The sequence below is a fragment of the Rutidosis leptorrhynchoides genome, chromosome 5 (assembly GCF_046630445.1).
Source record: "Rutidosis leptorrhynchoides isolate AG116_Rl617_1_P2 chromosome 5, CSIRO_AGI_Rlap_v1, whole genome shotgun sequence".
NCBI lineage: Eukaryota > Viridiplantae > Streptophyta > Magnoliopsida > Asterales > Asteraceae > Rutidosis > Rutidosis leptorrhynchoides.
This window is the reverse complement of record NC_092337.1, coordinates 102078849-102150937: the sequence shown is the minus strand read 5'-3', so window position 1 is coordinate 102150937 and position 72089 is coordinate 102078849. Positions and strand designations below refer to the sequence as shown.

General features: G+C 34.2%; 1 protein-coding gene across 1 annotated transcript; it reads left to right on the top strand.

Annotated features, from left to right (window-relative positions):
• The first annotated feature begins 48777 nt into the window (after nt 1-48777).
• Nucleotides 48778-49473, top strand: LOC139847670 (transcription factor PRE5-like). Its single transcript, XM_071837396.1, has 2 exons — nt 48778-49011; nt 49091-49473. Exons 1-2 carry the CDS (start codon nt 48886-48888, stop codon nt 49241-49243), a joined length of 279 nt encoding a protein of 92 aa, XP_071693497.1. The 5' UTR covers nt 48778-48885; the 3' UTR covers nt 49244-49473.
• The last annotated feature ends 22616 nt before the right edge of the window (nt 49474-72089 follow it).

Here is a 72089-nt window from a genome sequence, read left to right as displayed (position 1 = left end):
CGGATGTACCACCTGCCAGCGTTTTGGGCAGTTCAGACTCAGACCCCGTCGCCCTACCTACTGCTACACCTGCTGCTGCTACTGCCGATACACCGGCCCAGACACCCACTAGTGATCCCGGCGCTTCTACTTCCGGAGCTAGTACTAGTGCACCTGCCCCAGTGTCTGCTTCCGGACCCTCGAGGTCACAGCCCCGCATTGGTGGTATTGAGATCCCCGCGGAGTTCGGGGAAGGGCCGTTTCGTAACCACATGCGCACGCCTTGCCGACGCACTCCCGATGAACGTTTAGTCGTGATTCCGCCAGGCAGACACAGACAGATGTTGGCCGCCTTCGGACGCTTCGGATTACCAGCTCAGCCACCAGTGTCACCACCACACGATTCGGATGACTCATCATTCGCCGATTCTTCATCATCAGACGACTCCAGCGATGATGAGGATCCTGCTGATAGACCTATTCAGGCACCCTCCACCCCGCCGAAGAAGCGGTACCGTTTCGACGGCACCGTCATTCCAGGGGTGAATGGAGGTCGTGCTTTTACTGACGCATTTGACCATCGTCGTAGGGTTACTGCTCGTAAACGAGTTGTGCCATACCCTGCTGACCCACAGATACGTAAGGTTTCCCGTTACGTATTGACTATTCCTGGAACCATACCACCTAGATTTAGATACGGACCACTTACATCTAGGGACGTACCGTCTACATCCGGAGCCGGACCATCTACATCAGCACCACCGGCACCACCCGCACCACCCGCCCCACCTGCACCGCCTGCCCCACCAGCTCCCTCTAATGAGGAACTGATGAGGGAGATTGAGACTCTCCGAGCTCGATTCACTGAGCTCGAGGAGCAGTTGGCTCGAGGAGCAGTTCACCCGCCTTCACCGTAGGACCTTGTATTTAGATTTCATGATGTAATCTAGATATAGTTTCATGTATTTCATATGTATTGTACGAACTTATTCAGATGTATGAAACTTATTATTATTAATGAATGGAACTTTGCGTTATTTAATTCTTGTACGATGTTCTATTTACATTGCTGTACGATGATTCTGTGGTATTTGTACCTAGATGCATTATTTAATAACATGTGATGTTTTGATTCCATGTTGGTCACTATATACTGTATTATTACTACTTGCATACTGGATTTTGACTTGAGTCAAAATTTTTGTTTAGAATACCATGGCTAACGGAAGATCCACACCTACCGCCGCCCAGATTGAGGACATGATCAACGAACGGGTCGCTGCAGCCCTAGCAGAAAGAAATCTCGAAGCTCCACCGCCACCACCACCAGTTATCCCACCCGTTCGAAATGGGTGTACTTACAAGGAATTCCAGAGCTGCAAACCGCATAACTTCAGCGGCACTGAGGGACCAGTCGGTCTCACGAGATGGTTCGAAAAATTGGAATCGGTATTCAGAGTTAGCAATTGTTCGGAGGCTAACAAAACCAAATTTGCTTCTTGCACGCTGTCTGATGGCGCGCTTACATGGTGGAACACGTTAGCACAAGAAAAAGGGATTGATAAGGCGTATGCTACGCCTTGGGAAGAGTTTAAGTGTGCTATGATTGAGGAATACTGTCCAAGGACCGAAATACAAAAGATGGAGATCGAATTTATGCAGTTGAAAGCCGTGGTAAACGATCTTAACAGTTACAATCGTAGGTTTTTGGAGTTAGCAATAATGTGTCCGACCATGGTCACCTCCGAATTCAAGCGTATGGAGAAATACTTCTCGAGACTCCCTAAGTCTATCAAAGGAAATGTCACCTCATCCAAACCACCGAATATTCCCGAAGCAATGCGCATGGCGCATACTCTCATGAATCAGATTCTTATTGATGAGCTGGAGAAGGCTAAGTTTGAAGCTAGTAGTAGTGAAAAGAGAAAATGGGACAACAACCACAGCAACCACAACAACAACAACAACAACAACAACAGGGGGAGAAACTACGATCAAACCCCCGCCAAGAGGCACAACAACGGTGGAAACCCTAATCCCAACAACAACACCAACTCCAACCCGAACTACAAGGGAACCCTACTGTAACGACCCGGATTTTTCCGATCGTTTTACACTTATAAGATTAATATTTACATAAATTAAAACTTACCAACATGATAAGCAATCTAAATTGTTGAGATTTATGATTTTGAAAAGAGTTTTACATAACGTTTAACCGTCTAGTTTGACCGATGATATCACGAACTATACAATATATGTTAATTATACGTTTGTGTATATATATGTATATATACATATTTAACATGATTTAAGGATGTTTAAATATCTCATTTTGTATTAATAACAATAAGTTATAAGTATATTTTGAAACTACTAACTTAAGCTTTCAAAACGATAACTATACGTAACGTTATTTGACATAAATACTTACGACCTATAATGTTTATACATATATCGTATATATAATGTATTTAATCACTTTTAAAGACTTAAATACATAAAACAATATAAGTATATTCACAAAAGATAGCTATATTTGAATCCTCATTCCATTTTTCACAAGATTTCTATACGTATATCTAGAGTATATGTACTCGTATCATACCTAGCTTCTATACGTATTTACTATTGGTATATACACATCAAATCACCACCAACCAGCCCTTGTTCATGCCTTATGTATAAGGTAACTACTTTTGTTATTTAGTATGACAATTTCACATGATTAAAAGATCTTTTCACAAAATTACAAATTTATACACCTTTTACACCACCATAAATACATGCATCCATTTTCAATTTTTGGAACATCATTTCTCTAGCTAAACACACACACTTACTAGCCTCATGTCTCTCTAAGAACTCCAGCAAAAATCCTCTCAAGAATCACCTTAAACACCACCATAAAAAGATCAACAAAAACACTACAAAAATACAACTTTCAATTCAAGTTTATGTCTTAAGTTGCTTCCAATCTTTCATCCAATTTCATCACTCTTTTGGTTCTAGGTTTTTACTCCTCTTTTACAGCAATCTTGTCCAAGTAACTTGAGGTAGTAACTTTGTTCATAACCTTATTCGATTCATATATATATAGCTATCTTATTGTATGGTATACAATTTTAACAACAAAAACATAGTTTGAATGATTTCAAACTTGTTTGCAAACTAAATAGATCCTTCTAACTTAACTTTTAAAATACTTCAAGACCTGTAATATAACTTAAATATATGCTAATTTAACAAGGTATAACTTGGTTTTTCAAAGAATACCTTAAAAAAACTGTTTTTATGACGTCGGAGTGCAACCGGGGGCTGTTTTGGGTTGGATAATTAAAAACCATCTTGAACTTTGAATTGGAGGTTTATATTCTGGAAAAATGATATTTCTTATGAATATGTTAACACATAAAAATTTCATGATTTAATTCATAGTATAAGTATTTTTAGAAAAATGGTCATTAAATGATGTTTTTGTAACAAAAATGATTAACTTCATAAGTTTCACCAAAATTTGACCTATGACCTATGATTTCGAATACAAACTAAGGTATTTACAGTTCATATTCTTAAAGAGGGACTCGATCCAAGGAAGTGGAAAGTTGAATCAACGAAAACGGAGTTGTAACGAAGAAATTATGACCAAAACAAAATCGGATATCCAAGACTAGTTTAGCCACGAAAATAATTGGAGAAAATTAAATAAATCACATCTTCCTAAAGTAACATGATATTTTATACATATGTACTCATAATTTAATTTTATATGGTTCAGGATCACCCGTAAACAATACGAGAAGATTAATCATAAGATCCCATGATTGTACGCAACACGTCATTTGACAACACCGGTACTTTATGTACGCAACACGTCATTTGACAACACCGGTACCATGGGTCAAGATTAATCTCGACCAATACATATACGATGGGGGTTTTATTTATTTCATTGGGTGTTTATTAAACAACTAAATATGAACCATTAAAATTGAATTACTAACATCGGACTGCTAACTACGGACTAAGGAATTATTAAAAGTATTAAAAGTATTATAAGTATATATATGTGACGATTGTTTAAAAAGAAAAGGTATTGATATATTATATATGGATAGGTTCGTGATATCAATCGGAGACCAAGTCGAAATTACATATCTTCAAGACAAAAGTGAGTATATAGTCCCACTTTTAAACTCTAAATATTTCGGGATGAGAATACATGTATTTTATGTTTTACGCTATGGACACAAGTAACTGAAAAATATATTCTACGTTGAGTTGTACCACTGGCATACTTCCCTGTAGCTTGGTAACTAATATTTACAGCGGTATTGTAAACGCGAATCCTGTTGATAGATCTATCGGGCCTGACAACCCCAACCGGACTGGACGACCAGTATTCAACGGTTGCACAGTACTTCGTTTCGTGACTACACCTTGGTACGGTGTAGTAAGATTTCATAATAAAGGGAATATGCGACGTGATTAAATGTTAAGTATGGTTACCAAGTGCTCAACCACTTAGAATATTTTTATTAAAATGTTTATATATGAAATCTTGTGTTCCATTGTTATAACGCTGCTAGCATCAAACCTATATATCTCACCAACTTTATGTTGACGTTTTAAAGCATGTTATTCTCAGGTACGGATTAAGTCTTCCGCTGTGCATTAGCTCATATTAAGGATATTGTTTGGGACCATTTAAGCTATGATACAAGGACGTTGCATTCGAGTCATTGAAGTTCATTAAAGACTATTGTTGTGCAAATGACGGATTAGGTCTTTTGGTTGTTATAAAATGTTAGGCTAATATATCAACTCTCGATGTAATGATAGATTGTCTTTAAGAAATAAATGCAACGTTTGTAAAATGTATCATATAGAGGTCAAGTACCTCGTGATGTTATCAACTGTTGTAATTCGTTTTTAATCTATATGGACGATGTCCGGATGATTAGTTTCGGATCGTTTCAGTTGGTATCAGAGCGTTGGTCTTAGCGAACCAGGCCTTGCATTAGTGTGTCTAACTGGTAGTTGTTAGGATGCATTAGTGAGTCTGGACTTTGACCGTGTCTACATGTCAAAAGTTTTGCTTATCATATCTAGTCGAAAATCATCTGCTTATCATCCTTAAGAATTGCCTGCTTAGTATTCTTAAGTCTAGACACGTCTTACTGCATTTGGTGCATCGATAGTGTATAGACAAAATTCGTATCCTAGCGTATCTGTTGCTATAGACATTGCCTGACGAATTTCAAAGATTCTCCGTAATTCACGGGATTTTGAGTATTATAAATACATATGTAAATTATGTATTGAAGAATACCAAACCAAACTCCTATAATCTATTCCGAACCAAAAATTCATTTCCCCGACTGTACAAGATGAACTCCGCGTCCAGTTCAAATTCCTCCGACTCCGACAGCTACGCTGATATGGATTTCCATTCGGGCTCCGAAGGCAGCGTCACTGGAATGGATCAACCAATTTCTCATCATCTATTCTGGATGAATTGGGGATGGGTTCGTAGTATACTAAATTATTGGAGACAAGAAGAAGGTGATCCCTTTCACCCACCGAATTGCCCCATTGGTGACGAACCTGAAGCACTTACCGGCGAACCTGTTCGAGAAACCATTTTCTCTCTCATTTCTAGAGTATCTCGTCACGATTATATCCTATCCCATATTTCGGATCTTGTTCATTCGCTCACTCCAACCGCCAATCATCCTGGTGTACTAGCAGAAATTAACAAACTTCGCGCTCGTGTGACGGCTTTGGAGAACACGGTGCGAAGGTTACAAACACCAGCAGCAGCACCAGCAGCATAACCAGTACCGTTAACAACATCAACCTCGCAATCTTCAGTACCAGTAGCATCATCGACGTCAACGACATCATCAGCATCAACACCAACCGTATCATTACCACCACCAACAATCACATCCGCACCACGTACCTCAACATCATCATCTGAACTTCGAATATGATCTTTGTTCTACATATCATTCTACACCGATTACCTCTTCTTTACGTATAGTTCTTCGTTCGACATGACGATTATGTAATCTCTAATGTTTTGGAGATTATGTAATCTAGTAATAACGATAAATCAAATGAGTTGAATATTTTATTGACTCATTAAATTCATAGTTACCTCCGAAGAAAATATATATGCAAATATATTTTCATAAAGATTGTAATTAAAAATTTCATTCGTACAAACTGTTAATGATGAAAATATTTTAACGGGTGGGTAGTACCCAAGGAATATTTAGAATTCACATTAACAAGTTACACTGTACATTCTTCGAATCTGATTCAACGATCATTTATTATCCTACTTACAATTACCGATATACGTATCCGTTCACCCCAGATTAACCATTTCCATTTAAATTTCATATTTGGATTTTTACCTATCCGAATCCAACAAGTGGCATAATGAAGAAACATTGGCAAAATAAAAATTGTTAGAAACAGATGAATTAATTAATTGAAATTGTAATAGGATTACACGCTAACTGTTCCGGCTAACTGTTCCCAGCTAACTGATTAATATTTAATTTATCGCAATTTACATTCTTGCAATTTTAATTTCTGTACTTTACATACCGTCGGGACACATGTACAACAACACGTCGGATTAATTCTGAGACAACACGTTGTATAATGGGTCATGATATATATTTATTTATTTTACGCATTTTTAATAACGGGACACGTATACAAGGTTTCAACTTATCATATTGATCCATCTATATATATATTTCGGAACAACCATAGACACTCTATATGTGAAGGTGGGAGTTGGCTATACAGGGTCGGAGTTGATTCCAAAATATATATATACTTTGAGTTGTGATCGACACCGAGACCAGTACACGGGTCACGATACGTATTAAGTAATTCGAATATTATATATTTAGTTCATATATGAATTTATTGAACCATTGGACAATCGGACTATTGGACTGCTAACTTTGGACAATTAAAAATGAGTTAAAATGATGATTATTACATATGAAACTAAACAATCCTTCAAGTTTGCCACTTGATTCTATTTTAAACCTCATTTGTATCTTGACGATTACAATTCGCATTCACAACTTTTCATGATTCTTGAAAACATCTCGATCGAGAAGTTCAACCAGCCGCACCTCGTCTACGGAATAAAGATTTATGCATACAGTTATGCACATAAAAAATTTTGAACTCGAAGTTATAGTTAAAACGTATCCGCATCGAATTCCTTATCATCCATTAGCAAAAACAATCACGCGATTCCTTTTCAATTAACTAATTTTGTCACAGCTCCACTTCGATATCTCAGTAAGACTACTCTTATTACAATCTCGATATATATATATATATATACGTTGTTCTTTCGCCATCGTTACCGGAGAACCTTTTATATTCCATCATATTACCATCAGCGTTTAATCATCTAAAAATACAATTCTCCTTAAACCATCTTGGTTTGATAACCAATGACCCAGATCCGATAACTTTGAAAATACTGACGAAGCAGCATGTTGTAGAAGGTCTTAATGACCAAATGTTGATGATAAAAGAAGGAAGTGTTAGGAACGCTCGATAGAAAATTGGTACTGAAAACCGGATTGAACAAACCATGAAGGAGACTCTGAACAAGTTACAAGGACTAAACTTGTACATAAAGAATTATGACGATTCTGTAGCAAACACCTTGCTTCTGAATCTAAACCCTTACGGGTCAATCTTCATCATCATCCTTCGACATTAGAAATTCCAAGATATTATCATATCTTTCATTATAAATATCCTCAATATTTCTGAAGATATTTTCACCACTATCCTTATCTGAAATCATTTATCTCTCTGTAATATCTGCGTTACAATATAAAGGAAACTGTGTTAGTTTCTAAATCCTTCAAGTTTAAAATAGGAATGTTCTGAAGCAGTGTTGGGAACTGATGCATGAACTAGTATAATATAATGAAACTTGATCAACTTCATTATATTACAGTAAGTCATGTTAAGTTTCTAATGGAATATGATGATTCACAGTACCGTCATCATGTGCCATGTTACACGACTTTTACATTCTATCCAATTTCGAAACATATTAAGAACAAATCATCTTGATAGTTCTATTTTTCTGGATATTCTGGTAATTTGACAAATCAAAATCGTGCCATTACCATTCCTTTCTTAGAGCATTAGCTATGTTCATTCCGAATTTTATACCTACGAATTTCGAACTATTGATCGCTTGACTCAAGGACGGGAAGAAGAAACGAAGGGACAAAGTCCCAAAATAGAAATTGGGGTATAGATTACAGCAAATAGGAGAGAGTATTAACTATGGATGACAATGATTATGGAAAACAGAAGCAGGAGCATCGAAATATAAGGAAAGATATCAAACCCAATAACCACCCAGAAACTACAAACCGTGTGTATCAATACGTATGGCGACGTAAAGACACGGGAGAATTAGAAACATTATAATTCCAAGAAAATCATAAAAGGGAATAGATTCTTCTAGCGGTAGATGAAAGAGAAGAATGAAAGATATGAAAGTTAGAAGTATAACAAAAATCAGAACGGGATGAAGCATTTTAAAGGATACCTTAAGGTATGAATTAGAGGAGGAAGAGTAAGAGATGTGAGGTATGGAAGTAAGAAAGGGAAGGAGGTGGATTTATAGTGAAATATCCGACAAAGAAATCGAAACAGATTATCGCATTAAATCAAAGGAGATCCTGTTTTCTAAATCATCGAAGAACCAAATCTTATTACATAAGATTTTCTTTAAATCCCTTAAATTCTGGAAATCAATCCTAATCTCGACATCTGTTAAAACAATTCTATATTCACTCATTTCATTCTTTTGTGATAGCTTCACTCGTGCGCTTCACATGACCGAATCGTTTTATCCATATCTTCCAATAATGATAAAACTCTATTAATACCTCATATTCGTCATGAAAACATTCCTATTGCTATTTATGACAACCTCTACCAAATTTCGGGACGAAATTTCTTTAACGGGTGGGTACTGTAACGACCCGGATTTTTCCGATCGTTTTACACTTATAAGATTAATATTTACATAAATTAAAACTTACCAACATGATAAGCAATCTAAATTGTTGAGATTTATGATTTTGAAAAGAGTTTTACATAACGTTTAACCGTCTAGTTTGACCGATGATATCACGAACTATACAATATATGTTAATTATACGTTTGTGTATATATATGTATATATACATATTTAACATGATTTAAGGATGTTTAAATATCTCATTTTGTATTAATAACAATAAGTTATAAGTATATTTTGAAACTACTAACTTAAGCTTTCAAAACGATAACTATACGTAACGTTATTTGACATAAATACTTACGACCTATAATGTTTATACATATATCGTATATATAATGTATTTAATCACTTTTAAAGACTTAAATACATAAAACAATATAAGTATATTCACAAAAGATAGCTATATTTGAATCCTCATTCCATTTTTCACAAGATTTCTATACGTATATCTAGAGTATATGTACTCGTATCATACCTAGCTTCTATACGTATTTACTATTGGTATATACACATCAAATCACCACCAACCAGCCCTTGTTCATGCCTTATGTATAAGGTAACTACTTTTGTTATTTAGTATGACAATTTCACATGATTAAAAGATCTTTTCACAAAATTACAAATTTATACACCTTTTACACCACCATAAATACATGCATCCATTTTCAATTTTTGGAACATCATTTCTCTAGCTAAACACACACACTTACTAGCCTCATGTCTCTCTAAGAACTCCAGCAAAAATCCTCTCAAGAATCACCTTAAACACCACCATAAAAAGATCAACAAAAACACTACAAAAATACAACTTTCAATTCAAGTTTATGTCTTAAGTTGCTTCCAATCTTTCATCCAATTTCATCACTCTTTTGGTTCTAGGTTTTTACTCCTCTTTTACAGCAATCTTGTCCAAGTAACTTGAGGTAGTAACTTTGTTCATAACCTTATTCGATTCATATATATATAGCTATCTTATTGTATGGTATACAATTTTAACAACAAAAACATAGTTTGAATGATTTCAAACTTGTTTGCAAACTAAATAGATCCTTCTAACTTAACTTTTAAAATACTTCAAGACCTGTAATATAACTTAAATATATGCTAATTTAACAAGGTATAACTTGGTTTTTCAAAGAATACCTTAAAAAAACTGTTTTTATGACGTCGGAGTGCAACCGGGGGCTGTTTTGGGTTGGATAATTAAAAACCATCTTGAACTTTGAATTGGAGGTTTATATTCTGGAAAAATGATATTTCTTATGAATATGTTAACACATAAAAATTTCATGATTTAATTCATAGTATAAGTATTTTTAGAAAAATGGTCATTAAATGATGTTTTTGTAACAAAAATGATTAACTTCATAAGTTTCACCAAAATTTGACCTATGACCTATGATTTCGAATACAAACTAAGGTATTTACAGTTCATATTCTTAAAGAGGGACTCGATCCAAGGAAGTGGAAAGTTGAATCAACGAAAACGGAGTTGTAACGAAGAAATTATGACCAAAACAAAATCGGATATCCAAGACTAGTTTAGCCACGAAAATAATTGGAGAAAATTAAATAAATCACATCTTCCTAAAGTAACATGATATTTTATACATATGTACTCATAATTTAATTTTATATGGTTCAGGATCACCCGTAAACAATACGAGAAGATTAATCATAAGATCCCATGATTGTACGCAACACGTCATTTGACAACACCGGTACTTTATGTACGCAACACGTCATTTGACAACACCGGTACCATGGGTCAAGATTAATCTCGACCAATACATATACGATGGGGGTTTTATTTATTTCATTGGGTGTTTATTAAACAACTAAATATGAACCATTAAAATTGAATTACTAACATCGGACTGCTAACTACGGACTAAGGAATTATTAAAAGTATTAAAAGTATTATAAGTATATATATGTGACGATTGTTTAAAAAGAAAAGGTATTGATATATTATATATGGATAGGTTCGTGATATCAATCGGAGACCAAGTCGAAATTACATATCTTCAAGACAAAAGTGAGTATATAGTCCCACTTTTAAACTCTAAATATTTCGGGATGAGAATACATGTATTTTATGTTTTACGCTATGGACACAAGTAACTGAAAAATATATTCTACGTTGAGTTGTACCACTGGCATACTTCCCTGTAGCTTGGTAACTAATATTTACAGCGGTATTGTAAACGCGAATCCTGTTGATAGATCTATCGGGCCTGACAACCCCAACCGGACTGGACGACCAGTATTCAACGGTTGCACAGTACTTCGTTTCGTGACTACACCTTGGTACGGTGTAGTAAGATTTCATAATAAAGGGAATATGCGACGTGATTAAATGTTAAGTATGGTTACCAAGTGCTCAACCACTTAGAATATTTTTATTAAAATGTTTATATATGAAATCTTGTGTTCCATTGTTATAACGCTGCTAGCATCAAACCTATATATCTCACCAACTTTATGTTGACGTTTTAAAGCATGTTATTCTCAGGTACGGATTAAGTCTTCCGCTGTGCATTAGCTCATATTAAGGATATTGTTTGGGACCATTTAAGCTATGATACAAGGACGTTGCATTCGAGTCATTGAAGTTCATTAAAGACTATTGTTGTGCAAATGACGGATTAGGTCTTTTGGTTGTTATAAAATGTTAGGCTAATATATCAACTCTCGATGTAATGATAGATTGTCTTTAAGAAATAAATGCAACGTTTGTAAAATGTATCATATAGAGGTCAAGTACCTCGTGATGTTATCAACTGTTGTAATTCGTTTTTAATCTATATGGACGATGTCCGGATGATTAGTTTCGGATCGTTTCACCTACCTCAATGCAAGAGGTGTTACAAACACCATACTGGGTATTGCAATGTTGTTTGTGAGAAGTGCCAACGGGCTGGGCACATCGGGAAGGACTGCAAGGTCACTACTTTGAATGGGAAGCCGAACCCCACAGGGCCGAAGAAGTGTTATGAATGCGGGCAGACGGGCCATTTCAGAAATGCGTGCCCAAACAAGCGAAAAGACGGAGGACCACCCCGTGGACGAGCTTTTAATGTTAATGCAAGGGATGCACGCGATAACCCTGACTTGGTGACAGGTATATTCACAATCAACAATCTTTTAGCTTCTGTCTTGTTTGATACTGGTGCGGATAGAAGTTATGTATGTAGACATTTTTGCGATAAGATTAATTGGTCATTAGTCGCATTAAAAGAAAGTATGCTTGTCGAGGTCGCAAATGGAAAACTTGAAAAGGTTGACCATATTAGTCGTGGAGCTGTTATCAATATAGCTGGTGCAGATTTCGAAATTGACTTGATACCTATCAAACTGGGAAGTTTTGACGTGATCGTCGGTATGGATTGGTTGAGCAAGATAAAGGCCGATATTATCTGTGGAGATAAAGCACTTCGCATACCACAAGGAGATGGTGAACCACCGGTTATCTATGGAGAGAGATGTACCTCGAAGTTGAACCTCATTAGTTGCGTGAAAGCGCAAAAGATTATGAAGAAGGGACACTTTGTTGTCCTAGCGCATGTGAAAGCTGTAGAAACTGAGGTGAAGAGCGTGAACGACGTTCGAATTGTGAACGAATTTTTTGATGTCTTCCCAGAGGAATTGCCTGGATTACCGCCGTAGAGAGTAGTAGAGTTTCAGATTGACTTAGTGCCAGGAGCTGCACCTGTAGCTCGCGCACCTTATAGACTCGCACCTTCCGAGATACAAGAATTACAGAGTCAACTACAAGAGCTACTTGACCGAGGATTTATCCAACCAAGTTTCTCGCCTTGGGGCGCACCTGTGTTGTTTGTAAAGAAGAAGGATGGATCCTTCCGTATGTGTATCGACAACCGTGAGCTCAACAAATTGACAATCAAGAATCGGTATCCTCTTCCACGAATTGACGATCCTTTTGATCAACTACAAGGATCGAGTGTCTACTCAAAGATCGATTTGCGATCCGGTTATCACCAGTTGAGGGTGAAAGAAAGTGACGTGATGAAAACTGCATTCAGAACTCGTTATAGTCATTATGAGTTTCTCATGATGCCATTCGGTTTGACAAATGCACCTGCCGTGTTCATGGACCTCATGAATCGTGTCTGCAAGCCGTACTTGGATAAGTTTGTTATCGTCTTCATAGATGATATCCTCATCTACTCTAAGAGCGAAGAAGAGCATGAACAACACCTCCGGCTAGTACTTGAACTCTTGAGGCAAGAGCAACTTTACGCCAAATTCTCCAAGTGTGAATTTTGGTTGAAGGAAGTTCAATTTCTGGGTCATGTTGTGAGCGACCAGGGTATCAAGGTTGATCCCGCCAAGATTGAAGCCATCAGTAAATGGGAGACCCCCACTACTCCGACGCATATTCGCCAATTCCTAGGTCTCGCCGGTTATTACCGAAGGTTTATCGAAGGATTTTCTCTGATTGCGCGTCCTTTGACCGCGCTGACTCACAAAGGGAAGAAGTTCATTTGGGAACCCGCACACGAATCAGCATTCCAAACTTTGAAGAAGAAGTTAACCACCGCACCTATCCTATCACTTCCTGAAGGTAGTGACGACTTTGTTGTTTATTGTGATGCATCGAAGAGTGGTTTTGGTTGTGTACTGATGCAACGATCAAAGGTTATTACCTATGCCTCCTGCCAATTGAAGATTCACGAGAGGAACTACACTACTCATGATCTCAAACTTGGAGCCGTTGTCTTTGCGCTCAAATTGTGGAGACATTATTTGTATGGAATTAAGAGTACTATCCTCACCGATCACAAGAGTCTCCAGTACATCTTCGATCAGAAGCAACTGAATATGAGACAGCGTCGATGGATCGAGATGCTCAACGACTACGATTATGAACTCCGTTATCACCCTGGCAAGGCCAATGTTGTAGCTGACGCTTTAAGCCGAAAGGAGAGGACGGCACCTCTTCGTGTTAGGGCTCTGAACATCACCATCCATTCGAACCTCAACAGCCAGATCAGAGTAGCCCAAGATGAGGCTCTCAAGGAGGAGAACATATCTCACGAACATTTGAACATACTTGTCTCTCGATTCGAGGTTAGGGAGTCTGGACTCCGATGTTATGCCGGTAGAATTTGGGTACCACTCTATGGAGATCTACGGAACCTCATACTTGATGAAGCACACAAATAGAGATATTAGATTCACCCTGGAGTAGGAAAAATGTACCACGACCTTAAGGAACAGTATTGGAGGCCGAATCTTAAAAAGGACGTTGCGACTTATGTTGGTAAGTGTTTGACTTGCTCGAAGGTTAAAGCCAAGCATCAGAGACCTTCTGGTTTACTCCAACAGCCGGAGATCATACAATGGAAGTGGGAAAGGATCACAATGGATTTCATTACTAAGCTGCCGAAGACGGTGGGAGGATACGATACTATTTGGGTTATTGTCGACCGCCTTACCAAATCTGCACACTTTCTAGCGATGAAGAAAACTGATACAATGGAGAGACTTGCTCAGTTATACATCAAGGAGGTTGTATCACGACATGGTGTACCTTTATCGATCATCTCCGATCGCGATCCCCGATTTGCTTCTAGATTTTGGTGTTCCTTGCAAGAAGCCATGGGAACTCGTCTCGACATGAGCACTGCATATCATCCACAGACTGACGGGCAAAGTGAGCGAACGATTCAGACCTTGGAAGACATGTTGCGTGCATGTGTCATTGATTTCGGAAAGGCCTGGGAAAGGCATTTGCCACTCGCCGAATTCTCGTACAACAACAGTTATCACTCTAGCATTAATGCTGCACCTTTCGAAGCATTGTATGGCCGTAAGTGCCGATCTCCTATTTGTTGGGCCGAAGTAGGTGAAAAGCAAATCACCGGACCCGAGGTAGTCCACGAAACGACGGAGAAGATTGCTCAGATACAAGCGAGACTTAAGACTGCCCGCGATCGTCAAAAGAGTTATGCTGATCTTAAACGTAAAGACTTTGAATTCAACGTTGGTGATCGTGTTATGTTGAAGGTTGCACCTTGGAAAGGTGTGATCCGTTTTGGAAAACGTGGGAAGTTAAACCCACGATACATTGGTCCTTTTAAAATCTTGGAACGTGTTGGACCCGTTACTTACCGTTTGGATCTACCAGCGCAATTGAGCTCAGTTCATCCTACCTTCCATGTGTCAAACTTGAAGAAGTGTCTTGCTGCCCCGGAACTTATCATACCACTTGAGGAACTTACGATTGACGACAAACTTCACTTTGTGGAAGAACCTGTGGAAATTATGGATTGTGAGATCAAAACTTTGAAACGCAACAAGATTCCGATCGTCCGAGTGCGATGGAATGCCAAACGAGGACCTGAGTTTACTTGGGAGCCAGAGGATCAAATGATGCGGAAGTATCCTCACCTTTTCCCAACTCATCCATCTACCTCAGCTTATATTTCGGGACGAAATTTTCTTTAACAGGTGGGTAATGTAACGACCCTGGAATTTCCAACGTTTATTTATTAATAATTATTATTATTAATACGTGTGATTAAACAAATGTATATTATTACATTTACATGTTGCAATGATTGTCCAAACTTGACTTTAATTGCCCGAAACGTCTTTGTGACACCCGAAACTTTTACGAATAATATTTTCAAGTATTATTTACATTCATGATTAGTTTTATTAATCATTTTAATTAACTAAGGTTGTTGGTTAATTACTTGGGCTTTAAATGGATTAATTTGTTAATTTAGTGAACTTGGGCTTTAGTAGTGAAATGGACTTATGACTTTGGGCTTACAAGCCCACCCTACACTTTAAGTGGACTAACTAGCCACTCTTTCACTTGTAAGTATTAAATTGAACCTTAACTAGTTAGTTTGAAAGACTTGGAATATAGTTGGCACTTAATCCCCATGTACACCATTCTATTAACCAACTTTTGAACTTTAACATGCATGTAACCATCAAACAACTCTCCCCTCCCTTTTTTTTTTGCTGCAGAACCGTGGGATACCATGGGGGGATGGGATTCAAATCTTTTCTTTTACATCACTTGTTCATTTGTAAATCTCATTCTCAAACACACACATTACTTGCATCTTATTTTCTCTCTTTACTTTCTCTCTTTTCTCTTCATACTTGTAAGTATCATGAAGTTCTTTTCTCTTCTTCTTTTCTTAACAAAACCAAACCTAAAGCACTCTTAAACATCATCATCATTTGTTGTTGTTTGATACTTGTCTTGTTAGTTACTTACTAGTTGTTATTAATTACTTACTTTGTAGTTACTTGTTACTTAATTACTAGCTTTCAAGAATCAAACTTACTAGTTTGATTCTTCATAATATCTTGTATTTTCAAGAACATACAAGAACAAACTACCTAGTTATGTTCTACATACATTATGTCAAAAGATTTAAAGTTCTTGTGTACTTGAAGTTGATGAAGTAAACTTTAAAGTTTACTTTCTAAAGATCAAACTTTGGTTTGAATCTTTAAAGTATGAACAACCATGAATAATTTACTTGTTTATTTAGTTACTTGCACTTTAATTTGATGTTTTTTGGTTATTATTGGTCAAGTGTTACTAGTTAACCTTGATCTCATTAATCTTGAACTAAAAGTTAACTTTGAAAGTTCAAGAACACACAAATAAGTTTTCTTTAAATATAACCTTGTATACTTATGCTTGATCTAGACTTTTGAGTCTTGGATCTTCAAGATCTAACTAAGAACTATGTTCTACATCTTAAGATCTTGATTAGTTAGTTTATTTTCAAGTTTAGAGTTCAATATTTCTATTATAGTTCATGTAAGTGTCAAACCTAAGACTTTGATGTAACTTTGGTTCATCAAACTACATGCAACTCTTAAGTGAGTTGTGCTTCATGTCTTAGACTTGCACTAGGGTTATGATGGTCAAGATTTGGTTAAGATGATGTAGATACATCAATGAGTTGTACACTTAAAGCTATATGCATCAAGGATGAGAACCGTGATGAACATCAAGCACCAAGACCACCGGAACTCACCTAAACTTACTGTTTCTGTCCAAAACCTACTGACCTGCTGTTTCTGTAACAGACCAGTAGACCTGGGCTGTTCTAACCATGATTTTAAAATAGATCTTTTCGAGTAGATAACTTTTCATATAGGACTCGTCTTAATCCGAGTTACGGTTTAGGATTTATGGCCCTCCGATCGTCACTATGTCCTTTAACGTTGTGCAGAAATTTCTGACCTACTCGCACTTAGATCGTCGCCCCGGTCAAACCAAGACGATTTTGCTTCTGTAAATTTTACCACACTTAAGGGACTCATAGACGGAGCAATGGCCACTGGTCTCACCTTAATTCAGTAAGGGTTGAGGCCGTGGTGACTGACTGAAGTCAGACTTTGTTTTAAACTACTTTCATAAACGAAACCTACTTTACGCCTTTTGTTTAATGATGAATGATGATGACCCTTAAGACCTTAATTACATACTTTTAAACCTATTAAGACGAATTACTGACTTAGTACTATTTGCCTTAGGTTGAGGACCTTCGGACCGATTACTTGCACACCTTTTCCGAACCGACTTTACGACTACATTATCATTGTGAGTTATAGCATTCCCTTTTTACTTTAACTTATTTTGGGAACTGAGAATACATGCGGATTTTATCTTTTTCATACTAGGCACGAGTACTTAAACTTATATATGTGTGGGTTATATAACAGCAGAAACATTCCCTTTAGCTCGGTAACGTTTAGTCATTGGTTTTTGAACCGGTGAACGCGAATCTTAGATACGGATCCATAGGGTTTGACATCCCCACTCGGGCTAGTAGTGCTAGCATTTAACGAGTGTTTAATACTTCGTAAACATACGCACTTGCCAAGTGTACTTTCAGGGGGTATAAACATTAAGTTAGTTACGAAGTGCCCACGGTTAACATATACTTTATCATACTGTTTTGAAACGCTCTTTGTAGCACTGAAATCTCGTGGCCTACCTTACATACTGTTATACTTAAACTATAGCTCACCAACCTTTGTGTTGACGTTTTTAAGCATGTTTTTCTCAGGTGCTTGAGGTTAGCTTCCGCTGTGTACTAGTCGTGCTGTAGACACCCGCTGCTTAGAGTTGTCATCGCATGAACTACTTTATTTTGCATTCAAACATTCGTACTTTTGAACTATGACTTGTAACGACCATTGTGGTCACATACACTTATTATTTGCTTCTACTTAGTGAAGCATGCTTTTGAAATGTAAAACATTTGATGTCGGTTATGACATCACCTTTTTATCGTGAATGCAACTTCTTTAATTACAGCATATAGTACTTAACCTTGTAATGATCCTGTTGTTGATGATTCGTACACGATGGTTTTGTACGGGGCATCACAACAGCTACCAGATGCTATTCCTTTGGGTTTTTGGCCTAAATTTGTGATTTTGGTCAGTTTTGCTCAATGCAATGTTTCCTGTAGTTGCTCTAACATACATTGAATGATAATCTAACAACTAACAAGCGAAACTAACACATTTCAGGCAAGAATCACACCAAAAATGCATTTTTATACTCGAAACCCAAAAAACCCACTTTTCTAAGAATTAAAACATGGATTCAACAAGACAAACTTGGTTTGATGCTTACAATGATGCTAGAAATCAACTCCTAAAGCCCTTTAATCCAATTTATAGCTTGAATCAATTTAGGTTTTCAAAGTGACAAGGGTTTGGTACGGTTCCAATTTAGGGAAATAACAAGTGTCTGGAACATGCTATATATAGTGGGTTATAATCTATACCCCATGTCACACGGGTATTTATGAGTTATATGATATATTATGTACATAATTAGGAGGCCCTAACGAAGTCGAAATTAATTAAAAAAACCTCTTTTGTAACCTTTTTCACAAACTGGTCTTAACTCAATAATCAAATAATTATAAATATATAATTAAAATAAGAGCATACAAATCACACTTAAATTAAAATCTAAGGGCAAAATAGTAATCTTATAGCGAGACCCGGTCTCCTGGTTTTATAGAGGTCATATAATGAATAGAGTCTACAATGGCGTACCGAGTATATTTGATCTTAAATATGATATATAAAGTTTTAAACACCTTTTGTGGTTATCGCCTCACGTATTAAGGCTTACATATGGCATATAGAGTTTTAAAACCTCAATCGTGCCGAATGCTATACTAAAATTGTTACAATCTTAAAATTTTCACCCGAGATAATGAATGTTACAACATGAACTCGATTGCAACAAGATGGAGTTGCTAGCATAAAAGAAACATAAAATGTATTATGTCAAAAAATGTAAGAGTTGTTCTCTACAAAAATGCATTCTCCTTATTCTTTAAAGATGGAGATGGAGGTACGTAACTTGAAAGAATTGGCTTTAGGTATCGCCCTTGAAGGCTATACACGGTACGCATTCGGATGGTATTTACTCCTTGTAAATCGATCAGTTGTTGGAACATGGCCTGTTGATATTGCTAGGTTTATACCTATTTTCTATCAAAATTTCGGTTTCTTTTATGTTCTTTTCACATTTTTGAAGATAAAGAGTTAATATTTGTCGAAGATTAGAGTTTATGGTTCGAGAACGATATTTGAAGTGTTTAGGATGGTTTATACCTGTTTTAGAGCTTAAAAGTCATATGTATAGATTCAGGTTCAAACTTGGGATCAAGCATGCAAGTGAAAGTGAAAATGAAAATCATGCCAAAACTATAAATTAGAGCCTCGCTATCGCAAGATCTGCATCGCGAGGTGGTGATCGGACATTTTTCGCGACGCGATATAATAAAAAAGGAATGCGAGTACATGATTTAGGGACCTCGCATCGTGAGGTTCTTTCCTTGTGTTTTTTCGCAATCGCAAGGGGCATCGAGGCAGGCCTGTTTTTCTGATTAAAACGAATCTCAGAGAAAATTAGGTCATAACTTATTTCAAGCAGTTTTGGAGCAATGGGAAGGCAATTTTGGTGATTCGAACCCGATTCTTCGTCAAATTAAAAGAGGTTAACATCAAAAGTCAATTTGGGATCATTCATTCATCATTGGTACTCTAATTTTCATTATTTTTACTGATAAAACTATGAATTATTAATGTTTCCATTGTTTGTTTGAATCTTTAATTATGGTTAGCTAAACTTTCTTGGTGTTTTCTTTAATGTAAGACTTATGATTATGGATTATTCTATGTTTTGAGTTACTGAAGTTATTATGTTTGATTAATCGTGCTCTTTTATAGAACCACTGTTGTGATTGTTTATATGCTTTAATTCAATTGTATAGATTGTTGACTAGTTAATGTGAGTTAACTATTGATAAATAGTATGTACTTCTATAAGTGATCTAGACATCTACATGTGAATGTAAGTGGTAATTGAATGGTAATATGATAACACAACTGTGTATACTATATTGAGTGATTTTAATAGGCTAGGTTTTATGTAAGTTCAACCAAGAAAGAGTCTCATTGATTAAACATGGTAAAGTTTGAAGATGTCAATGTGAGTTGATTTAGTTTATTATGTCTTAGTTTGTTGATATTGTGAAACTAAGATGATACTTATAACTTTTTGATAACGAGTTTAATTATAAATGAACAATCCTTGTCATATGTTGAGCATTAAATTGAACATTGCCTTTTTCCATCTGGTTTTTCTATATTTAAATTTTGCATTTTAGTTTTAATTTAAAATCTAATTTTATAACCTTTTTCCTTAGAAAAGTTAATTAAATTTTGAATCATGAGCACACTCTCCATGTGAATAGAACATGGACTTGCTTAAACTAGTTACATACAATTGAGACCAGTTGCTCAATTGTGTGGAATTAACCCTAAGTTTTTTCCTATTTAAGTAGGTGTGGTTTTTCCATAGCATATGCTATCAATTGTTTTATGGTTGAATAGCATATGTGCCATCTAGCCTTATGTGACCTTCTTTCGATTAAAGTTGGTAATCATTTTTTGGTTTGATAACTGGTTGAGTGGTTCCTCTCCTTGTGCTTTATTTCGTCGTCTTTTTTCTCTACAACTGGATAAGTCATGCACTGTTTCGGATAGACACACGAATGATGGTTGGACCTGGAATTGGAGAAGACAATTGAGGGGCGATATTGAATCCTAATAACTATCAAAGTTACTAGCAACTCTCGGTCTGATAATTTTTTCATCTTCGAATGATTCATGGAATGGCTACTTCTCCACCAATGAGTTCCTGAGTTACATTGATTAGTCGATAATGGGCTCTAGTCCTGCGCATTGGTGTAATCTTGTCCCTCCAAATATTAACTTTTTCATTTGGCATGCTCGTTCTAACAGGTTGCCTGATAAAAAGTAATTTTCTCGATAATGGCGAGGTTATCTCAAACATGATGTGTTTTTCGTGTTCTTCCAATATTGAAGATCTTGCTAATGTGTTCTTCGAATGTGAGACCACCTCAAATGTATGGTCTCACATTGTTTCATGGATTGACATCACTCTTATCATTTCGCAGTTAGTTGAAGATCTTTGGCAGTTGATTATGTCTTCTAGTAAAAACCCGGTGAAAGTACTTATCTTGGAAGTTGTTTGTTACGCAACTCTTTGGACTCTTTGGCGTTTCAGGAACGGAAGCACTTTTGATCCTTCAAAGTTGTAAAATTATATAACCCTTTTGCTATTTCAACCAGGAATAAGATTAAACACCAAACATAAACACTTCTTAATCAATACGATTAAGGACAACAACAAAAACAAGTCTATCACAAAACTATTGTGATAGAAACTGATCAATAGCACTTTGATGTTTACAAAAGCTTCATTTAAACTACCAAGACGATGATTTAAACATAGAAAATACAGTGAATATGAATTAATGTTTTGTGTATGACAGAAAGCAATAACAATCGTGAAATTAAATGAATGAACCCTAATTCCATCTCATTCCTTATATATGAAATAAGATGTACAAGAAAAACTTCCACCGACTTCAATCTTTACAACTTTAGTCCCTCATTCTTCTAAGGATTGCAACCAGCACCTCCAACTATCTTTAAATTATAAGCAAACCCCTCAACTCTCATAAACAGCAAAATCTACATAAATTTCTAGAAAACATCACAAATTAAATCAAGTTTTTTTTAAACAAAACGTAAGCTTGTAACTATACATTTTAACATCCCCCTCAAGCTTGAGTTTTAAACAAGTCTAAAAGTCCCAATCCATTTGATACTAAGACATATTGATATACACTTAAAACTTTTGTTAAGATGTCAGCAAGTTGATCACCTGATCCAATTTTAACTATCTTAATCAAACCTGAAGAGACTTTTTCTCTTATGAAGTAAACATCAATCTAAAAATGACTGGTCCTTTCATGAAATACAGGATTTGTAGCCAACTAAATAGCAGAACCGTTATCACAAAACAACTCAACATGCAAATCTATATCAATCTTTAAATCATGCTATAGATTTTTAATACAAATAATTTCACAAGCTATGGTAGCCTTGGCCCTATATTTTGCTTCAACAGAGGACCTGTGTAGCGACCCGACAAAATCGTCATTTGACGGCGCCGACTACTTAGGTCCCGTTACGTGGTCATAAGTCTTTAAAATAACGTTTGACCAAAATATGTCGCATTCATTGCAAAAGTAAAGATTGTTCCCTAGTTTACAAGAATTGTTCATCCAAAAGTTACGTTACAAAGTTATAAGTACAAATGAAACCTATGCGACACAATTTAAAAGTAGCCAAAAGATGCTCCATGTATGCATAAATACTCGACATCCAAAGCAAGTATCAAAATAATGAGCGGAAGCATGTAACACATATCGTTCAAAGACCTGAGAAAAATATAGAAATCTGTCAACGAAAACGTTGGTGAAATCATAGGTTTAAGTAAGTAAGTGAGTAAATAAGTAGATTGAACCACAAGATTTGCAACATCGAAATAATAGTTAACCATTCCAAAATTTGTTTCACGAGCACCCAATTATCAATGCTTAACATTCCTTCCATAGAACCCAATCACCTTAGTGCTAGAACATACACTGTTTCTCGAAAATATATTTCATTCGTAAACGGTAGCGAACCGTTTGAATGAGGGTTTGTCAAACCCATATGGATCCATACAACATAAGTTCTCGCTTACACCCGGCAAGTGTAACTAATGATAATCGAATTGAGGATTTTGTTCTAAACTCGTATGTAGAATGGTTGTTTTCCTGTACTTGTGTTCACTTAGTAAAAGAAATGTTTATGTTTTCTCATCCCAAATGTAAGTTCAAAAAGAGTAAAAGTGGGACTATGATCTCACCTTGAGTGCACGAGTAGTAAAGTACTTCAACAAGTAAACGTGTGCAAAGAACAATGCTAGTCTTGACCTAAACAAATAGGTTTATATCAATATCGGTAAACACGATAGGTCAAAGTGTTCAATTAGTCCTATGGCTCGTTAAGACTCGATCATAATAGCATGTGAATCAAATTGTCATGTTTCATGCAAGGTACAAGTATAAAAGCATGTTAGAATGATTGCACAAACATTTGGTTAAGTTTGATTAAAAATCAACTTAGGTCGGGTCAAAGTCAACGAAAAAGTCAACACGTTCGGGTCGGGTCCCGAACTATTTTTCTGAGGTTTTTAATCATATATGAGCATGTTAGAACAAGTTACATGTGAATCGGAGGTGCGTAGCATAGTAAACATTTTTCGAAAAATGGTAAAACGAAACAGAACAGAACAGGCATATTGGACGGCGTCCAAAATGCCTAGACGGCGTCCAAGTTTGAAAGCCTGGACGGCGTCCAAAAGGCTGGACGATGTCCAAGTTTGAAATCCTGGATGGCGTCCAAAAGGCTGGACGGCGTCCAGATTAGTATCCAGGCCTGTTTACAGCAACACTCAAGTGCACGAACCAAAACTCAAACAAATACAATTTGTTAACCGAAAACACCTAGAACATGTATCATACACCGTTGGGAAGGTATTTTGACGAGGAAAACGACTAAACACATTTCGTCTATCAATTCAACACTTACAACAACCAAAACCGCATTTAATGCTCATCATTAACCGCATCCAAGTTCATAAATACATATCAATGATTCGGAAACTTACTACCTACATACAATGCGCCATTTCGTAGGTAATCAAACATACAATACAACCTAACACTTACTAATAACATGTCATGTCATTCCAAGCATCAAAAGTCCATTTCAAGCTTATCAAACCCCAACCCAAATTCACCAAAATCAATAATCAAGTTCATGAAGTTTTTCTAAGCAACCTACACATCAAATTGAAGCTAGTGATGCTAGTAACACAATTAAAACATCAACTTTTAACATCTAACAACATATGATCGTCCAAAATTCAAGAACAACGTACCAAAATTCGAGTTCATGCTAGTTACACTAAAACAACGAGATCGAGCATATAAATCATATATTCATGTTAGACTTGAGCCATAGACACTAATTAACACTTTTATAAGTTAAAAACATCAAGAACACAAAATCTAGTGATTTTAGAAAGTTACCCAAATGTAATGAAATCGGTATGGAATCGAAGAGGAAGATGCAAGGATCACGAATTTGTAATTTATTTTGTTGCTAGCTTCCTAATCCGAATTTAGATGATGAATCTTTGTATTTGGGTGTTGAGAGAAAAAGAAGAAAGAATTAGGGAAAGAGGGGATGAATGAATGAAGGAGGAAGGGTTGACCCCTTTGACCTAGTCACCAAATTGGCATCTTGGCAAGTTTAGCCCCTCAAGTTTGAATCGGGTGCGTGAATTACCTAAACGAGATAATTTAAAACGCGTATCAACGGGAGATGTTATAAATATATAACGGACTTTAAAAATGAATAAACGGAAAGTAAACTGAAAAAGGCGGGATGTTACATTACCTACTCCTTAAAAGAAATTTCGTCCCGAAATTTAAGTAGGCGTAGTAGTCGTTGTTTCTTCCTCGAGATCTTGCGTTTCCGAATTCACGAATAGATGAGGATACTTCCTTTGCATTTGATCTTGTCTTTCCCAAGAAAACTCGGGTCCCCTTTTGGCATTCCAACGGACCTTGACAATTGGAATTCGGCTTTGTTTTAACGTTTTGACGGAGGTGTCCACAATTTCAACCGGTTCCTCCACAAAATGAAGTTTGTCATCGATAGTAAGCTCCTCGAGAGGGATGACGAGTTCGGGTTCGGCTAAACACTTTTTCAAGTTAGATACATGGAAAGTAGGATGAACGGAACTCAGTTGAGGCGGAAGATCTAAACGATAAGCAACGGTTCCAACACACTCCAAGATTTCGAAAGGACCAATATACCGCGGATTTAGCTTCCCGCGTTTTCCGAAACGAATTACACCTTTCCAAGGTGCGACTTTTAACATTACGCGATCACCGACTAGGAATTCGAGGTCGAAGCTTCTAGTGTCGGTATAGCTCTTTTGACGACTACGGGCCGTCCTAAGCCTATCTCGGATTTGAACGATCTTCTCGGTTGTTTCATGAATAAGTTCGGGACCGGTGATTTGTTTGTCGCCTACTTCGGCCCAACAAAGAGGAGAACGACATTTTCGGCCATATAATGCTTCGAATGGTGCGGTGTTAATACTCGCGTGATAACTATTGTTGTAGGAGAATTCGGCGAGAGGCAAGTGCTTATCCCAAGCTTTTCCAAAGTCGACAACGCAAGCTCGTAGCATGTCTTCCAAGGTTTGAATTGTGCGTTGGCTTTGTCTGTCGGTTTGTGGATGATATGCGGTGCTCATGTCTAAACGCGTTCCCAATGCTTCTTGCAAAGTACGCCAAAATCTAGAAACAAAACGGCCATCTCGGTCGGAGATAATCGATAAGGGTACACCGTGTCGGGCTACGATTTCTTTGATGTAGAGTTGTGCGAGTTTCTCCATGTTGTCGGTTTCCTTCATGGCTAGGAAGTGCGCGGATTTGGTGAGTCGGTTAACAATGACCTAAATAGTATCATAACCGCCAACCGTCTTTGGTAGTTTGGTGATAAAATCCATCGTTATCCTTTCCCATTTCCATTGCGGGATTTCGGGTTGTTGAAGTAGTCCGAACGGTCTTTGATGTTCGGCTTTGACTTTGGAGCAAGTTAGGCACTTTCCAACATAAGTAGCGACGTCCCTTTTAATGTTCGGCCACCAATATTATTCTTTGAGGTCGTGGTACATCTTATTGGCACCGGGGTGAATCGAATATCTTGACTTATGGGCTTCGTCTAAAATAAGGCTTCGCAAGTCCCCATAACTAGGTACCCAAATTCTTCCGGCGAAATATCGGAGTCCGGTTTCCTTAACTTCGAATCGAGAGGTGAGGACGTTCAAGTGTTCGAGAGAGGCGTTTTCATCCTTGAGAGCTTCGTCTTGGGCTACACGAATTTGACTATTGAGGTTGGTGTGAATGGTGATGTTTAAAGCTCGGACACGAAGAGGCACCGCTCTTTCTTTTCGACTTAAGGCATCGGCTACTACGTTTGCCTTCCTGGGATGGTAACGAAGCTCGCAATCGTAATCGTTCAAAGTTTCAATCCACCATCGTTGTCTCATGTTTAGTTGCTTTTGATCGAAGAAGTGTTGAAGGCTTTTGTGATCGGTGAAGATAGTACTCTTGGTTCCATAAAGATAGTGTCTCCACATTTTAAGTGCAAAGACAACGGCTCCGAGTTCGAGATCATGAGTCGTGTAATTCCGTTCATGAATTTTTAGTTGTCGAGAGGCATAAGCAATGACTCTCTTCCGTTGCATCAATACACACCCAAAACCATGTTTCGAGGCATCGCAATATACAAAAAAATCATCATTGCCTTCGGGAAGTGACAAGATTGGAGCGGTGGTTAGCTTTGTCTTCAAGATTTGAAACGCGGATTCTTGCTCGGTCGCCCAAATGAATTTCTTTCCCTTGTGAGTTAATGCGGTTAGAGGACGTGCAACCAAAGAGAAGTTTTCGATGAATCTACGATAGTACCCGGCGCGACCCAAGAATTGACGAATGTGAGTAGGAGTAGTAGGAGTCTCCCATTTACTAATGGCTTCAATTTTCGTGGGATCGACTTTAATACCTTGATCACTTACAACATGACCAAGAAATTGAACTTCCTTCAACCAAAATTCACACTTGGAGAATTTGGCATAAAGTCGTTCTTGTCTCAAGAGTTCAAGCACAAGTCGGAGATGTTGTTCGTGCTCTTCTTCATTTTTAGAATAGATCAATATGTCATCGATGAACACAATAACGAATTTATCGAGATACGGTTTGCACACGCGGTTCATAAGATCCATGAACACCGCCGGTGCGTTAGTGAGACCAAATGGCATGACAAGGAATTCATAACTACCATAACGAGTCCGGAAAGCGGTTTTGGAGACATCTTCCCCCTTAACCCTTAATTGATGATAACCCGAGCGGAGATCGATTTTCGAATATACACAAGACCCTTGTAGTTGATCAAAGAGGTCATCAATGCGAGGAAGAGGATTTCGGTTCTTAACCGTCAATTTATTTAGTTCACGATAATCAATGCACATTCGTAGGGATCCGTCTTTCTTTTTAACAAACAAAATCAGGGCGCCCCATGGTGAATGGCTAGGTTGGATAAAACCACGGTCAAGTAGTTCTTGGATTTGACTTTGCAATTCTTGCATTTCAGATGGAGCAAGTCTATACGGTGCACATGCTACGGGTGCGGCTCCCGGAATAAGATCGATTTGGAATTCTACCGGTCGATGAGGTGGAAGACCCGGCAATTCGTCGGGAAATACATCGGAAAAGTCACTAACAATTGGCACATCCTCGATATGCTTCTCATCGGACTCGACTTTCTTAACGTGGGCAAGGATCGCAAAACAACCCTTACGGAGTAGTTTTCTAACTTTAAGGCACGAAAAGAGGTTGAGTCTAGTGCAACTCTTATCGCCATAAACAATCAAAGGTTCACCATTCTCGATAGAAATTCGGATTGCGTTAAGATCACAAAGGATGTGAGATTTCGTTTTGACTAACCAATTCATACCGATTATTACATCAAAGCTTCCTAGTTCCATGGGTATCAAGTCAATTTCAAATTCCTTACCCAAAATGTTTAACGTACACCCCCGGTAATATGTGTCGGCACTTAATAGTTTCCCGTTAGCCACTTCAATGGTATAAGTGGTATCTAATGGAAGAGGTGGAGTGCTAAAAGAATGAGTCAAAGTCTTGGATACAAAGCATTTATCGGCACCCGAATCGAATAAGCAAGAGACATAAGAATTGTTGAGAAGAAACGTACCCGTGACTAGTTCAGTGTCATCCCGGGCTTCCTCGGTGTTGATGTTGAAAGCTCGGCTGCGCGTATTGGGGTTATCTTTCCTCTTCGGGCATGCATTTCTATAATGGCCCGTTTGGCCACATTCATAACAAGTGCCCGTTTTTGGTGCATTGGGCCCCTTTCGAGCGATGGGGGCAACACTTTTACACTCATTGGCCTTATGACCAACTCCTTGGCACCGGTGGCAAATTAACTTGCCACATTCACCAAAGTGATGTTTGTTGCATTTGTTGCAAAGAGGTAGGTTCCCGGCATAACCCTTCTTGCCGTCGGAGGTGTAAGGCTTCTTAGCAAAGTTGTTGTTGCTTGATTGGGAGGGTTCCCACTTTCTTTTGTTGCCGCCCGATTTATCCTCGGCCTTAGGTGCCGGAACTACAATTTCGTCAACCGTTTCTATCAATTTGCGGGCCATGTTCAAAGCTTCTTGATGATTAGTGGGTTTGGATGACATTACTCCGTGTTTGATACTCTTTGGAAGACCATCCATGTAAAGTTCAACCCTTAAAGCTTCAGGGTTCACAAGATTTGGGCACATCAAGGCTAGTTCGGAAAATCGTTGATTATAAGCCTTGAGATCATTTCCAATCGCCTTTAAAGTTCTTAGCTCTTGTTCGAGCCTTCGGGTTTCTTCACGAGGGAAATATTCGACAATCAGCTTTTCCCTCAAGTCGGCCCAAGAGAGGGCGTGAGCTTCATCGGTACCCACCGATTGTACATAAGTATTCCACCATGTAAGAGCGACACCGGCGAAGGTGTGAGTGGAGTATTTGACCTTGTCTTGGTCCCGACAACCGCTTATGCTAAAGACGGCTTCCGTTTGCTCAAACCATCGGGTGAGCACGACCGGTCCCCCGGTTCCATCAAAAGTGTGAGGTTTGCACCCCATGAAGGATTTATAGGAGCAACCTTCGTTTGAGTTACCGGCTCCATTGTTGTTGTTGTTGTTGTTGTGGTTGTTATTATTATTGTTGTTGGAAGAGTGACCGGCCATGGCCGCATCCACGGCGGTGGCTATCATTCGTTGTAGAGCTTGTTCGGGAGTTTCGGGAGGAGCGCGTCGACGAGCCATTGTTCCTTCAAGACACAAGAATACCGTTGGTTAGTATTCTAAATAATACTAACCGTGATATGGAATAAAGATAGAGAGAAAATTTTCCTTGACTCGCCTTAAATTCTTTATGCCACAATGTCGGAACGTTCATATGAGTCACCGTAATATAATCCCGGAAATTATATTACCCTGATTCATATGTGCATTCGACATCATCTCATATAGTCAAGGTGGCGTGTCAATCAAATTAAACAACGTGAGATTAAGATGAACTAAGAGTAGATATGAGTAGAAGCGTTCGAGTATAAATGCACAAGTAGTCAAGTAATTCCTACTTCCAGTCTATATGTCGGTTGTAGTCTAGACTCACCAATGTACCCTATGACTCGAGGTTGACACCAATGAACTCTAAATCCCTACAACCAACGCTCTGATACCATCTGTAGCGACCCGACAAAATCGTCATTTGACGGCGCGACTACTTAGGTCCCGTTACGTGGTCATAAGTTTTTAAAATAACGTTTGACCAAAATATGTCGCATTCATTGCAAAAGTAAAGATTGTTCCCTAGTTTACAAGAATTGTTCATCCAAAAGTTACATTACAAAGTTATAAGTACAAATGAAACCTATGCGACACAATTTAAAAGTAGCCAAAAGATGCTCCATGTATGCATAAATACTCGACATCCAAAGCAAGTATCAAAATAATGAGCGGAAGCATGTAACACATATCGTTCAAAGACCTGAGAAAAATATAGAAATCTGTCAACGAAAACGTTGGTGAAATCATAGGTTTAAGTAAGTAAGTGAGTAAATAAGTAGATTGAACCACAAGATTTGCAACATCGAAATAATAGTTAACCATTCCAAAATTTGTTTCACGAGCACCCAATTATCAATGCTTAACATTCCTTCCATAGAACCCCATCACCTTAGTGCTAGAACATACACTGTTTCTTGAAAATATATTTCATTCGTAAACGGTAGCGAACCGTTTGAATGAGGGTTTGTCAAACCCATATGGATCCATACAACATAAGTTCTCGCTTACACCCGGCAAGTGTAACTAATGATAATCGAATTGAGGATTTTGTTCTAAACTCGTATGTAGAATGGTTGTTTTCCTGTACTTGTGTTCACTTAGTAAAAGAAATGTTTATGTTTTCTCATCCCAAATGTAAGTTCAAAAAGAGTAAAAGTGGGACTATGATCTCACCTTGAGTGCACGAGTAGTAAAGTACTTCAACAAGTAAACGTGTGCAAAGAACAATGCTAGTCTTGACCTAAACAAATAGGTTTATATCAATATCGGTAAACACGATAGGTCAAAGTGTTCAATTAGTCCTATGGCTCGTTAAGACTCGATCATAATAGCATGTGAATCAAATTGTCATGTTTCATGCAAGGTACAAGCATAAAAGCATGTTAGGATGATTGCACAAACATTTGGTTAAGTTTGATTAAAAGTCAACTTAGGTCGGGTCAAAGTCAATGAAAAAGTCAACACGTTCGGGTCGGGTCCCGAACTATTTTTCTGAGGTTTTTAATCATATATGAGCATGTTAGAACAAGTTACATGTGAATCGGAGGTGCGTAGCATAGTAAACATTTTTCGAAAAATGGTAAAACGAAACAGAACAGAACAGGCATATTGGACGGCGTCCAAAATTCCTGGACGGCTTCCAAGTTTGAAAGCCTGGACGGCGTCCAAAAGGCTGGATGGCATCCAAGTTTGAAATCCTGGAAGGCGTCCAGATTAGTATCCAGGCCTGTTTACAGCAACTCTCAAGTGCACGAACCAAAACTCAAACAAATACAATTTGCTAACCGAAAACACCTAGAACATGTATCATACACCGTTGGGAAGGTATTTTGACGAGGAAAATGACTAAACACATTTCGTCTATCAATTCAACACTTAGAATAACCAAAACCGCATTTAATGCTCATCATTAACCGCATCCAAGTTCATAAATACATATCAATGATTCGGAAACTTACTACCTACATACAATACGCCATTTCGTAGGTAATCAAACATACAATACAACCTAACACTTACTAATAACATCTCATGTCATTCCAAGCATCAAAAGTCCATTTCAAGCTTATCAAACCCCAACCCAAATTCACCAAAATCAATAATCAAGTTCATGAAGTTTTCCTAAGCAACCTACACATCAAATTGAAGCTAGTGATGCTAGTAACACAATTAAAACATCAACTTTTAACATCTAACAACATATGATCATCCAAAATTCAAGAACAACGCACCAAAATTCGAGTTCATGCTAGTTACACTGAAACAACGAGATCGAGCATATAAATCATATATTCATGTTAGACTTGAGCCATAGACACTAATTAACACTTTTATAAGTTAAAAACATCAAGAACACAAAATCTAGTGATTTTAGAAAGTTACCCAAATGTAATGAAATCGGTATGGAATCGAAGAGGAAGATGCAAGGATCACGAATTTGTAATTTGTTTTGTTGCTAGCTTCCTAATCCGAATTTAGATGATGAATCTTTGTATTTGGGTGGTGAGAGGAAAAGAAGAAAGAATTAGGGAAAGAGAGGATGAATGAATGAAGGAGGAAGGGTTGACCCCTTTGACCTAGTCACCAAATTGGCATCTTGGAAAGTTTAGCCCCTCAAGTTTGAATCGGGTGCGTGAATTACCTAAACGAGATAATTTAAAACGCGTATCAACGGGAGATGTTATAAATATATAACGGACTTTAAAAATGAATAAACGGAAAGTAAACGGAAAAAGGCGGGATGTTACAACCTGGATATTGTAACTTGTTTTTTTTACCTTTCCAAGACACTAAGGCCTTGCAAAAATAAACCAGATTTCCAGTTACAGACTTCGTATTCAATTTACATTTGCCCCAATCAGTATCACAAAAAGCCTTAAGACTATAACCATTGCCCTTCACAATCTGAATCCCTTTTCTAGGAGAACCTTTTAAATATCTAAGTACTATGAATGCAAAGTTCAGATGTGATTGCAATGGTGCATGCATATACTGGCATAGAACTTGCACAGAAAATGATAAGTATGGTCTGGTCAAGGTTAGGTAAATAAGTCTGCCAACCCACCTTTGATACTCAGTGATATTGGTTAAAGGAAGATCTTTGTCACTTGGATTACAAGAAACACACATATTTGGTTCAATTAGTGTGCCAATAGGTTTACATCCTAGCATACCACAATCATTTAAACTCTCTAAACAATACTTTCTTTGTGTAAGACAAACACCACTTTTATTGTGTAAAACCACAATTCCCAATAAAATATTTTAATTTCCAAGGTCTTTTATCAAAATTTAGTTCTTAAAAACTGTTTGACTTTCTCAATCTCATCAACACTGTCCCCAGTGATAAACAATATCATCAACATAGACTAACAAGGCAATAAACACACCATTGCCAGATTTCATATACAGTGAATAGTCACAAATACTTAGTTCATTGCCAAATTTCACATACAGTGAATAGTCACAAATAATTTGAACAAAGCCATACTCAATAAGAGTAGCATTGAGCTTCTCATTCCATTGTCTATGAGCTTGTTATTCCATTGTCTATGAGCTTGTTTCAAGCCATACAAATGACTTGGACAACTTAAAAACCCTTTTATCATTTTTCGCGAAAAAACCCTCGAGTAAAGTCATATAAACATCTTCACGTAAATCACCATAAATAAAATCCTTATTAATATCCAATTGATACAATTTCCAGTTAAATGGGACATCAAATCAAACACCTAATGGAAACATGTTTAACAACATGGCTGAAAGTTTCATTATAATCAATTCCTTTTTTTACTATACCCTTTAGCTACAAACCTAACTTTGTACCTTTTAATTTCACCATTAGCTTTATACTTTATTTTATATTCCCATGTACGCCCAATGGGTTTTTAATTAGTAGGTAAATCTGTAATAATCCATGTATTGTTTCTATTTAAAGATTCCATTTCTAGGTTCATAGCCTCATTCAAATTATTATCAACCATAGCCTGTTTATAAGTTTTAGGTTCTATAGTTCTATTATGACTAGAAACAAAACGCAGATTATTAGGTGACAGATTAGAGTAACTAACCACTCTGGTGTCATATTTTACTTTACTATTAACAACATAATCATCAAACCATCTAGGCATATTTGAATCTCTGGTTGATCTCCTTAAATGATGAATCTCATTTTGATTTTCATTAAAATTTCCCTCAGGAGATAGATTTTAATCCATAGATGTTGTTGTAGCGCTACAACCATTATCACCATTGCTGGTAAGGCCACCACCACTACTACCATCACAATCACTTGTTTTCTCCCTTCATCATCAGGACTTGTGGTGTAATGATCATTCTAAAACATTTTATCAAAAAAATGTATGATTGACTTAATCGTTGTCAATATGCTTTATAAATGACTTCATTTAAATGTAAAAACGGTCTCACATAATTTCACGGCTCTTAAAAAAAGTTTTTATTTTCCAAACTCAAAAGTTAATAACCTTTATTATTACTTTAGAAACCAATCAAAACACATTTTTCAGCCCTGCCACTAAACTTATCACTAGGATTTAAAATATTTGCATAACACAAACAACCAAAACACCTAAGTTGGGAGAGACTAAGTTCATAATTAAAAATCATTTCATAAGGAGACTTTCTAGATGACACAGCACTAGGAATCCTATTGATCAAGTAATAAGTAGTTAGCACACAATCACTTCACATATTAAAAGGTAATCACCCGAAACATAAGGGCCCTCAAATCATTTAACAAGTGCCTATGTTTCATTTCTACAATTCTATTATGTTGAGGAGTGTGTGCACAAGAATTTTAGTGATTTAATCATTTTGACTCTGCTAATTCATTAACTTTAGAGGTTACAAACTCAGTCCCATTATCACTTCTTAAGATCTTTATTTTTCCAGAAAACTGTATTTCAATTAGATTAATAAAAACCAATAAATTTTCAAAAGTGTCATCTTTATATTTTAACATATACACCCATACCCCTCTAGAATAATCATCAACAATGGTTAAAAATATTTGTACCATTCTCTGCATTGTATTCTAAAAGGTTCCCATAAATCCAAATGAATTAAATTACCGAAATTTTTTTGACACATTAAGTGAGAAAAGACTCTCTGCTTTGTTTCGCCTTATGACAAACATCACAAGGTTTTGAGGCAATGTTGTCTTTTAAATCAAGTTTAGTTTTTAACAAATTTAAAACTTGATCAAACTAAGGGATGAATCAAACTACAATGCCAAAGCTTAGCAGAAACAAAGCAAACAGGCACATTATCAAGACTTTTAGCAAGAGAACAGTTTACCAAATTAAGAAAATAAAGCCCACCAGACTCATTCCTAGTTCCCACCTGTATCTTTTTCCTCAAGTCCTGAATATAACACATATGTTCATCAAAGGCACAAATCATTTTACTATCTTTAGACAACGTATGTACAGAAAGTAGACTAACACAATATTCAGGCAGAACCAAACACATTATCTAGTCTAAGATTACCAATTTTCCGACTTCTAGCAAGAGTACCATTAGGGTATCCAGCAGTTAATTTTAAATCACTTACATCAACAACATTATGCATGTTAGCATCATTACCAGTCATATGCTGGTTTGCACCAGAGTCAATAATCCAACCCTTACTTGTAGTTGTTTTTTCTTTCCAAAACTATGAGTTGAAAAACCTTTTAAAGTTTGAATTAAATTTTACACTTACATTAAAAAAGTTACCTAACATGTTAGAACTAGGTTCACATTGTGGTGACTTTTCATTTATCAAACCTAAAAGCTTCAACACTTGTTCATTAGAGCAAGAAATAGGAGCAGAATGTGGTCCAGAATTAACATCAACAACAGTGTTGCTTGCTAACATGCTATTTTCACCCTTTTTTCCCTTGAACCAAGGAGGATATCTAACAATTTCAAAAAGCTTATCAATGGTATGACTTTCTTTATTACATTTTTTACATTTCATATCAGAATTTGGTGTTTTAAAACAGTTTGGATTGTTATCAAACCTATTTACAAAAGTACTAGAACCTCCAGCACTGGTTTTATTAAAACCACTAGACCCAAAAGATTTTGACACAAAAGAGGATGCTTGAGTTTTAGACACCTTTTCATTTGTTGTCGATCCTCTATGTGATTCATCCTTTGAAACATAGCATAATCCACCTTAACGGCTATTGTGACAATCGCTCCAAATCCATATGGACGAACACGTCATTCATCGATTTCATTGCGAGGTATTTGACCTCTATATGATACGTTTTGTAAACATTGCATTCTTTTGAAAAGGCACACCATAAATGAATATTTAAATCAAAGTTTTTCGACATCTGATGATTTCTACATATAGACAATCACCGTAAATAATATTTTACAATAGTACTTCCATTGACAATGCAGTCAAAATAAGATACATGGTGATGATTTGGTGAATGCAACGTTTCCTTGATAAATATGCCATGTAAGACTCCATGCACATAGCTTGTCTAACATATAAGCAAACAGCGGAAGACTTCTAGGAACCTGAGAATAAACATGCTAACAAGTGTCAACACAAAGGTTGGTGAGTTCATAGTTTTAGTGTTTCGCATAATCTGTATATAAAGGTGGATCACAAGATTTCAGTTGTTCAATCCAGAAACGTTTATCAAAATATTCTACGAAATTGAGCACCCTGGTAACTAAACTTAACGTATATATAATTTGTACCCTTTGTATAATCATCTTAATAATACACGCAAACTAACGTGTACGCTTCTCAAATAGCATACGTCCGTTAAAAGGCTAGCGCTCTAGCTCGAACGGGGATATCAAGCCCTATGGATCCATATACTACTACTCGCGCTCACCAGTTCTTATAACTGGCAGTTAACAGTTACCAAAGCTAAGGGATTTTCGGTTCAAACTCAGTGTAGAATTTAGTATGTACTTGTATCCATTGCGTTTAAAATAAAGTGCATGTATTCTCAGCCCAAAAATATATATTGCAAAAGCAATTAAAAAGAGATCAATGAAACTCACCTTAGCCGCATAAAAAGTCGTTCACCAAAATGTGACCGAAACTCGGATTACCAAATAACCGTAGATCTCAACCTAGAGAACATATGTTGGTCAATAATTGTTTATCAAGCTAGGTCAGGTCATAGTGTATCACAATCCTAATGCTCGAGATCGACATACAATAGTTATCAAAAGTTATTTCAAAAAGTCAATCTGACTCCATACAATAGTTGAATGATCATGGCAATCGAATCATTTTAATATTTCACATAATTTTCCAATTCTTGTAAAATTAAACTATAGTTTTTATAAGGCTTTAAAATATGATAAAACAATCAGTTTTGACAATTGTTCAATAAAACGAGACGTGCCTTATATAAGATTTCAGTTACTCGGTTGTTAATATTTAAAAATCCATTTTATCAATCTCGTAAACAAGTTGTTTATATCTTAATTGCAGATTCAAAAGCAATTTCAATTAACGTCAATCATAATTCAGTTGATCATATCTTTTAATCTGTTCATCGAAGCTATTCGATATCTAAATGAAAAGTTATTGATTTTTCGCCAGCTTTCCAAAAACATGTATATCATATACCTTTTACCAGTAATATATGTATTTAATTCGTGATTCATTATAACTGTTTAACGACGAAATTTAGCATACAAGCATGTATAAATATATATACTCGAGCACTGGACATGGATACACAATTAATATATAAAAGATAAAATATGAGTGCTTACGTATCAATATTGAGATTCAATATTGTAGGAAAGTACGTAAACGTAACGGAGATGATAAACACTAGGTTTGACTTTACGAGCATAATCCCCAAATCATACCCATAACCTCCATAACTATAACTCATAATTTCCTTAGCTCTATCCCGCTCGAAAAACCATTTTGAAAGTGACAAGCTCATGACCTCGTCGTAGTATTTTATATATAATATTACTAAAAATATTAAGATTAATAATAATAATAATAATAATCTTAATAATAATATAATAATAATAATAATAATAATAATAATAATAATAATAATAATAATAATTAATATAAATAATAAATAATAATAATATTACACATGGAGTAATATATGTGTAAGAACTCGAGCAGAAACTAGACTTTTATAGGCAACTTTTTGAAATCTGATGCCCATGCGATCGCATGGGTTTTTAGTGTATTTGCCATGCGATCGCATGGCCGCCTGATCCAGCTCAAAATGTTTTTGTTTTCTTGTTTGTCGACATATTATTATATAATATATATAATATATATAATTTAAATAATTAATTATATATTATATCAAATTCATGTGCATAGTTGACTTGTAATTTTCGTTCCGATGACCCGTACGTTGTCACTCGACTTATGTCCCGGTTCCGGTTTCTCGAACGCATTTTTGTACGCTTAGAAAACTCGCAATTTACGTTTTGTGACTCGTACCTTTGTCAAAATATAGTCTTAAATTATCAATAAACTATATCATTCAAAGTGTATCTTAAACTTTCGAGTGTTTTGGTCATTTACTTCTATAAATCGTTGTCTCGCTATTTGTTGATATATATATATATATATAATAACAAATCGTTTTATGACCAAGTTAATATATATTTTCAACATTCATAAACACGTTTTAAATATACGTCGCAAGTTATTCATACAATTAATATTTCAACTTATCATATATATTCAAATAAATATTTAAACCAATAAGTTTAATGTACGGTATTAAACAATTAAAACTTTATTACGTTTTCAAGTTATAGTATATATATGTATCTATTTACATGTAATGGTTCGCGAATCGTTGAGAACAACCGAAGGGTACTTGAATAGTTCAAAAATTTTGAGATTCGGTTTTACAGACTTTGCTTATCGTGTCGGAAACGTTAAATCATTTAAAGATAACGTTTAAATTTGGTCAGAAATTTCTGGGTCATCACAGTACCTACCCGTTAAAGAAATTTTGTCCCGAAATTTGAGTGAGGTTGTCATAGCTAACAATAAAAATGTTTTTATGACGAATATGAGTCGATAAATAGAGTTTTATCACCGTTGAATAATATGGATAAAACAATCCAATTACTTGAAGCGTATGAGAGAAGCCGTCGTAATAAAGTGAAATTGAGAATAGAGATTCATCTTAACTTTTGACGTATTAACGATTGATTTTCGGAATTTAAGGAATAGAAAATCTTCATAATCTATATAAGATTTGATTCTTCGGAATTTGTGGAAATTATGATTTTCTTTGATTAAATGCGTAATCTGCCTCGATTGCTATGTCTGATATTTCGCTATAAATTGACCTCTTCCGTTTCATTTCTTTCACCACTCCTACATCTTCTTTCTTATTTCATACATCCCAATAGATTGTGAAAATGCTTAATCCAGTTCTGATTCTTGATATTTTCTTGGCTATCGTATCCTTCATTCTTCTTTTTCATCTGCCACCAGAGGAGGTTATTTTCTTCTACTATTACTTTGGGGTTATAGTGTTTTTCATTCTCCCGTGTCTTTATATTGCTATACGCATTGATATACACGGTTTGTAATTTCATGTTTGTTATCGGGCTTTATATCTCCCCTTATATTTCAATGTCCCTACTTCTGTCTTCTATAATCATTGTCATTCACGGTTAATACTCCCTCTTATTTGCTGCGATTTATACTCCAATTTCTATTTCGGAGCTTTGTCCCTTCGTTTCTTCTTCTTGCGATTAGGCATCTCTTGTAATGGTCCAGAATTCGTAGTTATGGAGTTTTGGATAAACATAGTTAATGTTCTAAGAAAGAAACGGTAATGGCACAATCTGACTTGTCAAATTACCAGAATATCCGGAAAAGACCGAATCATCAAGAAATATATTTTCTTGATATATTTAGAGATTATATGGAATGAAAGAGTTATGTAACATGGTTTATGATGAGAGTGGGATCTGTGAAGCTTTATCAAGTTCCATTAGAAACTCAGCATGACTTACTATAATATAATCACGTTGATCAAGTGTCATTATATTATACTAACTCATGCTTCAATTCCCAACATTACTTTAAAACATCTATTTTTTGAATTTTTCAGATTTTAGAAACAAAAATAGTTTCTTTTATGATGTAACAAAGATAGCGCGAAGAGATGAATGATTTCAGATAAGAATGGTTATAAAAAAAATATCTTCAGAAATATGGAGGATATTTATAATGGAAGATACGATGATATCTTAGAATATTTAAGATAAGATGATGATGAAGAATATTGTCCGCAAAGGTTTTAGAGTAAGGAGCAAAGTATTTGCTAAGGATTTCAGCAGACACTGAATCATTTGTATTCTTTGAAGGTAGATTTCGTTTTTGTGATTTGTCCACAGCCTCCTTCATGGTCTGCTCAATCCGTTTTCCAGTTCCAAACCTTCTCTTTTCTCAGCTTTACCACCATACTATTCTTTATCATCAAACTTTTGACTGTTAAGGTCGTTTACAGTTTTTGCTGCTTCATCAGCATTTTTCCAAAATAAGGAGAACTAGTTTCATAGTTTGGGGTGTTTTTCAGAAACTTCACATTCGAAGTATGTAAGTCTAGAAGACAGATGTTATCTATATATAACTGTTGTCGTAGAAAATGCTGCGAGATTCAAAATACTGATTTCTAATTCTCGGTGGTTGGTATGGCATTTATTGTTACAAGATGTGGATGAGTACATGATAGGGTTTCAATGAGTATAAGGATTTTTCGAAAGGTCAAGGATTAATAAAGTTGTTGATAAATTTACTGCTAATGTGGTAGAACATGAAAGGTTCCCCGGTAACAAGAACGTATATGTCAAGGTTATAATAAGGCTAATCTGAAAAGTCGAAGTTGACTAGTTGGAAGTGTGATAAAACTGGATACTTTGAAAAGGGATTGCAAGATTATTTTCGGTAAAAACAACGCCAAAGGATCTTGCAAAGTTTTGAAGTCAAAGTATAGCTTTGAAAGATGTAGAGATCTAAGAATGATGTTACTAGTTCAGAGTTATGACTTGGAGTCTGTTCTGTCAGAATATGTAATCAAATTTGGATGAGGATGGTTGCTTTGATTTTTATAAAAGAATATATATTGTTGTGAAAGTAGTGATTATACTTGATGATTTGTTGAATCAGAATCGAAGAATGTAACATATTAATTGTGAATTTATATATCTCTCGGGTATTACCTACCCGTTAAAATATTCTCACCATTAACAGTTTGTATAAAAGAATTTTCTTAATTACAATCTTCATGAAAATATACCTACATATATATTTTCCTTAGATGTAATCATGGATTTAATGAGTTAACATAATATTAATCTCATCTGGTTTTTGACTAGGACTAGAATATATAATCTCTAAAACTTTTAGAAACTACATATTCTCTGCAAAATATTTCTTCGATGAAGTTATGAATCAATACTTCATCGTTTGTTGTTGTTGGTATTCCTTGGTATCTATGGTGCGTATGACGTTGATGTTCAAGGTACATATTGTGATGTTGAGGCTTGCGGTGCGGATGTTGTTGGTGGAGGTAATGGTACTGTTGGTGTTGTTGTCGGTGGTATTGTTGATGCCGGTGATTCTGCTGGTGCTTATAACCTTTGTACCATATTCTCCAAAGCCACTACCCGAGTGCGAAGCTCGTTGACTTCTTCTACTACACCGGGATGATTGTCGGTTCGGACGAGTGGATGAATAAGATTCAGAATTTGAGATAGTATATTATCGTGACGAGATACTCTGGAAATGAGAGAGAAAATAGTGCCTCGAACAGGTTCGCCGGTAAGTGCTTCAGGTTCTTCGCCAAGAGGGAAATGTGGTGAATGGAAGGGATCACCTTCTTCTTGTCTCCAATGACTAAGCAGGCTACGAACCCATCCCCAATTCATCCAGAATAGGTGATGGCTGATTGGTTGATCCATTCCGGTTACACTGTCTTCGGAATTCAGGTGAATATCCATATCGGAATAGCTGTCAAAGTTTAAGGAATTTGACTAGATACGGGATCCATCTTGTATAATTAGGGAGATGATTTTTTTATATGAATTATATTATAGAATTTAGTTTGGTATTCTTCAATACATAATTTACATATGTATATATAATACCAAATTCCATAAATCACGGAGAAATTTTCGGAAGATGTCAGGAAAAGTTTACAGTAACAGATACGCTAAGATATGAATTTTTGTCTATACACTATTTATGCAATAAATGCAGGAAAACGTGTCTAGACTTAAGAATGATAAGCATGTAATATCCGACAAGAAATGATAAGCAAAACTTTTAACATGCAGACACGGTCGAAGTCCAGACTTACTAATGCATCCTAACAACTATCAGTTAGACACACTCGTGCAAGACCTGGTTCACTAGGACCAACGCTCTGATACCAACTGTGACAATCGCTCCAAATCCATATGGACGAACACGTCATTCATCGATTTCATTGCGAGGTATTTGACCTCTATATGATACGTTTTGTAAACATTGCATTCTTTTGAAAAGGCACACCATAAATGAATATTTAAATCAAAGTTTTTCGACATCTGATGATTTCTACATATAGACAATCACCGTAAATAATATTTTACAATAGTACTTCCATTGACAATGCAGTCAAAATAAGATACATGGTGATGATTTGGTGAATGCAACGTTTCCTTGATAAATATGCCATGTAAGACTCCATGCACATAGCTTGTCTAACATATAAGCAAACAGCGGAAGACTTCTAGGAACCTGAGAATAAACATGCTAACAAGTGTCAACACAAAGGTTGGTGAGTTCATAGTTTTAGTGTTTCGCATAATCTGTATATAAATGTGGATCACAAGATTTCAGTTGTTCAATCCAGAAACGTTTATCAAAATATTCTACGAAATTGAGCACCCTGGTAACTAAACTTAACGTATATATAATTTGTACCCTTTGTATAATCATCTTAATAATACACGCAAACTAACGTGTACGCTTCTCAAATAGCATACGTCCGTTAAAAGGCTAGCGCTCTAGCTCGGACGGGGATATCAAGCCCTATGGATCCATATACTACTACTCGCGCCCACCAGTTCTTATAACTGGCAGTTAACAGTTACCAAAGCTAAGGGATTTTCGGTTCAAACTCAGTGTAGAATTTAGTATGTACTTGTATCCATTGCGTTTAAAATAAAGTGCATGTATTCTCAGCCCAAAAATATATATTGCAAAAGCAATTAAAAAGGGATCAATGAAACTCACCTTAGCCGCATAAAAAGTCGTTCACCAAAATGTGACCGAAACTCGGATTACCAAATAACCGTAGATCTCAACCTAGAGAACATATGTTGGTCAATAATTGTTTATCAAGCTAGGTCAGGTCATAGTGTATCACAATCCTAATGCTCGAGATCGACATACAATAGTTATCAAAAGTTATTTCAAAAAGTCAATCTGACTCCATACAATAGTTGAATGATCATGGCAATCGAATCATTTTAATATTTCACATAATTTTCCAATTCTTGTAAAATTAAACTATAGTTTTTATAAGGCTTTAAAATATGATAAAACAATCAGTTTTGACAATTGTTCAATAAAACGAGACGTGCCTTATATAAGATTTCAGTTACTCGGTTGGTAATATTTAAAAATCCATTTTATCAATCTCGTAAACAAGTTGTTTATATCTTAATTGCAGATTCAAAAGCAATTTCAATTAACGTCAATCATAATTCAGTTGATCATATCTTTTAATCCGTTCATCGAAGCTATTCGATATCTAAATGAAAAGTTATTGATTTTTCGCCAGCTTTCCAAAAACATGTATATCATATACCTTTTACCAGTAATATATGTATTTAATTCGTGATTCATTATAACTGTTTAACGACGAAATTTAGCATACAAGCATGTATAAATATATATACTCGAGCACTGGACATGGATACACAATTAATATATAAAAGATAAAATATGAGTGCTTATGTATCAATATTGAGATTCAATATTGTAGGAAAGTACGTAAACGTAACGGAGATGATAAACACTAGGTTTGACTTTACGAGCATAATCCCCAAATCATACCCATAACCTCCATAACTATAACTCATAATTTCCTTAGCTCTATCCCGCTCGAAAAACCATTTTGAAAGTGACAAGCTCATGACCTCGTCGTAGTATTTTATGTATAATATTACTAAAAATATTAAGATTAATAATAATAATAATAATAATAATCTTAATAATATAATAATAATAATAATAATAATAATAATAATAATAATAATAATAATAATAATAATTAATATAAATAATAAATAATAATAATATTACACATGGAGTAATATATGTGTAAGAACTCGAGCAGAAACTAGACTTTTATAGGCAACTTTTTGAAATCTGATGCCCATGCGATCGCATGGGTTTTTAGTGTATTTGCCATGCGATCGCATGGCCGCCTGATCCAGCTCAAAATGTTTTTGTTTTCTTGTTTGTCGACATATTATTATATAATATATATAATATATATAATTTAAATAATTAATTATATATTGTATTAAATTCATGTGCATAGTTGACTTGTAATTTTCGTTCCGATGACCCGTACGTTGTCACTCGACTTATGTCCCGGTTCCGGTTTCTCGAACGCATTTTTGTACGCTTAGAAAACTCGCAATTTACGTTTTGTGACTCGTACCTTTGTCAAAATATAGTCTTAAATTATCAATAAACTATATCATTCAAAGTGTATCTTAAACTTTCGAGTGTTTTGGTCATTTACTTCTATAAATCATTGTCTCGCTATTTGTTGATATATATATATATAATAACAAATCGTTTTATGACCAAGTTAATATATATTTTCAACATTCATAAACACGTTTTAAATATACGTCGCAAGTTATTCATACAATTAATATTCCAACTTATCATATATATTCAAATAAATATTTAAACCAATAAGTTTAATGTACGGTATTAAACAATTAAAACTTTATTACGTTTTCAAGTTATAGTATATATATGTATCTATTTACATGTAATGATTCGCGAATCGTTGAGAACAACCGAAGGGTACTTGAATAGTTCAAAAATTTTGAGATTCGGTTTTATAGACTTTGCTTATCGTGTCGGAAACGTTAAATCATTTAAAGATAAAGTTTAAATTTGGTCAGAAATTTCTGGGTCATCACAGCTATGTAATCATCTTTTAACACCATTAAGAATTGCATCAACCTCTGCACTTTGCTGTGTTCTTTAAAATCAACTGATGCAGCACAAGTGCAAGCACAAACACCACAAGTACTATAAGGTATAGTAATCATAGCATCATATTGTTTGAAAAGTGTAGTTTGTTTATGATAATAATTAGATAAAGAACTTCCGCTTTCTTTTAAAGAAATAATTTGATGATGCAAGTTAAAAATCACAGATCCATCCACTTTATCATATGTTTCTTTAAGTTCATTGCCTTGGTTGAAAAAATCTGCCTTGAATACAGTTCTTCAGAAATAGAACTTAAAATCCAGGACAATACAATAAAATTACATCTCTCCCACTGAGATGCAAGGATAGGATTAATTTTATATATTTTTAAAGATCCATCAATAAAACCAATTTTGTTTTTTTTTTTGGATAAAGGAAGACGCAAAGCCCTACTCCAAACACTGTAATTTTCAGTTCTTTTTAATTTATAGGAAATAAAGGTGTTGAAAGGGTATTACTAGCATGCAAGTACAGAGGGTTACCAAAGTCCAACTAACTGATCAAAATTATGTCCCCTTCCGACCCAAAACCAGTAGTCTCACCACCTATCATACTAGACAAAGAAGTAAGATAGATGTAATTACTACAACTAATGTTTATCGAGCAAAAGCATAAAGCAAAAGCACAGTAGGTTTAGAAAGACTCACGAAAACAAGAAATACATAACATGGTTACAATATATGTGAGGCTTTCCCCAATTAACAGACAAATCCAATAGCTAAGAGAAACCAAGTTATATGAAGTAATCATAGGCAGGATTCCAAGTCAATCAATTATTGACCGATCAAGCGTAATTACCTCATCTGGGTACTTAAGAGTAAGTCTCAGAGATAAGAAGAAGAAAGAGAACTTATAAATATCTTCAACCGAAGATAAGGAGTAACATCGAAAGAAAAGAAGATGAACATACTCACAATGTTCTTCAAAAGAAACCTAACCCTAGTTTTTACAAATTAGGTCATTCAGTATGATACAACAAATCAATAATTCACAGTCCGTAATCGAACCCAAGAATACCAGAAAATTCTTCAAGATCATAAAATCTCAAACGATAGCCACCAAAAACCTTTGAACCCTAACTTCGAACAATAGAGTTTCAGATATCAAACAACGTTCACAGAACCGAGCTGTACAACTTTGGTACCATGTAAAATTATATTAACCTTTTGCTATTTCAACCAGAAATAAGATCAAACACCAAATAGAAACACTTCTTAATCAATACGATTAAGAACAACAGCAGATTCAAGTCTATCACAAAACTATTGTGATAGAAACTAATCAACAACACTTTGATGTTTACAGAAGCTTCAGTTAAACCACCAAGACGATGATTTAATCACAGTGAATACATAGAATATGAATTAGAGTTTGCGTATGACAGAATGCAATAACAATCTTGCAATTGAATGAATGAACCTTAATCCCATCTCATTCCTTATCTATGAAATAAGATGTACATGAAATTTCTCCACCGACATCAATCTTTACAGCTTTAGTCCCTCATTCTTCTATGCAACTAACACCTCAAGTTATCTTTAATTTACAAAAACCCTCAACTCTCATAAACAGCATAACCTAAGCAAACTTCTACAAACACCATAACATATTTAAACAAAACTTAAGCTTGTAAACTATACATTTTGGCAAAAGTTTAAGAAGTGTCACATCTAGATTCGACTGTACTTCCCTCTTTTTATTGGCTTTCGTCGTGTTATAAGAAAACTAATCTTAATTAGAATGCTTGGTTACAAAACCCTCTAATGTCTTTGTAATTTTCTAGCATCTTGCTGTTTTTTTAACAAAAAATTTTTCAGCTGTTAAAAAAACATTCTTTGCACCGTAACGCCTCATACGACTTCTCTCATTACATCACCGATAGATCCCCTATCATCAATCAATGATCAGTCTTTAATCACCCTCATAACGACCATTTAGACGATCAGAGATATATAGGTTGTATGAGGCGATATGTCGTGTTTCCCCCTTCATGTAGTACCTATGCCTTTTATTTTTAGGGAGAAGATTAGGTCAACTGAAGGCTATCGAGTTTATGCCTTTATGGATCAAGTCCATGTAAAGTCTAAAGATATATACTCCCTCCATCCCAAAATAATTGTCCTGTTGGACTTTTCAAAGTCAATTTATTAATTTGGACTTTAAATATTTGTTGGTGTATGCTATAGAATATTTGATGAAATTTATATCAATAGATTCATTTTTTAATGTATTTTCGTTTGGTATAACTTTGATTTGATATTATATAATATAAACAAAGATTTTTAAAGTCAAAGTTGAAGAAGAAAAACTCACAAAGTTAAAATAGAACAATTATTTTGAGACGGAGGGAGTATATATTTTCACCATCGGTAAATGGGGGAAGAAAAACTAATGGAGTTATAATACTACCCAGAGTTACTTCTTGTATCATACGGAGTATATGTTATTTAGATTATATAGTTTTTTATTTAATGTTTGTAAAATAGGATCGAGATTTGGGGATTATAAAAAATGAATTTTTAAATTTATGTTTCAAAAAATAATAAACAAATAGGACCGTTTTTAAATTTTCATAATATATATTAAAACCAGCAGAGGAAATGAGATCCTTAATAAGCTAAGAATATCACAAAATCATCACTTTAATTTTACTCCCTGATAAATTAGCATATTAACATATTAATTAACATAAAAATCTCAAATTAGGGGTAGACTATGACTATGTGTAACATATACCATAAGTTTGACTACGATCTGTTATTCCGATATTTTTAATTGCCAAATCCTTATCGTATCAGTCGTACACTCAAAGATCGATAACTCGATGCAATGAATATTTATAGATTGCAATTCATTTGACTCACCATAATAGTCAAAACCAGGTAAGCAAACTTTAAAATCAACTCATAGACTCAAAATCACGATTTTACTTTACATAAATATATAAATATATAAATGTTAATTGAACCCTTAGTAGCTTTTTGGACTGTTGTTAACACACACAAAAAAGGTGTTGTAATGAAAGTTAATTATTATTTTTAAGGTAACGTTTCACTTTTAAACATGTTAACGAATGCGTTAGATAAAATCTAGTTTAAATAATCTACTAGTGAAATGACCCGTGAAACCACGGGTTTGTTTAAACGAAACAGCTTAATAATATGTTTTAGGTATTAAGTGAACGTAAATGATAAAGTTATTTAGTTTAATGACCCGTGAAACCACAGATTCTGACTAAGAAACTCGTCAGTTGAACATTTCATCAAACACCTAAAATGCATATTAAACAATTCACATCTAATCATAAGATTATATTGGTTGTCATTTTATTTTAAAAGTGTAAATTAGAATATAAATTTAGAATTAGTTTCCTTCTATCTAAACTTTTATACCTTCTCGTACCCATTTCAAAATAATTAATTAAAATAATTCAAAATTATTTAATTTTAATAATTAAAATAATTATTAATAAGATTTAATAATAATAATTAATTAATTAAATTTAATTTTAATTTAAAATTATTTAAATTAATGACATCATCTATCATGTGTAAATTTTTTTTCTTTTTTTTTAAAAAAAAAATTTAATAAAGAAATTAGTCTAATAATGACATTATTATTATAGATAAAGTCTTAACGAATGCATATCACGACATTATGCTAAAACTTCTCCAATGTTTATGGTTAAGTTACAAAACAAAAGAGTAAACTACACAACTCCTCACCCCGAAGTAAATGTCTTCCTCATATCCAACATAAATACATAAGTACAATATAAATATAACATACCTCTCCATAAAACTTATATTAATAATTAAATAAATAAATACATATTTGCGTGCGTATATAAATTTATAGACAGACATACATATATATATATATATATATATATATATATATATATATATATATATATATATATATATATATATATATATTACCTTCTTGCCTTCTCTATATATAACCACATTTTTCCTTCAACTTTTATAACTTAGAATATATCTACACACCTCACAAACCATATTTACAGAAACTCGATTATAATCGAATTATAGATATTCACTGGTTATATTTATAATGTCGAGCAGAAGATCAAGACAGTCATCATCAGGTGCTTCGAGAATAACCGATGATCAAATCGTACAACTCATCTCCAAGTTACAACAACTTCTTCCAGGCACTCGTATCCAACGATCTAACAAGGTTAGCTTGTTACCTTATTGTGATTAATATCATCATTTTATTTAATTATTAGTTTTCTTATGTTTCATTAAAAATGCAGGCATCAGCTTCAAAGGTGTTGCAAGAGACGTGCTCATATGTAAGAAGTTTGCATAGGGAGGTTGATGATCTTAGCGACCGATTATCGCAATTGTTATCCACCATTGATGCTGATAGCCCTGAAGCTTCAATTATTCGAAGTTTAATTATGTAAAATGCACATCTCTACATATATATTTAATTATTAATTTGTTAGGTTCTTGAGTAAGCATAATTCGGGTAAGTTAATCTCTTAGTTAATCCTTCATCTCCGTAGGGTTTACTCTAATTAATAACCCATGTTACGTGTACTATTATTATAGTATTGTACTGGAATAATAATACTACGTAATTAATGATTCCTTAATAAAAATAATCACACTCATATATAGTGTATCTTAAGTTTTGTGGAAATATTAATATTGTTTGTATCATCATCATAATATTACGTAGTTTTTGGGAGATGAGGTGCTTAATTAATTTCTACGGAGTATGTATCACGCACAATTAAATGTCATGGATAATATATTGTGAAAATTGGTTATGTTACTATCAACCATGTGGCCTAGTGTTAGGTTTGGCGTTTCCCCTAAAATATTTTCAATAGTTTGGGTTTAAATTTTTAGTAATAAGAGTATTTCCAATCATGACGCACACATTTAGATTAACACATTTTCATGTTAGCGCTACATCACTATTTTCTTCTCATTTATCTTCCTATCATTAACCCATCACATACGCTCTCAAATAACATCCTTCCTCAACTACTAAAAATAAATTAATTATATCAAAGTATAAATTTAAAAACAAAATGTACAATTAAATAAAGCAAGATCATTCGTGTTTGTTTATGCTTGAATTCCACGAAATAGATGGCGAGAATGGAATTGGGGAATGATTAACAACCAATTTAGCAAGGTGCTTGAAATTGACAATGGGATTAGCTGTATAAAGACACTCCTTTGGAAGTGCTCTAATACATTTTTTTTAAGTGTTCATATTAAGAGTTGAAATTGTCATATATAACCTGATTTATCATTGTATGTTTGAATAAAACTAAGCACAGTTTTGTATAACTTGAACAACAACAAAAGTCGAGGTTTGTATGGTAACGTTACTACTAACTAATATTATTAATTTTTCTTTTTGTATACAAAATTTTACTTGGTTAATATTATTTAAACAATAATAAAAATACAAGTAAAAACAAACAACAACAAGCACGTCGTGTGGCCTCACAGACAACCAAAAATCAAGCTAAATCCTACACAAATAACTAGGACTAGCAAAACCAAGAAAATCTAACGTCCCATCTAAACAAGAACAAAAACTACAGCCAGCTCGACTTCATTCCAAACGGAGTTGATGCCATAGTAACCTTTCTCCCCACCACAAACTTAACCGTTTCCTCTGTATCAGATTCAACATCACACGGTTCATTCACTCGGCCATATTATTAAGTTGTCAAAATAATTAATTAACCAACAGAAGTAGTGCAAGTTAGCCTTTAAAGAAAAAGAAAAAGTTAACACGGCTAAGAGTGCCTCATTTCATTTACGAGACGACGAGGATTATTTAGCTTATGATGTTGCGGTTCAAGAATTGTTTGATGTGAAACCAGTTGCCGAATATGCTCAAGTGGACGAGTCTTGTAAGTGGTCGTACATGGGTTCGGGTTCGGGACGATCGTTACAAAAAAGGGGTTTTTTCGTTGAGTTTAAAATACGCGGTTTCAGTCCTCCTCCGTCGGGTACTTTCACCTGTGTCGAGACCAGCATCGGTTCGAACTTTCGTTCAAGGCTTGTGGGGGTAATGGTGTCGACACCAACAACACCGGCAACGAGGTCCCCTTGTCTTGTCTCATTTTTAGAGATGTGGATGACAATGTCGGTTAGTGGGGTTGGTTTCTCCTCTTTGTTAGTTGTTGTATTCATAGTTAGTTAGTTTCTTTTTTCATGTTTTTAGTTTGTTTGTCGTGTTGGTCGTTGGCTCTCAGCGGGATTCGGGTTTAGTTAGTTCCTCTTAGGATTCTGTTGTTAGGTTCGTTTTTACTGCTTTCGAGCCCTGACCGCGATTGTTTATTGTTTTTCGTTTTCTGTTATCAAGAAAAAGATTTTATTATAAAAAGTCATTCGTTTTTTCGGAAAAAGAAAGGCAATGCAAGTTGTTTCTAAGCTTTATATTTGCACAATCTGATGTCTCATTCAAAATTAAACATGTAGGTCTTAGTGATAAGGTGACTATAATGAACGCACATTGTCAGTTGTCTCTACGAAAGTGATGTAACTGCCGCTCTAACTATTTTTATTGTTAAATACTTATTTATTATAATTATATTCTTTTTCTTTTTTATATTTATAATACAGAATGCAGATATAGACATATATATATATATATATATATATATACACACTAGTGAAATGACCCGTGAAAACACGGGTTTGTTTAAACGAAACAGTTTAATGATATATTTTAGTTATTAAGTGATTGTAAATGTTAAACTCATTTAGTTTATTGTCCCGTAGAACCAGGGATTCCGACTATGAAACTTGACGTTGATTTTACAAACATAAATTTCGCTCAAAGTTGAATATTTATATTAATATTCTTAATAATAATGATAAATATTAATAATAATCAATGTCTTTTAAATTTTTTTAGAAAAATAAAATTACAATTTATGAGAGATTAATATTTTCTTTTATAAAAAATTTTGTATTATTTTTTAATTAAATTAATATATAATTATGATATCATCATTATGAAAAGTAAAGAGTAATTTAGCTTAATGATAATGTTATCATTTTAGAGGTTTATTAGACTATATATATGATAATATATATATATATATATATATATATATATATATATATATATATATATATATATATATATATATATATATATATATATAGAGAGAGAGAGAGAGAGGCAATTTGAGAAAAGATCCATAACAATTTACCAATATTGATTTTTATAACGGATTAAACGCAGTGGCGACTTTAGGTGAACACCCGTGGGGTTCCGTAACACTACTAGTTTTTCGAAATTCATCACAAAATTTTTATTTTATATGTATAGGGCACCACTAAATATAATAGTGAGACCTCATAAATTTTTAGATATTATAGTTTAATAGTTTGGACTACTAAAGTGTTTGAAATTAACTCACTTATGATATGATCTTATAGTACGAGTCATTGAATATACTAGATATAAAAATAAACAAACCCTTGTCCAATTCCAATTCTTATTTTTTTTTTTTTTTACTTCCTTCTACATAACAATTTTTTTACTTCATCCTAAGGATATCAATGAATCGGATATGGATCGGATATGGATCGGGTGAGGGTGTGAAGCCATATCCATAGTCATTTAGTTTTTGTTCATCCATATCCTGTTAAATTTAGTTCATCAATCTAAATCCATATCCAGTGGGTTAAGCGGGTTAATGGATATCCATTAGATATTTAAGAAATCTTACAATATTTTCAAATATATAATGAAAATAAAAACGTAATATAACATGACATAATTTACAATTCTTCCACCAGAATGTGTAATATTTATCAATGAATATATTTGTTAAATTTACTATTATATATTGATATAAATTATGTGTAATTTTTATTTTAGGTTGAAATATACATGTTTTATTGAGAAAACTTATAGTGAATTTATTATATAGTTGCAAGTAAAATGTATGTGTAATGGTAAATATATTTGTAATAGTTATTGTATATGAATCTCTAATCTCATCAATCATAACTACCTAACTTATTCTTTTTTTAAAGTCGGGAAAAACTGCAATTTATAGCTAATGTTAATGTTATGTGATTCATATTGATAATCGGTTATAAATTGCAATTGCTACTGTATAGGTCATTGGCTAAAATAATACTCCCTCCGTCCCAAAATAAGTGTCATATTTGACTTTTCAAAGTCAATCTTTTAAGTTTTGACTTCAAATATTTTATAGTTTTTGCTATATAATTTTTAATAAAAATCATATGAATAGATTCATTTTTTAATTGTCTTTTCATTGATATAACTTTCATCACTTATTTTATAACACAAAAAAGATATATGAAGTCAAAGTTGACGAAGAAAGACTTAAAAAGTCAAACCAGGACATTTATTTTAGGACGGAGAGAGTATTTTAAAAGTACTGTTGTATAGGCCATTGCTATTTTAAAAATTGCTACTGTATGTGGCATTAATTGCTAATGCATATGAACAACCTTGCTAATATTATCAAAAGTTTTTATCAGTGGCGACTTTAGGTGAAGACCCGCGGGGTCCCGTGATACCACTAGTTTTTCGAAATTTATCACAAAATTTTTATTTTATATGTATAGGGCATCACTAAATATAATAGTGAGACCTCATCAATTTTTAGAGATTAAAGTTTAATAGTTTGGACTACTAAAATGTTTGTAATTAACCTACTTATGATATGATCTTATAGTATGAGTCATTAAACATATTATATATAAAAATAAACAAACCCTTGTCCAATTTCAATTCTAATATTTTTTTTTACTTCTTCATAACGATTTCTTACGATTCTATCTTTAATCCTTCATCCTAAGGATGTCAATGGATCGGATATGGATCGGGTGAGGGCGTGAAGCCATATCCATAGCCATTTAGTTTTTGTTCATCCATATACATATCCATATCCAGTTAAATTTAGTTCATCAATCTATATCCATATCCAGTGGGTTAATCGGGTTAATGGATATCCATTGGATATTTAAGAAATCTTACAATATTTTCAAATACATAATGAAAATAAAAACGTAATATAACATGACATAATTTACAATTCTTCCACCAGAATGTGTACTATTTTTCTATGAATATAATTTGTTAAATTTACTATCATATATTGAGACAAATTATGTGTAATTTTTATTTTAGGTTGAAATATACATGTTTTATTGTGAAAACTTATAGTGAATTTATTGTATGGTTGCAAGTAAAATGTATGTGTAATGGTAAATATATTTGTAATAGTTATTGTATATGAATCTCTAATCTCATCAATCATAACTACCTAACTTATTCTTTTTTTTTTTATTCGGGAAAAACTGCAATTTTACAGCTAATGTTAATGTTATGTGATTCATATAGATAATAGGTTATAAATTGCAATTTAAAATTGCTATTATAAAATTGCTACTGTATAGGTCATTGGTAAAATAATATTTTAAAATTGTTGCTGTATAGGCCATTGTTATTTTAAAATTGCTATTGTATGTGGCATTAATTGCTAATGCATATGAACAACCTTATATTTTGCGAGTATTATTCAATTTTATGTTTGTGTTTTGGGAACGATCCGACCCGACCCGATTTGATCGGACACATTCAATATTTTGTGCAAGAAAGTTATCAAATAAAATTTTGAGACCCCATTGAGTTTTGATCCTAGAATCGCCACTGATTAAACGAATAAGGTTTTTCTTGATCTATCCATATAATGTGGGTGTGCTTTTGAGCTTATGATTTTAACTATTACAACGTTCAATAACTTATACACAAAGTTTTAGACATCATAAGATGAACATTTAAATTAAAATCACTAAACTCTATCTCCTTTCTCCCTCCAATCCCCTAAATCAGCTATCATAGTTCGCCTTTTCGGCCGCCACCCCTTCTTCCTTCCTTTTCTCAACAAAATTCCCTTATCACTCTTCTCTTTGCTATCTCTGCGGGTTAGTAGCTCTACCACCATGGCCACGAATGACCATCGACATCTCACCAGAGTTGTTTCCATGTTTTATTCCGCTAACTTTATTTCTTCCTTTTTCCTTCCCTCTCCTACCCGTAGGCCTCCTTCTAACATCCTTGTCTCCCTTCCTTTTCATTTACCGATCAGGCAGAGGTAATTCCTGACGATGAGTGAGTGTTCCTGCTAGTTAAACCTTTCTCACGCCATTCTCACCATGAGGGAGGGTTTAGAAGCGTTTGGATGTTTTTTCGATGAGGGGGTCACTTTGTTCGCCGGTTGGCGTGTGGTTTTCTCCGGCAGTGGACACTCCTTCATTTTCTGATGGATTGTGGTCCGACCAGCGGCCATAGCCTTCTCCATCGCCGTTCTCGTGGTAGGGTTGGCTATGGCAGCATGGATTCTCCTTTTTCGTCTGTTCCGTATAATTTTTTGGTGTGTCAGCCACTGGATTCACCTGTAGTGGTGGTGACTTGTGGTTCCACCACTCCGTTGGTAGTGACAATCGGTTGTTACGGTTGTGACGTTCCCATGTCATCTCCATTAATTGCTCATGTGATGTGTTCGGTGGTGGAGTACGACCCTGCTGGTGGTGACCACGAGTGAAAGTTGTTTCATGGTGGTGTTATGTTTGCCTCTGTCATCAGATCGGGTGGTCCACCACCTAGTTAATGGTGGCTGTCCGTTGCTGAAGGGGGAGGGGGGAGATGGTGGTGAGTGTGCTTTTTCACAGGAATATTGTGTTTCTTATTGTGAGTGTATTTTGGATTCATTCCTTTCTAATGGCTCCCTCGGGTTTAGATCAAGCAGTGATCTCACAATTGGATATCTGGTTGTATCGGTCACAATTTTTCGGTAATTTGTTGGTTATATATCGGTTTTTGTGGGTGGTGATCACCTTTAGACAGTTCATGTTGCCTCTTTTGTTACTGGTGATGATCTATTACGATGGTGGTTAGCATTCTCAGGATCACTATAGACGTATTGTATGTTAGTTGAGTCATTTAGTGTAGTCGGTACTTTAATTCCCTTTGTTATAGCTTTAGTTTTCTTTTAAATCCTAGTTAGATGTATTTTTCACCCTGTAGTGAGGTCATTTGTTTTAGGTTTGTTAGGTTGGCTAGGGCTCATTTTCAACTTTGTTGTATTGGTTGCACTTGTTGATCTTCTGATCTGTAACACCACCCATTTTTTAGTTAAAAACACACCGGAAACTTTATATTACATAATGTTACAAAACCATAGTTAAATATTATAGTACAACATGGTTATTACAAACCAAGGGGTGTTACGTTAATGCAAAAACCATTTGTTGGTTGAATATCGGGTTAAGAACTAAACGACAATATTACGCTTAACCGATAATGATGTTTTGATGATGACACATAGACTTAAGTGATGTTAGATATCTTAACATAAAACACGCAAGTTCACTAATCCATGCTTGATCTTGAAAATGACCAAAACAAACTGCAAATAAAATTGGATTAGAATACGTGTGGTCGAAGCACGGCTGACCTCAGTATCGACCGTAGGACCCTCATTAAGATTGCAAAGCTGTTTTATGAAAACCAGTTGCACGGTCAACCTCACGGTCGACCATGGTGGGAACCGCAAATCTTGCTGTTAAGGATTTCATCCCAATAAAGATCTCCCACTTCTGGGCATCTATAATTCATGAAACATAGTTCAACATACTTAGAATTGGTGCCGTTTTCATATCCAAAAGAGGTTTGGTCATAAGAGCGCTAAAATCGGTTAATCACAACTAATGATACATTAATGACGTTTTAACCGTAATTAGCAATAACACATAAGTGTTATATATTAACTTGTGATCTTAAAATCTATATTAACATACTTAGGAAGATCAACAAGTAGTAACACATGTAGGGTTATGTCACTAGAACACTAATTACACTATATGACTAGTTAAGTGACATTTTGACAAAATCAACCAATGAAGACTTTTGAACCTAAATCACATTTAGATGGTCACCAAGTCCCAATCTAGAGTTGCTCAGCCCTTGTACATGTGTTGGACAAAGCAATGTGACACACTAGAATCAAGTTTATGAAAGCTTTGTTCTAGTTGTTGTGCACACTTGCATTTATTTGATCTTTGAACTTAGATAAACTCTTTCCATGATCAAATGTGAGTATTACTTGTCTACATGCCAATTTCCTAATTGCCTAATACTCATCAATATAATAAATGTGACTTGTGCTAACATGATAAACATATTTAACATGCTTTGTGTTCTTGTTATATGTTTACTTATTCCAACATGATAAAGGTCACTAGTAAAACTTGTTCATACATAATAAACAAACTTAACATGCTTTGTGTTCTTGTTATATGTTTATTTGTTCTAATATGTTTAATGTGCTTTGTGAAACTTGTTTAATGTGATAAACATATTTAACATGCTTTGTGTTCTTGTTATATGTTTTGATATGTTAAACATGATTTAAAGTTCAAATGGTCCAAGTAGTTCATACTTCTCAAGTGTCATTTGGTCATAAGTGTATTTGGTTACTTGAAATGCAAAACCCACTAACACACATAATTGAGCTATAAAATGCAAAATGGCTAAAGTCAAGCAACATGGTTTAATACTTACTTATATGATGTCTTAATGTGTCTAACATGTCTTAATATGCTTAACTAGATAAGACATCACACTTACATTCAATTAATTGATACTTAAATTTGAATTGAAGGATTAAACATTGATTAAGTGGTCAATTGAATGAGAGAAGTTAATGTAGTGTTGACTAGCCAATTAGAAATCACCCATGTGTGTTGAATACAACCAAACTCTTATGACAAATCTGAGATTGCCTCAAATGACAATCAAGACACTTCTCCAAGAATTTTTGGTTTACCACTTTGAGAGTGTCAAGTCACTTTCAGGTGAATGGAACCAAAATTACTTCCATTTATTGCATGCTAGACTTGTATAGGATTCTAGGTATCTTTTGCAGGATATCAAGGAAGTAATAAGTCCAAAGAATCAAGTTTTGAACTGAGTCAAACGGCTATACAACGGATAGAATTTTTGGATTGGAGCACGCGCGGTCGAAGGGCGGTCGACTGTGACCACGACCGCATGACTAACGGCTATATTTTGAATTTCCCTATAAATAGCAAGTCTTGGGATCATTTGAACTTGGCCCTCTTGCACACTTCAAAGCCCTTATCCCAGTGATCACAAAGCTCTTAAACTACAATCATATTGTGATCAAGCAAGAGATGATTCTATAATCTTAGAGATATAGAATTCAATTTGTAAACTTACTAAACACTTTCATATCTTGTAAGTTTACATAGTATTGTAATGTCCTTAGAATTGTATTAGGATCATTAACATTACTAGTGTAGGTTTTGTACTTGTAACGAGAAGCATACACTAGCTTAGCTATCATCTTCCTTAACGGGAACTAGGAAGTTGATTAATCTCATTGGAGATTAATACTTGTCCAAGGTGAAGACTAGTTGATCTAAGCTAGGATTAATCTTTCGAAGGGACTGAAAGATTAGACTTGTTGTCAAGGTATAAGTACAAGGCTTGTAATGGATTCTTCACCGGATTTGAAGAAAGAAGCTTTAGTGAAGCAAAATCCCGATTAGTGAATCGGAGAGTGGATTAAGGTGGATTAGTTAACATCCACTCGAACCACTATAAATCTTTGTGTTATCTTCTTTACTTTACAACGTACATACTCTTGAACATAAACACAACACACATTAAAGTTTGAGTTAAAGTGATTAGTCAAAACGATCAAAATACTTGATTAATCGAAAAAGTTTTATAAAACGTATCAAGTAACTATTCACCCCCCCTAGTTACTTACAATTGGTATCAGAGCGGTTGCTCGAATCATTGCTCTAAAAAAACGTTTTTGATTGTGTTGAAAATCATTTCGTGCAAAAACTCGAGTCAAAGATTCTTGGGTCAACTCAAACTATGAGGTACATAGAAGAATTGGTGAAAAAAGCACCAATCTTTGATGAGAAGGATATTGATGTGTGGAAATTGAGATTTGAGACATTTCTCAAATCTAAAGATTACTGCTTGTGGAGAATTATCAAAGTCGGAGACTTTGTTCCACAAGGGAGCTTAAACACAATGAGCTCAACATTCCAACACAATGAAGTATTGAAGCAAGTTGATGATATTTCATTACTTCATGGAGTTCTTCCAAGTGAAGAAAGATTCAAATACTTTCATGTGAAAGTGCAAAGGAATGTTGGGATATATTGTGTTCACAAGATGAAAGAAGATCTTCAAGGGTTAAGAACACTAGAAGAATGGGTGAAGATCTTGATGATAATTGGGAAGAAGCTCAAGAAGAAGAGTTAGATGGAAATGAAGACATTTGTCGTATGGGTTCTTGGGATCAAGGTGATCATAGTGAAGATGAAATGGAATCTAGCTATCAAGGAGAAGAACTCACATTCATGGAATGTAATAAGGTACATGTATTCTATCCATCTAAATATGAAGATTTGCTAGATGATTACAAAGCCATAAAATATGTATATGATAGAAGTTGTGACAAAATAAAGCTTTTTAAAAAAGAGTTACTAAGGGTTAATAAACTTAACCAAACTTTGATTGAAGAAAACAATTTTCTAAAAGGAAATCTTGAATACTTTTCAAAAGGAAAAATGAAGATGAATTCAAGTCACAACTCTAACAATTACAACTTATGTAATCAAAGTCCATTGTCTATAATTAGAAACATTGAAAACTTGGGAAGAATGGACCAAACTAGCAAATCAATGGAGGAAATTAGTCAAGGGTTGGGTAATTTAAGAATTAACCAAAATCAATGATCAAAATGAAAATAAGAATAACCTTTTTCAAAATTGACAAAGTTAATAAGAGGTTTTCTTACAAGAGAAAGATTGATTTTAAAATACTCCAAGTGGAGTCCTTGACTTGATCAAAACTTGTAATTAGGATTGTATGCTTACTTGAATCGATATTGCATGCTAAATACAAATTGAAACGTTTTATGTGTATAACTATATGTGTGTGTGTGTGTGTGTATATGTATATATATATATATATATATATATATATATATATATATATATATATATATATATATATATATATATATAAATACAATATTACGTGTCATTGGTGATGAAATGTCGGATGGACATGATCACTCAATCTTAGGAAATGATACTTGTCCTCAAGTATTCTATAGAATGAGAGAATCGTCAAAACACGCCACGAAAGAAGACAAAGTGCAAAACAAAATCTCCTGAAACCATGCGGTTGAAGGAAGGCCGACCGTGGAGTGAACCGTAGGAATAATTCCAAAATTTCAAATTGCACGACTGAGGTTGGGGTCGACCATCGTTTGACCGGGCGATGTCTGACGTTTTAGTTTAACCCACTGTTGAACCTTTATTCCTCACTTTCACCCAAATCAAATTACACACCTCTCTCCACGGCTGAGAAGGACGAACCGCAAGTGAAGAACTCCGAATCTCTCAAACTCAATTCCTTCAATCAGTATGATTATCCTTCAATTTTCTTTCGTTCAATTGTTGTTATATGATGATTTCTTCACCCCTAAATGAAGAAAACCCTAGGTAGAATAGTTCTAAACCTAGGATTGGTGCTTGTAGTCAAATTAGTTTTTAAAATTACTTAGAAACGATTTTGATAGCGATTAACAATGCATTGATTCGAATGTTATGAACTCTAGGGGTAATTATACATCTAGATTAAGTTTTCGCCAAAATCATTGTTCATATGTTGAAACTTGCATTATTGCTAGTTAAATGAGATAACATTGAATATCTAAACATGTTTATGTTAATGATAGTCTTGCTAATCTATAACATATGAATCTTGAGAAAACCTTAATCTAAATGCAAACTCATTATCACTAATGAAGATGTGAAAATGTGAAGAATGTTAACATCAAAACATAAGAGTAATGATGATAACTTAGTTTGCAAAAATGTGATGCTTACAATTGAATGAGCTTGATTTATGATTAGTCATTGTTCTTATAAAAAATGGCAAGCAAAGGAAAGGGAGTGTACAACCTTCCCGTAAGACAAAAGAGGTCCACTTACAATCGAAAAGTTGTAAGCTCAAGACAAATTGCGGAAGGAAAAAGTGTCAACATCGATGACTTTCCAGATATGGCTCTTGCATTCTCAAATCTCAACTGGGATATCTTTCTAAAGCTACAAGGATGTATAATGTTCCAAAAGAAACTAATTGAGGCCTTCCATATGGAATGTTACTCAACAATCTCTTTTGTCACTTCAAAGTGTCACACGAAGATCAGATCCCTCCATCTCATCTACCGCTCAATCGAAACTCAATTAATAAAATCGGATACGACTCAGAAGGTCAACAAGAGAGCAACTCAAAAACCGATGAACAAGTTTTTGATGAGTTAATCTACTTAAATGAGATCTCTGACAGTGACGAAGAACCCGTGTTAGAAAGATTTGTGGGCTACACCTTGGATGTTGATAAACAGATCAACCGAATCTATCAAAATCAAAAGAAGATAGTTAAATATCAATTCAAAATTCGACAGCTTCTGAAGAAAGAAAGAAAGGCATTTTCATGCCAATCTAGCACTACCACAAGAAGTGTAGAAGAAGAAAGCTCGAATAGACGTCAAATCTAGAGTCTAATGTTGATAGTTCTAAACTTAATCTACCACTTGTTATACTTGAATTTCGTGTATGTGCTTGTACAATCAAACAACTTTGGTTAAAATAATAACATTCATTTCTCAGCAAGCATGCGGTTTATCTACGGTCGACCGTGACCTCGACCGTACTTGCAGCTGAGAAATTTTCTCTCTCTTTAAAAAAAAAATTAAATGCACATTTGGATTCTCTTTTATGAAATAAAATTCTGAATGCTAAGCGTATAATAAACATATATTATCATTCATTAATATGATTCAAGTCCTCAAAGAATTCAATTTCACCAAAAGGGTAAGAAAGATTAAATGAAGGCTAATCTTGATTCCTTTATAAGAAGTACTTGATCATAAGAGACATTTTCAACCTTATTCCCAAAATGAGCCACTCCCCTACTAACCACTTCCTTAATGATCTTTCTTCATCACCCTCAAACTCACCCGATTCATCAAAAGTTCTCAACCTTGAACTTCCATTGTCCGATCCATACAACATAAGTAGTCTCATCAACTACAATCGACTCTTGGTAAGTACTCGACCAATAATAGAAGGATGTCAAGTAGCTGTGGAACACTTTCCGGAGTTTCTCACAGAGAACTTTGCCACAATTCAATGGGATGTTTTCCTAACCCGTAAAGGGCCTATCCACTCTACTATGGTTCGTGAATTCTACTCCAACTATGAGTTCACCACAACCAACGAAATCAAATTTTGGTTGTTCAACAAAGAATACTCTTTGACATTAGCAGAATTTGGGAAAATTATGCATGTCCCCTCTGAAGGAGTAAAATTCTTCAGTCACAGTCCAAACTTAAACTGTCTCCCAGAATTCGTGTCAAAAGGCAATATCATTGGAATCTTTTGTCAATCCCCAATCAATCATGTATCCATTCAAAACAATGGACTTCATTCTTATCACCTTTCTCCCAAATATGACTTTTGGCTCAAAGTCATAAGTGAAAACATATTTTTCAAAACCGGTGATACTCCCACTCAAGTTCATGCAAGTGAAGCCACTCTCTTGGGGTGTCTCAGCCACCGACTTCCAGTTAACATGGCTTACTTCATGGCAAAAAGAATGAATGGACTAGTGCATGACGCATCACTCTCTCTTCCCTACGGAGCTCTTCTTACTCAGATGTTTAGGCATATAGGTATTCAAGCCTTACAAATTGAAGCTCTAACAACTACTCCTATCAGCTATGATTCTGTTAGACCTTTCAATGAGATGCTAGAAGATGAGAACACTCCAGCCTGGAGTGCAACTGGATCAGAAGAAAGCATGGAAGATGCTCAATTCATCTCCTTACTTTCACCTATCCAACGAACCTTGCTTCACCGACAAAATCGAAAAACTCACAGAATGATGAGAAAGTTCCTAGCCAAGTTTACATGTGGAGCAAGCACATCTCGTCCATTTGAGAATATCTAAACTTCTTCATGCAAATCTTGTCATATTGCTTTTATCTATCTTATTGTACTCGCTTTTTCCTAATCGTGAAATAAAATGTGTGCTTTGTGTGTTAAATCTTTCAGTTTCCACTATGTACAATTTAAGGGGGAGCAATTATCTAAGGGCGAGCTTAGTTCTAGGGGGAGCTAACATTTTTGCTTCGACAAAAGGGGGAGAAATATGGATAAGTGATGTTAACACTTGCATATTTATAGCAAAATATCTCTCATCACTTATATGTTTGTCATCATCAAAAAGGGGGAGAATGTTGGTTGAATATCGGGTTAAGAACTAAACGACAATATTACGCTTAACCGATAACAATGTTTTGATGATGACACATAAACTTAAGTGATGTTAGATATCTTAACATAAAACACGCAAGTTCACTAATCCATGCTTGATCTTGCAAATGACCAAAATAAACTACAAATAAAATTGGATTAGAATACGCGCGGTCGAAGCACGGCTGACAGCAGTATCGACCGTAGGACCCTCAGCAAGATTGCAACGCTGTTTTATGAAAACCAGTTGCACGGTCAACCTTACGGTCAACCGTGGTGGGAACCGCAAATTTTGCTATTAAGGATTTCATCCCAATAAAGATCTCCAACTTCCGGGCATTTATAATTCATGAAACATAGTTCAACATACTTAGAATTGGTGCCGTTTTCATATCCAAAAGAGGTTCCGTCATAAGAGCGCTAAAATCGGTTAATCACACCTAATGACACATTAATGACGTTTTAACCGTAATTAGCAATAACACATAAGTGTTATATATTAACTTGTGATCTTGAAATCTATATTAACATACTTAGGAAGATCAACAAGCAGTAACACATGTAGGGTTATGTCACTAGAACACTAATTACACTATATGACTAGTTAAGTGACATTTTGACAAAATCAACCAATGAAGACTTGTACACCTAAATCACATTTAGATGGTCACCAAGTCCCAATCTAGATTTGCTCAGCTCTTGTACATGTGTTGGACATTAATGTATGCTTATACATTAATCAAAGCAATGTGACACACTAGAATCAAGTTTATGAAAGCTTTTTTCTAGTTGTTGTGCACACTTGCATTTATTTGATCTTTGAACTTAGATAAACTCTTGCCATGATCAAATGTGAGTATTACTTGTCTACATGCTAATTGCCTAATTGCCTAATACTCATCAATATAATAAATGTGACATGTGCTAAGAAGATAAACATATTTAACATGCTTTGTGTTCTTGTTATATGTTTACTTATTCCAACATGATAAAGGTCACTAGTAAAACTTGTTCATACATAATAAACAAACTTAACATGCTTTGTGTTCTTGTTAAAAGTTTATTTGTTCTAATATGTTTAATGAGCTTTGTGAAACTTGTTTAATGTAATAAACATACTTAACATGCTTTGTGTTCTTGTTATATGTTTTGATATGTTAAACATGATTTAAAGTTCAAATGGTCCAAGTAGTTCATACTTCTCAAGTGTCATTTGGTCATAAGTGTATTTGGTTACTTGAAATGCAAAACCCACTAACACACATTAATTGAGCTATAAAATGCAAAATGGCTAAAGTCAAGCAACATGGTTTAATACTTACTTATATGATGTCTTAATGTGCCTAACATGTCTTAATATGCTTAACTAGATAAGACATCACACTTACATTCAATTAATTGATACTTAAATTTGAATTGAAGGATTAAACATTGATTAAGTGGTCAATTGAATGAGAGAAGTTAATGTAGTGTTGACTAGACAATTAGAAATCACCCATGTGTTGAATACAACCAAACTCTTATGACAAATTTGAGATTGCCTCAAATGACAATCAAGACACTTCTCCAAGAATGTTTGGTTTACCACTTTGAGAGTGTCAAGTCACTTTCAAGTGAATGGAACAAAAATTACTTCCATTTATTGCATGCTAGACTTGTATAGGATTCTAGGTATCTTTTGCAGGATATCAAGGAAGTAATAAGTCCAAAGAAGCAAGTTTTGAACTGAGTCAAACGGCTATACAATGGATAGAATTTTTGGACTAGAGCACGCGCGGTCGAAGGGCGGTCGACCGTGACCACGACCGTAGGACTAACGGCTATATTTTGAATTTCCCTATAAATAGCAAGTCTTGGAGATCATTTGAACTTGGCCCTCTTGCACACTTCAAAGCCCTTATCCCAGTGATCACAAAGCTCTTAAACTACAATCATATTGTGATCAAACAAGAGATGATTCTATAATCTTAGAGATATAGAATTCAATTTGTAAACTTACTAAACACTTTCATATCTTGTAAGTTTACTTAGTATTGTAATGTCCTTAGAATTGTATTAGGATCATTAACATTACTAGTGTAGGTTTTGTACTTATAACGAGAAGCATACACTAGCTTAGCTATCATCTTCCTTAACGGGAACTAGGAAGTTGATTAATCTCATTAGAGATTAATACTTGTCTAAGGTGAAGATGAGTTGATCTAAGTTAGGATTAATCTTTCAAAGGGACTGAAAGATTAGACTTGTTGTCAAGGTATAAGTACAAGGCTTGTAACGGATTCTTCATCGGATTTGAAGAACAAAGCTTTAGTGAAGCGAAATCCCGATTAGTGAATATGGGAGTGGATTAAGGTGGATTAGTTAACATCCACCCGAACCACTATAAATCTATGTGTTATGTTCTTTACTTTACAACTTACATACTCTTGAACATAAACACAACACACATCAAAGTTTGAGTTAAAGTGATTAGTCTAAACGATCAAAATACTTGATTAATCGAAAAAGTTTTATAAAACGTATCAAGTAACTATTCACCCCCCTCCCCTCTAGTTACTTACACCAATCTAAACATAATATTATTTTTTAAGAAGATATCATAGTAGATTCTTCAAACATATCCGGCACAACAAGCTCCTCCCGAAACCCTAGCATGCAATCCTACCCGTAGGGGAGGAAATTGTGATGACCCGGGAATTTCTGACCAAATTTAAACTTAATCTTTATATAATTTCGACACGATAAGCAAAGTCTATAATGTTGAGTCACAAAAATTTTGAACTGTTTCATATATTCAATCGACTTTCGACTGTTCCCGACGATTCACGAACAATTAATTGTAAATAGATATGTGGTGCGTATATATATACATAGTAATTGGAATTTATAATTTGTAATATTATATGTTGTAATGTGTATATATATATATATATATATATATATATATATATATATATATATATATATATATATATATATATATATATATATATATATATGTAATTAATATACTTATTTATGTAATAAAGTTTGATAAAACATAATTATAGATATAGTAATGTGAAAATTTATGTGTATGAATTCTATACATATATATTATTATATGTATGTTGTAATATATATAAAATTTATAAATATTAAATATTCAATATATATTATTATAATAGTAAATATTACATACTTTATTATATGTAAGGTTAAAATATTAAATTTTATTACAAGTTAAAATAAAATTGCTATGCTAATATTATTATTTACTTCCAATATTTATATCAACATTTATATTATTAATTATTAATATTATTATTTAAAGACACAACATAAAAATATGGAATTTGATACAAATTGATATATTATTATTACTTATATTATTATTATCCTTATTAGTTAGTATTATTATTATTATTATCAATAAAAATGTTATTGGTATCATCCTTCATTATTATTATGATTACTTATTATTATTATTATTATTATTATTATTATTATTATTATTATTATTATTATTAATATTTCTATTATTATTATTATTCATTATTATTATTATTAATATTTTAATATTAATAGTATCATTATTATTAATACATTTATTAATAATGTATTAATTATTATTATTAATTATCTATAAAATAGACAATATGTACTTTAGCTGTAATGGACTTTCCATCTGTTTTTCTTTATTTTCTGTTAACCCGTGATTACATGTCGATCCTATATCCATGCAAAGCAATCAAGTGAATCGATATCAGACTCAAAAAGCAGTCGATTGATTTATCATCATTCTCAAATATCAATTTTAATTTCACTGCAAAATGTTGAAATAAAATCACAGAAGTTGAAGAACACAGTTCAACCTTGTACGTGTTTTTTTTTTTTCAAAACTCGATTTTGCATTGTTTTCTAAAATCCATTAATGCAATTACATTAGGATTATGTTAGTCAATCTTTCTGTAAAGTAGCATCTTCCAATTCTTCGAATCAAACACGAATTTTCGAGTCAAAATTTTTAGATTAAAAAGTCAAACCATCGGTTCTTCTTAAAATTCGACTTTTAATCTGAGATTTAGGTTCAATTGACAAATCAATAAGTTTCTAAAAATTGTTTAAAATGTAATTCATGTTGTAAGTTTGATCTGAAAATGCCCATAAATTCGAATCAATGTTTGAGTTTTTGTCCGAAGCTCAGGGAGCTGTTATACGTTTTTTTTATATTATTTTTTTTTTCTTTCACTGATTCAACCGTCGATACAGTTGGTTCTTTTTCAAATGAGAGTTCTAAAACCAAATTAGATGTAGTTGTGATGATTGTTAAACGTATTGGTCGGTTCAAGCATTGAGGAAGAAGAATTAGGAATAGAAAAGCAAACGAGTTATAATTGATTCGAGTGGGTTATAATCAGAAAAACATATACAGTGTAATGGTTAGAGGGTTATGTCGGGGAACGAGAGGTCTGGGGTTCGAGCCCGAGCAAGGGCTGTTTTTTTTTTTGGAGATTCTTTCTTTTGAGGTAGTCAATTTTATTTACCATTATCATCATCATCATTATTATTATTATTATTATTATTATTATTATTATTATTATTATTATTATTATTATTATTATTATTATTATTATTATTATTATTATTATTATTATTATTATTATTATAATTATTATTATTATTATTATTATTATTAATAATGTTGTTGTTAATGTTGGTAATATTAATTATCATTATCATTACTGTTTTTGATATGAAAAGTATTATTATTAGTATTATCATTATCACCATTATCATTAGTAGTAAAATTATTAAAGTCATTATTATTACTATTATCAATATTAGCATTATTATTAGTACCATTATTTCTAAAGTAACTTTATTTTCAAACCTGTCGTTTATGTTAAAACTAATATTATCATTAAAAGTAACATCTTTACTATCATCATTATTAATAGAAGTATGATCAATATCATTATTATTAAAAAATATTATGATTACGACAATAAAAGTTTTAAAGATATTATCATTAAGATTATAAGAATATATCTAAGTGTATAGACTTAAAAACTATGGATAAAATTTTAATTTAAGAGAGTTACTAATTATTAGTATTTTTATTAATAAAGTTATTATCATTATTATTATTAGTGCATCATTATTATTATCAAAAACTATATTTTTTTTTTACAGATAAATATTCTATACTTATTACATGTAACAATATTTCACATAATTATATAAATAAATCTTACTAATATCATTTATTTAAAAACGTACATATAGCAAACTATTGATTTAAATTATAACACTAAACAATTATGTATATAAATAATTATGGATATATTAATATAACTATTTTGATATTAATCATTTTGAATATATACACAAATTAAATATATAATATATAAATTAAGATATAAAGTTGTTCGATTTCGATTATGTGTATTAATAAAGATACAAATGATATAGGTTCGTGAATCCGAGGCCAACCCTGCATTGTTCAATGTCGTCATATTTATTTTTACTACAAAATACAGTATTGTGAGTTTCATTAATCCCCTTTAAATGCTTTTGCAATATATATTTTTGGGACTGAGAATACATGCGCTGTTTTTATAACTGTTTTACGAAATAGACACAAGTAATTGAAACTACATTATATAGTTGAATGATCGAAATCGAATATGCCCCTTTTTATTAAGTCTGGTAATCTAAGAATTAGGGAACAGACACCCTAATTGACGCGAACTCTAAAGATAGATCTATCGGGCCCAACAAGCCCCATCCAAAGTACCGGATGCTTTAGTACTTCGAATTTATCATGTCCGAAAGAGGATCCAGGAATGATGGGGATATTCTTATATGCACATTGTGAATGTCGGTTACCAGGTGTTCAATCCATATGAATGATTTTTGTCTCTATGCATGGGACGTATGTTTATGAGAAATGGAAATATGAAATCTTGTGGTCTATTAAAATTATGAAATGATTATTTATGATAAACTAATGAACTCACCAACCTTTTGGTTGACACTTGAAAGCATGTTTATTCTCAGGTACGAAAGAAATCTTCCGCTGTGCATTTGCTCATTTTAGAGAAATTACTTGGAGTCATTCATGACATATTTCAAAAGACATTGCATTCGAGTCGTTGTGTTCATCAAGATTTTATTAAGTCAATTATAGTTAAATGTATTATGAAATGGTATGCATGCCGTCAACTTTCGATGTAATGAAAGATTGTCTTTTCAAAAACGAATGCAATGTTTGTAAATGTATCATATAGAGGTCAAGTACCTCGCGATGAAATCAACTGTTGTGAATCGTTTATAATCGATATGGACTTCGTCCGGATGGATTAGGACGGGTCTTCACAGTTGGTATCAGAGCGGTGGTCTTAGTGAACCGGGTCTGCATTAGTGTGTCTAACTGATAAGTCGTTAGGATGCATTAGTGAGTTTGGATTTCGACCGTGTCTGCATGTCAAAAGTTTTGCTTATCATTTTTGTCAGAAATCATTTGTTTATCATCCTTAGTAAATTACCTGCTTACTATTCTTTGTCTAGACACATCTTATTGCATTGACTGCATGAATAGTGTATAGACAAAATTCATATCTTAGCGTATCTGCTAATTCATATCTTAGCGTATCTGTTATTGTTATCTTTACCTGACAGCTTCCGTAGATTCCTTCGTAACTTATGAGATTTTAGTATTACATATGCATATGTAAATTATGTATTGAAGGATACTAATCTACATCCTATAATCTATTTCTTATCGAAAATCCTTCATCTGAGCGTACGAGATGAATCCTTCAACTAGTTCGAGTCCCTCGAATTCCGACAGCTATTTCGATAGTCATTCCGACAGTTATTCCGAATGGATAGTCATCTAAGCTCCGGAAGCAACGTCAGCAGAATGAATCAACCAATCATCCATCCCCAATTCATCTGGTGGATTCGTAGTCGACTTAATCAATGGAGACGCGCAGAAGGCGATCCCTTCCACTAACCGAATTCACCTTTTGGCGAAGAACCTGAAGCACTTACCGGCGAACCTGTTCGTAACACCATTTTCACCCTCACTTCTCGAATATTTCGCCACGACTATATCATCACTCAGATTCTAAACCTTATTCATCCGCTCGTTCCGACCGACAATCATCCCTGAGTAATACAAGAAGTCAATGAACTTCGCGCTCTAGTAATCAATTTGGAGAATATGGTGCAAAACGTACCAGCTTTAACAACATCACCAGCACCAACATCAATACCAGTACCACCAACAACTCAAGTTCACATCATACACCTCAACATCTAATTATGTACCTCGAGCATAATCATCAATCTGCGAATCGTTCTACATCATTTATCTTCGTTCGACATGACGATTATGTAATCTTCAATGTTTTAGAGATTATATATTCTAGTTCTAACGGTAAATCAAATGAGATTAATATTATATTAACTCATTAAATCTATGATTACATCTGAAGAAAATATATCTGTAAGTATATTTTCATAAAGATTGTAATTAAAAATTCTTTCGTATAAACTGTTAATGGTGAAAATATTTTAACAGGTAGGTAATACCCGAGGAATATTTAGATTTCACTTTAATAGGTTATACTGTACATTCTTCGAATCTGATTCAACATCCACTTACTATCCTACTTACATCTACAGAGATACAAATCCGTTTACCGCAGAATAACTATTTTCATTAAATTTCATATTTGGATTTTGACCTATCAGAATCCAACAAGTGGCATAATGAAGAAAGCATATGACAAAATAAAATTTGTTAGAAACGGACTAATTAACTATGAGAAATTGTGTTAAGAATCCACGCTAATTGTTCCTAGCTAATTGTTCCTAGCTAACTGATTACATTTTATTTATTGCAATTTAATTATCGCAATTTACATTCTCGCAATTTACATTCCCGCAATTTTAGTTACATTCATTTAATTTACATTTAATTTTATTTAATTTCTGTTATTTACTTTACGCACTTTATTTACCGTTATTTAATTTTTATTATTTAGTTTTACGCACTTTAAATATCGGGACACGTATACAAGATTTTGACATATCATATCGACGCATCTATATATATTATTTGGAATAACCATAGACACTCTATATGCAGTAATGATCGAGTTCTCTATACAGGGTTGGGGTTGATTCTACAATAACATATATAATTTGAGTTGTGATCGAGTCTGAGACATGTACACGGGTCACGATACGTATTAATAAATTCGAATATTATATATATAATTATATATGAATTATTGAATTGCTAACTGTGGACTATCAACATTGGACAATTAAAATGAATTAAAATATTGATTATAACATATGAAACTAAACAATTCTTCAAGTTTGCCACTTGAATTCATCTTAAACCTCATTTGTATCTTGACGAATACAATCTACGTTCAAATCTTTCATGATTCTTGAAAACATCTCAAACGAGAGGATGAACCCACCGCACTTCATCTACGGGAGAAAAGATTGATGCATTTAGTTATACATCTGAAAAACTCTCGAAAACTGAGTAAACGTTTAACACATAGTTGCGCTAATTACTTTAGTGTTATTATTACCCAAAATAACTTGGTAATTCCTTTCAAAGTAGCCAGTTTTGTCACAGCTCCAATAAGACAACTTCGACTTTTCGTACGAAACAACCTTATTATAACGTTGATATATACGCGTGCTCTTGTATTGTTACCAGGGAACCTTTCATATTCCACCATATTACCATCAGTGTTTAATCATCTAAAAACACAATTTTCCTGAAACCACCTCGGATTAATAACCGATGATTCAGATATCATAGCATTAAATGCAGAG

Excerpts from the sequence above, each read along its gene's own strand:
- LOC139847670 (XM_071837396.1), top strand. The coding sequence starts at position 48,886 with ATGTCGAGCAGAAGATCAAGACAGTCATCATCAGGTGCTTCGAGAATA. Across the intron at positions 49,012-49,090 it reads GTATCCAACGATCTAACAAG|GCATCAGCTTCAAAGGTGTT; the intron begins GTTAGCTTGTTA and ends TTAAAAATGCAG.